We start from the raw sequence: 57,593 nt of genomic DNA on the forward strand, positions 1-57,593 counted from the left end.
GTGAACCATTTAAAACACAGAAGTCACACGATAACACAAACAAGCTGACTGATAAAGGCAGCGGAAGACCAGCAACTCCTGTGTTCTGCAAGGTAAAACTACATAATTTGCCAGTGGGTTCGAGCTGGTTTGGAAAAAATGATATTTGACTTATAATGATAATGTGGTGACTGCTAACTACCTCATACAACCTCACTTCAGACAATAGGGATAGTAGATTTCCCTGTCTGTCTCTATCCTTAAAGTTTGTTCAAATGACCAAGAGAGCCAAAAGAACACACTTTGCAAATACTGCATCTCACTTCCAAGGAGTGCAACATTTTTAGGTATGCTTCTATGGCAATGATATTTTAGGTAAAATAAGGAGCCTTAAAATGTATAAAATTAAGGCATTACAATCTTTGTATCTGTCACACAATTTTCTCACTTTCTCTCCACAAAGGCAACAAGCAAAACCAGCACACCAAGTAGTGCTTTAGGACTCAAAACCCTGTCTTCTGATTGGCCAACTGAGAACTGAGAGTTAGTCACTTGTTCAGGATTGGTTGACACAGGGTGGCGGTGAACCCTGATAGGTTAGCAGTTATGAGACGAAGCCACAAAGAGGCTGGAGGAAGAGGCCCACGGTTCCCAGGACGCACACGGTCACAAACACCCAAAGGAAGATTCTATCGATCACCATGGCAACGTACTTCCAGTCATCCTCCACCTGTGAGCAAGGCAGGGGACAAAACAACAAGTGTGACAAGATAGAGGAGAGTGTCAGCAGTGACAAATGAAAAATGAAAAATTAAGAGAGATTTTTTTGAAAAGCACGTGAGGAGAGGTGCACGGTGAGAGGAAACGGGTGATTCAGAATCTCAGAGGGTGGGAGGTTTGTAGGAGTCGATGGGGAGGATTGCACAGCAAGGACGGACAGACGGGAAGAAACAAAAAAAAGAGAGAAAAGAGTTGAAGATTTCTTGTAAGCCAACAGAAAATTGATACATAATTTACACAGGAGAAAATTACTATGATAATCACATTCAAACCACAGCGTCAAAAGAAGCGACAGGCGTTTTGACAAAGCTGATTGAGCCACGAGTTTTGCATATCAAAGGCTGCTTCTCCCCTGTGGGAGATTTCGCCCACTGTATTTATAACCGATGGAGGGAGGAGGGAGAGCTCTCAACTCAAATCTAAAATTATTTGGGTCTAACTTACACTGTTGTAAACTTAGGGAGCAGGTTATGCTCTGCAACAATGCTGCCCAGAATCACAGCACAGCTCTCACAGGCCAACACTGCTCACAATGTTTTTGCATAAATACATTATGCATAGAACACACTTGCTGCGAGTTTACCCTCTATGAGCAGCTGTAGGTTTATACAAAGTTTGGAAAAACTGCAGTATAATTTTTCCTATGTGACTTGATAGGAATAGTTTGACTGTATTTCCTAGAATGGTAAACTCAAAATAATCTATTCAAAATAGTCAATTTACAATAAGAATGCAGAATGAGCGTACTATTGTTGTTGGTTATAAGTTCAATACACACAGAACAGTGTCTTTATGGGACAACATAATGAGAGAGCTGTCTTGTGTGATGGCCTTGGGGGCCCCTGCTGAAAATTATGCTGCTGGCAACTTGCTGCTGGAATTCAGATCTTTTACCAAACTAAAAGTATGGTAACTTTTTCCACTGTAATAATTTACTCAGCATATCTGACACTGTAACATGAAAAGTCTCACAGCGAGGACATCAAGTCCAGGAAAATGGTCTGAAAGCTGTGATGTATGTTTACAGACACAAACTGAATTTGTCTTACAGGAGGGTTGGTTTAAAAATTAGTCTCATGAGCCTTTTCACAGCAGACATTTTGTTACATTATAGCAGGAAAACTGCAGGTGGAACTAACGATGTTAACAATGGACGCATCCCATTTCCAAAGCCCTGGTATAGAACTTTTTCAGATATATTGATGAATCACAGTAGGGAAAGCACAGTTGTAAATATTCAAATGAGGTTAATGTTGGCCTGAGCTTTCTCAAGTCTGGGGAGGAGAGAGATCAGAGAAGCAACTCACTTCAATCATAGATCGTATATGAGACAGGATTTCACCTCACTTATTATATGTCTATGGCTCCAACTTGCTGTTTTTTTTGGTCACACAATTGTTACACTGTTGTTTTGCTCCTTTAATGTTACAAATTATAAGTTTCTGTTAGTTAACATGTCTGCCATGAAAAGGCCAATTATCTGACTGATCGTGGAAATATCCAGGTGAGTACAATGTTATTAAACAATGTTATTAAAGATCCATGTTGTAATAAACCGGGATTATCATTTAAGATTGCAGGTTTGTAATTGGGTGATCTTGAGGGACATCAAAGAGAAAGGGAAGCAGCTGGCTGCTGTTTCTTATTTAATAAATACTCTTGCATAATTCCCAAACAGACAACAATGTGTTCAGTGTTATACCCTGTTTGTAGCTTGTATTCATGGCCCAGCAGTTTTAGAGGATTCATCTCCACTGTGGATCTACTTTTGGTGCAGTCTTTCTCAAATATCACACCACAATACCTGCCAATTCTCATACTACCAGTCTACATGATTAAAAAGGACATTTTGGTGTGAAAGTTTTCATTTTATTTCATCTGGTTTTGTCACTTAACCCTTTTCATTGTCTCCTTCCTTAGTTTGGCTGATATTAACTCAATTATTAATTTACAGTTTCCAGGCTTGCTGACCTTTAAATCACTTTGTATGATAATTATTATGGAAAACATGTAGTGTTTCCTGAATAATTACTACTTGGTATTTACTTAGATTTTTCTGAAGAAAAATCCAGGACAACAGTCATTTTTCCATCTGTTCTTCCACAGTTAGATCTGCTTTTACTTTACTTAAACAGTCTGAATCTGATAGTAAGTAAAACAACAAAATACAAAAAATATCTTGTGGGTGTATATTTGCATGTTTGTTTGTTGAAGGACGTTTGCACAGCAGCCGATCTTGATGAAATGTCTGTGTTGTATTTGATTTGTTTTACTTTTATTATACGAATGATGATATTCGTTACAGTGACAATAAGAATGACTCACCTCTTTGGCCTTGTTGCGACTCCTCATGTTCTCAGCGATGTACTTGACGCTCTCGATGGCCTGTTTGATTTCAGGTGACACCACAGAAAAGGCCACCACAGTGTTGATGCTCTGTGGACTCAGCTGACGAGACATCTTCCCCATGTCTGGTGTTTCTGGGGTTTCTTTCCCATGCTGGCAGGGGCAAGGGCATGTCTTCCCAGTGCAACCCTCCACGGATGAGAGCTTACTGTCCCCAAACTCCAAACAGTTGAGGGAGCCTCCTCCAACCTGCTGGAGATCAAAGTCAGAGTTTCACACTCTGCTTCAATTCAAAGTTGACATTTTTCAGGTAATAGTTTCATTCCAGGATCTTCTGGGATCTTCGCAGTACTGTATGTTAACAAGGTGATATCAAGGACAGACTTGTATCTTTCCAGTTTTTTTGTGGAGTAAAACTTTAATGAGGGCTTCCTTGGAGCTCACAGTGTTGACCACAAAGAACATACTGGATCTTATTATATATCCAGTGTGTGTGAAAACATTGTTAAAGTTCTTTACTAGCAGAGAACAGTTTTCTTTAGCTGTTTCACTTGGGAGTACTTGCTGAAAGCGAGATCCCCAAGGCTTAACATCAATGAAAAGTGAGAAGAGGGAAGATGTATGGTCCGATAAGCAAGCTATCAACTGGTTAGAAACTCTCATTTTGCTGATAGAGGGGAAGGGGAAAATATATTTTATACAGAAAAACTTGCACATAACTGTTGGAAACAGTTCAGTTACCACTGTGATGGTTGACAGACTTGATTGATTAAATTTTATATAGTATATTGAGTTGTTTATCCAAGCTGCACAAAAGAATATGCAGGAATCATCCGTGTCAGCTGCATACAGAAGTAAATGTGGTTTTGTTGAAAAGAGATTTAAGTTAAACCTACAGTGCAGTGCAGTAGTGAAAACCTGGTTGCCTCTCTGAAGGACATCAGAACCACTGATATATGGAAATAAATAAGAGTTTTAAAGTTTAGATATATCAACAAATCAACCCCAGACAAGCATGTCAACATTGGATAATTTTGGAAAACTTCAGATTATGCTCAGTGACGTTTTTCCTACGTCCAGTGGTGCTGGTTTTTCTTGCTTTCTACAATATCTGTGCATGGCAGCTCTGATATGGTTAGAGAGGTGGTTATGCTAAACAAACTATGGTTACAGTATGTTTATGACTAGGCAACCAAATCACTTGTTTGAGGTTAGGGAAAGCTTGTGGTTATGGTGAAAATAATAACTGTGGTCTTTGCATGATAGTTGGACTCACTACAAACTTAATCCAAAGTGTGTCGCAGACAGAGGCCAAACTCACAGCTGCTGCAGAGGACTCACACATTATTCATGGGACAAAAGCTCTACAACTGAGCCACCAGATGACCCCACAGAGAAACTCTTTCTCTCTGCTCTGCTGCAACACATGGCAATGAAAAAGTGGCTATTTTTGGCTATTTTTAGCAGGTTTAGCTTTTACAGCTCTTCAAAAAAAAATCTTTTATGTGCTAATTTTGGTGTACAAACTGTATTACACACTCATTCACCATGCAGTCCTCACTCTTACTTTCTGTCTGGTTACATTAGGGTAGACTAACAAGTCAGTCTCTAAATGCTTTGTTCAATACAGACTGAGGACTGAGGACAATCTCACAGTTCTCATCATTGTTAAACCTGGGCAGAAACAATTAGAGAGCCTAAAAGCAAAAAAAAAACATTGCAGAACTGATCCAAAGTCTTTAGGATGGCCCTTAATATTGGGGCAGTGACATTTCCTGCTGCTTTCCTGAGACCTGGTTCGTGTTGGTGACAAACTTACACTACACTTCTCCTGCAATGTGCTCTGTGCTCCACTTTAAGGTGAGTACAGCTTAAACCACTGATCATATGTGGAGAGACTTAAAGACTAACCTTAGGGTTTTTTGCCACTCCTCATTTCACATTGACCTTCACTAGGTGGTGTGGCTCAGAGTGGCCTCTTCGAGATGACACAACCCCCCAAATTTTTGTGTTTAAGTAACAGGTTCAGACAAGGACTAGATGTTTCAGGAGGGGGAAACACTGCCTTACCTGCAACAAGCTATTCTTCCTTTTCTTCCCTCCTTTCCCTCCTCCGCCTCCTCCTCCCCCTCCAGCTCCTCCTGCCTCCCCACTGCCATCCAACCCCCGAGCCTTGCTGTCTTCGTCGATTGGCCTCCGCATCAGCATTATCCTTGGCAGCACTTTAAGAAACACAGAGCGCACCCAACCCGGCATAGTGTGGGTCATTGGCGTGCGGTAGTGTACATTCAGCACGAACACAGTGATGACGATGCTGAGAGTGACGAAGATCATTGTGAAGAGCAGGTACTCTCCAATGAGCGGGATGACCAGCGACGTGGAGGGGATGGTCTCCGTGATAACGAGCAGGAACACAGTGAGGGAGAGCAGGACGGAGATACAGAGCGTGACCTTCTCTCCACAGTCAGACGGGAGATAGAAAACCAGCACTGTGAGGAAAGAGATGAGGAGGCAGGGGATGATGAGGTTGATGGTGTAGAAGAGTGGCAGGCGCCGGATGTAGAAGGAGTAGGTGATGTCTGGGTAGATCTCCTCGCAACAGTTGTACTTGATATCATGCTTGTAGCCCGGGGCGTCGATGATTTCCCATTCACCGCTCTCCCAGAAGTCCTTCAGGTTCACCTGGGAGATGGATAATGGTCTTACAATCACATAATGATTTAACACAAGTACAACATTCAGGGTCAACTTGCTTATTCATATAAGGGCCCTGACAGTCAATACGATACACACAATAGTCATTTTTGTCTATATGGATTTGGGGAAAATAGGCAGAATGCAAGTGTAGTCACTACAGCCCTCTAAGTAAAACCAGAACTGTTATGCTACAAAATGGGTGTATTCAAGTTAAAAAATAAATTTCTATCTTTTTTTTGTCATATTCAAACCCACACTGATAAAACATCTCTAAAGGGGCATTCCAGCAATTTAGTATTTCACTTGCGTAAAAATTGGGGTACTCGTGGGAGACAGAAAAAGGAATCCCCATTATGCAGCTCAGTATCATCTTTAATTAGACCCTCCTTGCATCATAAATGCCCACTAACCCCAAATGTAAACCCGCTGTGATGTCACCCATTGGTGTGCGGGCTACTGTACCGAGAGTGTAGCTAGGTTTCTATCCTGATTTGGGATGTCAACTGCCAGACGGTCCTCTATTTCACTCTAAAATGGGTCCATTATAAAGTTAAAATATTAAAGTAAACATTGTGCTGTTCTAAAGACAACTTGAAACTAGTGGTTGAACTGGAACTTTTCACTTAGGTAAAAAAAAAAAAATCAAGTGAGAAGCAGAGTCTTTTTCTTGTAAGTTTACATAGAATAAGACTTCTATTTGCAACCAGTGGAATCGCCCCCCGCTGGCCATTAGAAAGAATGCAGGTTTAAGGCACTTCTGCACTGGCTTTACTTTTTAGACCTGGAAGCTCTGTCCACTGTTTATCATCCAGTCTATTAGTAATCCTTATGAAATCACAGTGACATCATCAGGGTCATTTTCTCAGACTTTAAAGAGCTCCCTCCATCTAAAAACAAACAATAATGATTCCTACAGTAAATGCAACACACGCAATAAATAATTGGAGGAGTGTAATAAATCAGTGGTTTTCTTGAAGGTAGGATAGACAGAAAAATAACGTAAGAGATAAATAGTTGATAGTTACGTCAGATTTGGACCCAGTCACAAACACTGACCTTAGACCCAATAAGTACCAGGTCAATCTTGGCTTTGTCATACGTCCAGGAGCCAAACTTCATGGAGCAGTTCTGATAGTCGAAGGGGAAGTATGTGATGTCCATGGGGCAGGAAGATTTGAAAATGGCTGGAGGAACCCAGGTAATGGTACCATCAAACTTCAGGAGGGCCTTGGTCTTATCCTCCACCAGGAAATCACCTACAGCACTGTGTATGACGTGTGTGTATGTGTGGGTGTGTGTACATGTTTGTATTATCAAGCAGAAGCATTCCCATGGCAGAGAAAGTATGATGAGGTAAAAAAAGGTTAGAGGAAGGTGGACATGTCAAACAATGAGAGGAAAGGTGAAGAGGAAATGAAAGTGAGGAACACAAGAGAGGGGAGAAGAAAAAAAGGTGAAGTTATGGAGGAAAGAAAGAGAGCATTAGACAAGGACAATTAAGCTGCATTATGTCTTACCTGTTTTCACACTTCAGCTTTTGACAACATGATAGCAAAAGTTGCTTATCTAAACATCTACAGACACAGAGCAACATTACCAATTATTTGAAATCAGTTTCCTGGTGACTTGATGAATGTTAAGTCCAGTATACTTTCATTTTAGCTCTCTTTTTGGTCTCCACCAAGGCCCTGAGGGAAATACTATGTCTCTTTCACTGCTAAATGCTCCAGTATGCTCACCAGCTAGTCACTAACTGGGTCTTTTTGGTGTTTGTTCTGTGCTGTTTGGTGATGAGCAGGTAGCGTGAAGTGGATTTATCAGAGCTTTTTAGCTGGAAACAGCCACCTGCTGTTGCTGGGAGCTAGGTGGATGAGAGCAGTGAGAGGGAAATCAAAACCATGGAGGGAAAAAAAGCTAAAAAAAAAAAAAAAAAAGTTTTGCAAAGTTGAGGGTAACTGCAGAGCTGGGTTCATCACTGTAAGCAATGGCTTTCATGTTTTACCCATTTCTAATTTTACTGTAAAATATTGACTGGTGCAACTTTAAAGGGTTGTTATTATTATTATTATTATTATTATTATTATTATTATTATTATTATTATTACATATTTTGAGGTCTAAATGAGGTCATGTTAAAACACCAAAGCCTCAGAAAGTCAATAACACAACCAAACAAACTAACAGTGAAAAATGTCAACATAGGTTGTTTTAAGCTTTTGAGCAAATAGACATTGCCAATATTGTTTTTCTGGAGAGGACAATCTGTAATACCAACCGCAATAATAGTAAACAATGAAATGGAAATGATGGCACAGTGACAGTCTCACTTGTTGTAGAGCACAATGTCGGGTCTCCAGATCTTGTTTGATGGAACTCTAATGAACTCAATCCCGTCAAACTCTGCCGGCATCCATCGCAGCTTGTAGTCATTCCAAATCTGAGAGAGAGGAAGAGGAAAACATTGTTGAGCAGCATAATGAGGAGTTACCATCTGTTTTGTGTTTTGCATTGTACACTGCAGACAGTATTAGTCACTGGAGACAGCCCCCTTCATGGGAATATTTTGAAATACATATTTATACTGCAGGCAGAACTTCCTTTGATGTTTTACAGTAGAGCCAAAAAAGGATATTGTGGCGAAAAAAAAGTCATTTTTAGAGATGGAGACATGAGTTTCACGTAGCATCTGGGTGCTTTCATTGTTGTTTTCACTGAAAATCAAACACAAACATGTGTGTTTTTGATGCAATTCCTCTTGGTAATAGAGCCACAAAGCTTCAGTAAATCAGACATCTACAATAGTCACATCTGTATAAAGAGCAGTTCAGAGAGAGGGGAAGTATGAGAGCAGCTCACTGACAGAAATAAAGGATGAGCACGCTCACTTGCTGTTCTGTCAACATACCTGCGGGTAACATTTCATGAGCCGTAGAGTCATTAGTCGTGGCTATTTGCATGTCATTCAAGATGAATTTGTTCATTAGGGAGGCGGATTAATACCAGTTATGACCTGGGAGCTGTTTAATTAACCACTTCATGCTACATTGGCTTTTCCATTTATCTATCCAGGGAATTTACAATATGACTGGCTGCAGATGTTATTCCTGATCGAGGAATGGCTTATTATTTACAAAATTCTACGTTTTACAATCTTACAAATCTATGTAGCCGATTTTATCCGTACAGTGACGTACATCTGAGAGCTGATACAACACAGGCAAGGATCTACTCAGGAGAGAACAACATGAATAAGTGCCATGAAGCAGGTCAAGTCTGACAGGACGTAGGTCCCCACAGGCAGTGCCAGCAGGAATCTACATTTGCTTTGCATTCCAGCATTGATAAGATGCATACAATGAGTAACTGAAAAACTGTTAGTAAATGTGATGTGCCTTTTTTATTGTAATAATATAACAAAAATCTTAATCAGGTCTTTGGTACAGAATCAGTTAGGGACTAAAAAATAACCATATGAACTAATTACAAGTAGCTAAATAGGATGCTGATATTTAAAGATTTAATTTAATTTAATTTCTAAAGATTTTTATGACCCCCCAGTGCATGAGATTCTTCAGGGATTACTGTAGAACACATGAGAGCTACCAAACTCATATTTTTGAGCAGTCTCTTATTTTAATATAAGAGACTCTTAGGGTCTTAGAGCTGCTCTCATTCCATGAGCCACAATATTTATTTTATTCTCCACAACCACCTGCAACCCCCAGAAATGACCTCTTGACCTCCTTGGGGGATCCCAACTCTCAGGTTGAGAACCACAGAGAACTGCACTGGGTTACTTACTTTTACTCATCATGTTGGATTTATTTAATTTTACTTATTACTTGAATTTAGATAGAGGTACTCAATTTTTAATTTGTTTAATTAATAAAATTATACCCCATCTGGTCTATGAGGGGGTCTTGCTTTCTTACAAAAATAAAGATAAGTTTCAACTGTCCTCTCCACCCCAATAATTTTCATAGTCCCTCAGTGTACCTAATCAGTTTTGACTGAGGGATAAAATAAAGCAGTAAAGTAGTAAAACAACCCCAAAAAAGTCACAATGACAGAAGTAACAAACAACATAATAACAAAGTCTTTCATTGGCAGAGAAATTATTCTTAAATTCTGTGTAGTAAGCACACTTAAGCCTATAAATTTGCAGTTTGGCACTTCAATTAAATGAGTCCACATCATATGCGAAGGCTGCCTGTAGTTGCAGAGTGTTTAGTACTGTTTGAAATTAAGTTCTCTTCTCTCCAACATAAAAGTGGTGAGCGGAGCTTGGCTTTAAGGGGTATAAAATGAGCACATTTAGAAACACTGTATACTGACACAGAAGGAATCCCCCGCGGTGTTACTGCACAACAGATGCAATAAATTCATCAAGGGGGGCTTTCTGAAATGGCTACCACTGTAAACCCACTGGCTGCGATTCAAAGTCTTTATCAGGGACTGTGGTGTTGACACAGCTTCTCATTAGTCATGCCTTGTTATAAATAAACAGCATCAGCCATTACAAACAACAAATAAGATCAGCATATACAGGCCTTTCAATACATTTTAATTGGAGAACTCAGAGATCACAGTATCTTAATCACCAATGAATCGCATCAGCATCCAACAGCTGTTTGTCCATCTAGTGCAATTAGTCACTGATTTAAGAAGGCAATGCCTTGTGATGTTTATTAGAAGTTGTATTAAAATACAAAGAGAGATTTAGTGTAAGAAAAATGAAAGAAAATATAACTAAAAGGTATAAGAAAAGAAGTAGTTAGGAAAACAGAGACAAAATGTGTTATTTTGGAGAATAGCTGGCTGTGTGAGGTCAGGAGTTCAGGAACTGGGGCCATAGATCTGCAGAGAGGCAGAGCGTGACTAACCATAATGCTAACATTGATCACTGCTGATTGCATTCAAGTGTCTATGTGAGATATCCCTGCTTACTTGTTCACTTGTCCCCTCTTCTTTATTCTTACTGTGTGTAGCATTTCAGTGATATGTGACATTCACACACACACACACACACACGAACACACGCAGGGGGAGGGAGAAACAGAGAGTGGCATTTCATGTTGACACCTGCTTAGTATGTATAGACAGACATGAACCCTCTTCAGTCTTCACTTACCTCTGTCTCTATAGACCTCAAGATGGGGTTAGGTCAGTGTGATAGTTAAGACATGTTGTGTGTGATGGTGTGTGTGCGTGCACTTACATGTCTGAGCCATAAATTTGTTTCCATGATCTGATTCACCTCATCCTGCAGAGACAAGGGAAAGAAAGAGAGCTTGTTAGTAAGCAGAATGTGCATGTGTGTGTGTGTGCTTTTTACTATATTTGTGGGGTCCAAAACCTGAGATCCCACTGTTCTTGTGTGGACTGATGGCTTTGTGGGGATGACCTTACAAGTTTAAAACTTAAGACTTTAGACTTAACTTAAGACTTGTTTTCGTGTTAGGGTTAGAATTATTCTTAGTTTGGGGGTAGGCCCTTAGCTGTGATGGGTAAGGAGCTTGAGAGGGTGTGTTGTTGGAACAGCAGCTGAACTACAAGCAAAGCGCACATAATAATATTTATTTTTAAGAGAAGAAAGAAAAAATACTCGAGTCTTTTTCACCATTTCCAGGTTTGCCACTTTGTTAGACTAATTAGCCACATCTTTTCCCAGTTTAACGCCAAGAATTGGACTAGATGCCATCATGCAAATTCCTGCACACCCTAGGAGTCTCATCTCAAATATTTATAATACTGTAATATCGTTCAATAAAGATAAGATCTGAGCAGACTGGTGCGAGTGTGTGGAATGTAATATGGGAAGCATAAATGGCTCAATCTCATGTGCTCTCCTTGGCTTAATTCAGTTTGAGGTTCTTTATCAAACTCATTATAGTAAGGCCAGACTGTCTAAACGACACGTGATTATCACGGAAAGGTCAGACCTGACCAATTCTTCTGGTCTTGTTGCTGAACAACTTCTGGGTAACTGTATTTTGGATTTTATCTTAAGCATTTGACAAAGATATTCAACCCAGTGTACAACTGGCAATCACAGGAGCTCCAGAGGGAGGGTACATTAATGGAAAATAAAATAAAGTGTGTGTTTGCCTTTGCAACTCTTCTTGCCCTCAGAGTAATTTTGTTGGAATGGAAATAAGAACACCCAAAGTTTCTGCTTGGATGAATGACCTGATGCTATTCCTTTAAGTAAGAAAAGATAAAATACTCCATCAGATGGTCAGCTCAAAAATTCAATACTATATGCAACCCTTTAGTGTTTTATTTCGAATGGCTTAATAACTCTTCCCCCAAATAAGGCAGGAACTGTAATTTTTATCGTTCATGAATATCCCTCCCCTGGGATCACTTGCCATGCTCTCAACACACGAGTTTAATGACAAGAACTGAAGGTGAAATAGACTGTATACTACAACATCCACATATTGTTTCTTTGTATGTCTACATATGTAAATATTGTTTACTATATGAAGTGGTAATTCATGTGTATATATATGAAGATGTTCAATGTTGTTTTTTTCAGTAAGTCCACTTCTACATGCCCCTACTTAGTTCTTTTATTTATTAGCAGTTATCAAATATCAAGAAAGACTAAAGGTAACTGTCATGTTTAATCTAGGGCTGCAGTCTCTATGAAATGTCAGTAAGTAGTGAAAAATATCCATCCTACTTTCTCAGAGCCTAAGATGATGCCTTTAGATTCTTTATTTTGTCAGTCAAAAACCCAGAGATACTCAGTCTAACATGATGAAAAACGGAAAAAAAGGAGGTAATGTCCATATTTAGGAGACTGAAACCAACATTTTCTGCCATTTTTGCATTAAAGATTACGTTAAGTGAGTTCTTAAATTTATTAGCCCAACATGGAATTTTACTTTCCCTGGCAAGCTGGCAATCCTTACTGTTGAACACTGAAATGTATATATTTCTCTTTTGTATCTGTGTGTTATTTCACAATTTAATTTGAATATAATCACTGTGTAGATATTTTCCTATATATTATTTTGTATAGGCAGTAGGGGTGGATGGGTAGAAAAAAGGGAAATGTTTGCTGTGTGCTATGATAGTAAGCAATGCTCTTTTTCTTAAATAAGAATATTAATAATAAAATAAACACACAGAAAAATGTAGCCACGAATAAAAAGAAATGGAATTCATCTACTATTTTATTCTGTAGAACTGGAGTTGATTGACTGAAAAGGTCGACTGTGAGCGAGTTAATAATGAATGCAGAGGTTACAGATGTCAGGCATCGTCTCTACCTCTCTGTGACCCTTATTTAGATTGAATGGTGATTGTTAAAATTCCACATGAACCGCACACAGAAAAGCATAAGTCATATATGCTGTATACAGGCAGGCACATGAAAACATGTGCACCGACATGCACACTGTGATACACTCAGTCAGAACACCCACATGTGCACATTCACACACTCACCTTTAGATTAATCTCACCTTGCCGAGCAAGCAGATATAGCTACATATCAGTCCAGTCTGAAAAAGGCTCCTGCAGGCAATTTTCTCTTAATCTGAGGATTTCCATTCTGAGCTGAAAACCTCTTTTCACTCGGGGATGTGCAGCAACCCCCCAACCCAACCACCCCCCAGCCGCATTAAACTTAACATTGCCAAAGCAAAATAGCAGTGTATAACAACACTGTGTGTGACATTTTCAGAATCCGTGAAATTGAGCAGACTAAATAAAGGCTGTATTCACTTTCGGCTTTCACTTCTCTCGTTCCGCAGCTTATCTTTCTGCCTTTTCTGTATCAAAGGTAGGAAATATGGTCACGATGCTCGTAGGAAGACGTCTCTCAGTTCACACAGACTCTCACACACCGTTGAAAGGAGGCTATAAGTGAAACAACATTTTGGTAACTTGCATTCACCTTTGTTCATGCACTCTTAGAGAACAAGAAATACAGAATTGTGTGAAATGGATGTACAAAGGTGCTTAAAGCACCTTTGACCTTATGTTTAACTGAACTTTTACAATCTTTGTGCGTGTTTTATGATCAGAGCAGGAACTCATGTGTGTATGGGGGTGCATAGCTTACAACTTTGACCAGCTGGGAGATGGAGACCTCAAACTCCACAGTGACGGGGTCAGACACATTCTCCACTGGTCTGATGAACTGGTTATATCTTCTGAACAGTTTTCTAAACAGCCGGTCCTCTGCCTTGGATGACGAGCAGTCTGAATGGACAGAGAAAGGACCAAGACAAAGACGAGACAGGACGGAGGGAGTGATCAGTGACTGAGTTAATACATTTAAACTAAAAGATAGGAAGAGAAGAAGTGTTAGAAAACTCATGCAAAAAATGCAACAAATTCAGATTAACTGGTTCTAAGAAACTCTAGATTTCTGAAAGACAGATAGTAGCAGTGCTAATCAGTCACAGAATCACGTCATCCACAGGCCACCGAGTCCATTTGAATCAGCTCAAGTCATGCCACACATAACTTTGATAGGGAAATGAGAGAAAAATAGACATCAGCTTCTTCCCATTTTGATGCAGTGTCACATCAATCAACTCTTTTGAGTTTGTGGATGAATGTTTTATGACACTTGATGAATCGTCTATGAAGAAGTCTCTTCAGATTATGGATCCTCTGCTTAGATCTCCAGAGTTAAAAGTCTACTTTGAACAAGTCTGTGGAATGAGATGACTTTTAGGGTGTTCTTTGTGTGATTGGGCTGCTATAAAATGGAGTCATAGCATTGACAAGTGTTAAGTAAGGAAGCACAAAACAGCCATGTTCACTCTTGTTAAGGTTGTGTGTATATCATGGTCTGTTTTTTTTTAATTTAGTATCGTTGGATCTCTTATATTCATATTCTGTTGCTGTTCTCAATCAGGGAAAAAAAGGGAGGGAAAAACTCATCACTTCATTCAGGACACGGATTTCCCACGCCGACCTTTGAGTAACACAACAGCTTTCAGTCTCACTGCTTCAATTTATTGTAGTTTAGTTCAGTTAAGCATGAGACCATTTTCATTAGCTCTTGCTTCCAAACAATAGACAGTAGATTAAGTGGACCAAAAAAAAAAAAAGATTAAGTGGACAGAGCTTTCTGGTCTGAAAAGTAAAGCCAGTGCACTTCATCTTGAACCGGAATTCTTTCTAATGGCCAGCAGGGTGTGACTCTGCTGGTTGAATAAAGAAGTAAGACTGAATGTACTCTCACTTTATTTTATGCCCTAAATAAACAGTTTCCTTGTGGGTTCATGGTCTTGATCACTAGTTTCAGCTCTTTTTCAGCACAGCATGGCATTCATTTTGTAAATCATGGTCCCAATTAGAGCAAAATAGACAGTAAAGCAGAATATGCTTTAGGGTGTGGCTACTGTGTGATTGACAGGTCATTCAGTGAGTCTGTCCAGTGCAATACACAGGGATCACAAAACTCAGTGTCAAAGTGTCAAACCAGAAAGTGTTGATCAAATATAACTCACGATTCTGTTACTACATTGCCTATTTCTTGGCAAAATATTTCCAGAACAATATTTTAGTGTACTGTTTAGCTGTAATACAAGAAAGCTTGTGACCAGGAAGGTGGCCATTATTTCGAGCCAAAACCAAGCACCACCCAAGTTGAAGTATATCACTGTCATCTGTATTTTTCATGCTCTGGTTGCAAGAAAACAAGACAGCAACTCCCATGATGCCAAACTCAAGGATTCAAAACTGTAGTCAACAATCCAATGAGTGACATCATCATGGCTCTGTCCACTAAATCTATTGTCTATGTTCCAAACCCATCTTCACCCGCCTAAATCTGGGACCTATTTGCTTCATAGACTGACTTCTACTTTTAGGTTGGCCACTTAGCTTTTACAACGGCAAAAGTTACACAGTAATTTAGCAAACAAATCTAACCTCGTTTGTCCAATACCAGCCTTTCTTATGATTTTCTGTATCAATGAAACCACATTCTCCAGTGTGACACATCATTTGGATAGCTACAAAATTGACTCAGATTGTTCATTCTTCTGTCATTTGATCTCATTGCAGCTTTTCATCACTGTTCACAGCATGCTATCATATCACCAACAGAGCCATATTGCTACCCAGTGTGCACTGCTGCCGTGGATCGATATGTCTGCAGAATGTGTGCTTTACAATGGCAATATGTCTACATTTTCCTCAGTTAGGTTGTTATGCCTTGGGGTCATGGCTGAATGTTTTAAGAAAAGCATCAGTCCAACATGGAGGAAGTGGATTTAACAGTATATTGGCTAAATCCACTGGTTCAGTTTAGTCCACACATTACTCACTGCTAGAAGCCATTGAAACTGACCTGAATTCATGAATTAATTGACCACTGCTGCATTATGTAGTACTACAAAAACTTTTGTGAGGAGAATCGCTTTAAAATCCCAAAGAGTGTTTGTTTGTTGAGGTAGCTTTATGGGCAGGTAGTGTATCACCATATTCAAGATATCCTAGAATAGAATTTTGTTCAAGCTCAAATAAAAATGTAATATCTAAATGGAGATTAATCACAGTGACAAGCATGTCCTCTTCTCTTCTCCTGACTGAGGGTAAATATAGATAAGTAGGTGTATGAGGACATGATTTATTATAATTTACTTAAATATAGGTATGTCTTTGGCTAGACTGTTGGGTAAGGGCTAGATACATAACCAAAATATAAATGGTCTCATTTACTAATTATCAAGGAAGGAGACTGCAAGGCTTGAGGCACAATATCCGCATGTCTATATCGGAAACTGCACAGCAAGCTATTTTAACACAGTGCAAAGGAGATGTAGACTGTAGCCCAAGGAGACAAGATGAAGGGCTGAAAGTTTTTTTGTTTGTTTGTTTTATTTTGTTTTTAGTGCAGGGAAAGAATCAAGTTGTTTTTGTTTATTTTTTCTTTTGAACAATATTCTCAATTACTTTACTACACATAGAAGCATTAGATTGTCCTGGATAATGTAACAACAGTATAGGCTTATGTAGCTTGAAATAATATAAGAGACAGATTTGTTAGGGGCCTTCATTCATCATTTAAGCATCTACCTTGTAATTAGAAATGTAGAAGACTGGTTGGCAGCGAGATCTCCAGTTGTCTGGTATTATCAGACTTCCTCTTTATGTAATATTTTTTACTGTTGGTGGTGGAATCCGCCATTCCCACCAGGAATCAAATTACCTTTCTTCGCATGACGGATTTACAAGAAACAGCATTTCTGTTTGAGATTTGATCTCATTGATATCAGCCACACTATTTACTTTTCACTCTCCATCAGAGCTGTATTTAGTTACTGCTAATGCAAACCAAACATTTCCAACTGCTGATGCTCCATATTAAAAACATTTAAGTGGGTTAACACAGGTTGGCTTTGACTGTCAAGCCACAGGAAATGTGGCTTGTATTTAGCACTACAATTAGCACTGACCACAAGAATTGTGTCTATAAAACAAGACATTTGTTTTCTGAATATTTTGATACTGGATCAAATTTAAATGAATGAAAGGAGAGGTGAAGTGGGATGAAGAGCTGCTACCATGCTATGCTGTGGAAAACTGCAAAGCACTGCCTGAAATCAAATAGTTGTTGATTTAAATCCTGGTTCAATGTGTGGAGTTTGCATGTTCTCCCTATGCTTGTGCAGGTTTCCTCTGGGTGTTCTAGTTTCCCCCACCATCAAAAGCATGTATGCTAGGTCAATTCAGAACTGGAGTTGGTCCCCGAGTGCCATGCAGTGGTTGCCCACTGCTCCTAATACTAGGATAGCTTAAGTGCAGAGACTGACTCTCACTGTACGTTGTTCTCTGATTTTATATTTTCTAATAAAGTCGACCTTCAGCTTTTCCTTTGTTAAACAATATTTCTGTCACAGCAGCAACCACGGGTGTTGCCAAATCAACCAAGACTGAAATCTTTAAGATTATAACTTTAACTCTACAAGGATACAAGGCGATGTATTCATCATTTACAACAAGGATGAATAATGAAGATTTTGATGTAGTTCCCTCTTTGATTGATTAGAATTGGTTAAAGAAATAATAAAAATACAGAACAAACTAATTTATATGGTGGGGTGCTGAAAATGAATTAAGTAGTCTCACAGTTTGAGGTAAGGAGCTGCTGTTCAGTCTGGTGGTATGATAGTAGATACTTCTGCATTTCCTTCCTGATGTCGGCGGGGCGAACAGGCTGTGGTTGGGTGGCCCAGAGGATACTAATAGACTGTGGTATAGTCTTTTAGTATCCTCTGGATTCTGTGCAGCCACCCTCTCTCCCCCGTATCACTGACGATCAGTAGACTGTTCTGGGCAGTTTTAATGACCCGCTGTAGAGTATTCCTGTCCTGGACCTTGTTCATCCAATGCCAGTTTGTGATGTTTCCAGTCAGGATGCTTTCAATTGCTCCTCTGTAGAAGTTAACAAGAACATGGCACAAGAGTTTTGTCTCTATAACTCTCCTTGAGAAATACAGCTGTTTCTGAGCCTTCTTTACCAGGCTGGAGATATGTGATGTCCATGACAGGTTTTCTGTGATGTTAATTCCCAGGAACCTAAAACTGTTCACCTGCTCCACCTCAGCTCCACTGATATAGACAGGTGTGAGTCTTTGTCTCAACAATCAGCTCCTTGGTTTTGCTGACGTTGAGCAGTAGGTTGTTCTCTGTGCACCACTCTGAAAGACTGTTGATTTCCTCCTGATTATTGTTAGTTATCTGAAATCCAGTTGATGATGACGGTGTCATCTGCAAACTTCATAACAGAGTTGTCTCCATGTCGGGGGCTGCAGTCATGGGTGTCCAGTGTGAACAGGAGGGGGCTGAGCAGGCAGCCCTGGGGGGGCTGTGGTGCTGAACACTAGAGCGGAGGAGGTGAGACCACCAATCTGAACAGCCTGGTGTCTGTTCTGCTTTAAAGTCCAATATCCAGTTTCAGAGTGTGGTACTCAAGTCCAGAATGATAAGTTAGCCAATCAGTTTCATGGACAAGATTGCGCTAAGTGCTTAGCTGAAATCAGCACACAGTATTATGATGGAGGTGTTGTTCTATCTAGTTATTGTATTGAATAATAGTGACTCTTAACATAGACAAACCCATTTTTGTTGGTTGTGTAAGCTATAAGCATTTTCAAAGTGAACCATATCAAAGCGACAGGTTGAAAGTTCCCCACACAGTTTGCTACTTTGAGGCCAGCTGAATCACAATAGCTATCACTCATGCAGTTTGCGCAGATGATCACCCACTCTTCTTCCTTCAAGACCCCCAGTGTTACGAAGAATCCGCACTCGCTCCCCATCACACTCTAAAAATATCCAGATCAATACCTCGTTCTTCTTTGCTGGACAGCTCTCAAGGTTGTTGGATGGAGGGGAGGGTGCAGGAGAGAGCTGGATTGAGAGCAAACGCACAAAAGAGACAAAGAAAGCAAGAAAGGAAAAACAAACAAAGATACAAGGAAATATGGGAAGTAGAATGACAAAGAAAACTTCTATCATTCAGAAGAACTTTGCAGAAGTTGTCTCACCTCCAAGACACCAGCAGATTTTGCTTCTGTTGTTTTCCTTTGAGCTCATTTTAAAAAATATCCTCATTTGAGTAAAAACCAACAGTTTGGGATAAATGAGGGTAAAATTAAATGGATGTCTTTGGAGATGGTCTTGAAATCCAAATGATGAAACACTGGTGACCCTATTAAATCAAGATCTTTCCCTCAAAGGCAAGAGATAACCCTCATCATGACGATAACAATGACACAAGAAACCCAGCTGGTGCTGAACTCCTGCTGACAGCGTTCTAGAGAAGAACGACAAGAAGAATAAAGAAATGCCAGGAGGAGAGGAGAGGAGAGGAGAGGAGAGGAGAGGAGAGGAGAGGAGAGGAGAGGAGAGGAGAGGAGAAGCAAAGACTTCTGAAGATGTCACTCAGCAGATTATGTGAATCCAGACTTCATAGCCCTCTGACTGTTAGCTGCCTAGCATGTGCTAACGCTATGCTAAATAGAGTTTAAAGCCAGCACGATAAAGCTCTTTGCATCTGATCCATGTCTGGCAAAAAGGAAACCCCTGCACAATGTTCACAGCTGTATTTTTTGCACAAGAATACCATACAAAAGAAAAGAATGGAACATGATAGAACATTAGGAGGGAAGGGTGGATGAAAGATAATTGTAATTAAAAGATAAAAGAAAAGAAATGGAGAAATTAGGTGGACTAAAATGGACTGTCATGGTGCTTCATCTGCTTGTTAGTGTAATTACAAAGGCAGAGCTGCACTCTGTTACATGTCCACTGACTAAACCAGCTCTTTGATCAAAACAGGATCCAGTCACACACTCTCACACACGTGTGCACACACACATTTAACATGGTCAGATGCATTTCACGTTGAGAAACATAAAAGAACCAATTATGACAGAAAATGAGCTACAGGTTCTACCCACTTTCATCCGGATTTATCACTTTTATGCCCCCCCCCCCCTTCTCTGTGTCTCTCTCCATGTTTTGCAATTATTAGTCTTCCAATGTCACTCACCTGTTTCCACTGACTGCTTTCGTCGTGCTAGGATTAACATGTCACATGGCAAAAAGGTAAAGGGGTGGAAAATGATTTAGTTGGACGAGAGACAGAAAAAAAAAGCCAAATGAAAAATGTGTTATTTATGATGCACAATTAAAATTAAGATGTAAAAAAGTGTTTAAGCATATGACAATTTGTAAATGAATCATGATCGCAAACACATCTTCTTATTCACTGCTAAACAGACAGTCCTGTAAACCCCTCCTCCACACAGCCACTGTTCATTTATAATCTCAAACTGATGTTTGGTGAGCATTATTATTATTATTATTATTATTATTATTATTATTATTATTATTATCATAAGATTAGCAACCATTGCTAGAAAATACATATCTGTCAAGCTTTGGCTTTCTCTCCACACAGAAGCGATGTTAGGGTGACCAGATGTCCCTGTTTTCTGGGGACAGTCCCCATTGTTAGTGTCCTATCCGGCAAGAAAGAACAGGCAGCAGAGTCTGCTAGTTGAAATCTCAATCATGTGTTTGTTTTGGCCAACAGAGGGAGCTGCTTGCTATTGCATCTTCATGCCACTCTTCTATTATTAACTGCTAGCTCACCTAATTTTAAAGAAAACTGCTCTGAAAGACTCAGCCAGAAGCTAATAAGTGTCAACTAAATCTATAACATCCCCGCAAACACCTTTTCAAGCCAAACAGAGTAGAGGGGAAGAAGAGGAGGCCACCAGCCACTCAACAGTTTACCATCTGGTGTTTTGGCTTGTAAGTGAAGAAAATCTACCAGCAACATGCATATTTTACCAGCAGCTGGCGGCTGGCTGGTGTCAATTATGTAACCTGCTGGATAGGAATATGAATGAGATGACCATTTTCTTTATTAGTTAGTCCATAGTTTACCATAGCTTCACTCACCATGGTAAACTATGATTTTCTGACACTGTTTCCAAGTACCTCTGTTAGTATCCAATTTCATTGGTCAGCATGCACCATAGTTTATTAGAGTAAAACAGTTACAATCAATATACATTCAAAAGCAAAAAGAGATTCATGATCTTATTAACAATGTTATGGTGCCAATAACTTCATCAGGTTTGGTTCATTGCACTGAAACATTGTTTGTAAAATCTTGAATTTGCAAGTTTGTCCACTCTTCTCCTACACACCTGTCTTGTTATTTCATAGATGATAACATTTAATATTTTAATGATATATTGACCACCAAACTGGAAATGTCTCTGGTTTTCTTTTCAGAAATCTGGTCACGTTAGGCGATGTACATGGAGCTGCTATAAGAGAGATACTTTGCAATTAAGGAGTTTGAAGAGTGGTGTCTTTTTGTAGCATTTCAAAACTCAAAACAGAGGGGCAAATTCTGAAGAACTGATTAAACTGTGTTTATATCTGCTCTAATGTGAGCCAGAATAGTTAGCTTGCCAGCTAATTAGTTTAGGACATACAGTTGTAACTTTCCGTAGCATTACTTCTACAGCCACATTATTTTGTAGCGTTACAAGTTCTGTAAAATACAGAATGCTCTGTCCATTGTTACGTCTTTAGTTCATAAATACAGTAATTCATAAAGTTATTCATACTGTTAAAAACATACAGTTAAAAGGAGTTAAAAATATTAAAAGGATGAATGCCTTTTCTGTAGTATTAGGAAATACAAAAAATTGTGTGAGTGGCTAATACAGACCAGAGTTAGAAGTGAAAAAGGTGGTTAATCAGAAGAAGAAAGTGAAGTTAGGCTAGCGTAAGAGAATGTAAACAGTCCAGTGCCGACACTGCGCAGTCTTTCAAGTAAAGAGTAACAAGACAAAACTGTGATGTCCGAGCCATTTTTTTGTAGAAGTTACAGCTAAGTTCCCCCATGCACAACTAGTGTGTATTGTGTACTGTCTTGTATTTCTCCACTGTCCTGGGAACAATTACAAACCAATTCAGCAGTGGCAAGGTGAGCTAGTAAGCTAGGTAGCAAGTGGTCATCAAATCTCCCAGTGACAGCTGTGTTTTCATCCAGCTTGATTATATTTAACTAGACTTGCACCGATTAAATGGCAATGCTCGGAATCAGGCTGGTTTTCACGTGATCGGCCATGACCGGTCAAAGTCGCATATCCAGACAGAGCAGCTGACAATGTCTCAGAACAGCCATAAACTCTCTAGCTCTTCAGGCTAATGTTAGCCAGCAGCAGACTGCTGTTCACAGAGGGACAGTTAAAATCTCACCTCCTGTTCTGGCTGAAGAATAAACAACCTGTGTTGATGTGTCTCCTCAAACATTTTCTCATCCAGACTCATTTAACATCTGCATCTGTTTTTCTCACAGCAAAGTTTTACTGCAGCAAATTGTTGCACCACTTCAGTCTCCGGTTTGTTTACATCTGCTTCCACAGGAGATCACGTCAAATCGCGTCCCACGAAATCCCGCAAGATCCCGTTCGCCCAATTCATAATCTTAATATAAAACTATAATAAGGCCTGGCTGTAACGTGAAGGACTTTGGAGAAAACAGTATTTAATGAATATTTTTTTATGTTTATGAACGCTGTCAATTACAGTTCTTAGAAAGACTGGAAATCGGAATCAAAAAAAAAAAAAAGGAAATCTGTGCATCTCTATATTTAACGTAAGTTCTATCTGTTGTACTTAAAATGCAGCCCATTCACTAGGCCTCAAGCACAAGCAGTCAGATAGTGACCTTTTTTACAGGAGTTAAATGGAATTAAATGGAATTCATCTAAATGGAATTCAGCCATCAATTTATCTGTAATTTTCCTACAATGTCTTCTGTGATAAAAGACTAGTTTGTGTTTTGATCAAGTGTTCATATCAGTCTGCTAGTTTTACTCTCTTGTCCAGGCTAACATTAGTTTTGTCATTTGATTAAGTAAACTGAGCCAGGGGTTCCCAAACATCTGTATTCCAAGGCCCCCAGACAACATTAGCTTATGGCCGGGGCCCCTTTTTGCAAGATGTCTGTCTTTAAAAACCTAAAGTCAACTGTGTTTTTTTTGGCCTCTGTAGGATGCCTTTGTTTCAAGTGATGATGAAGTTTAGATGGTGTTAAACACAGTTTCAAAGCAGAGAAAGCTCTTAGGGCTCTCAGACAGAGTGACTCACATAGCCATCGCTACATGTGGCACTAAGTCCTTACTTTATGTATGGTGCGAGTTTGACTTGGCCTTTTTGTGGTTAAGTTTTTGTCAGCAGAGCAATTGGTCCGCTCGTCAGGTCTTTCCATTTTATAAAACTTGTCTATTTTTCTGACATAGCACAAAAATTCAGGAGCCAACAGGGGCTAAAGCCAGCACTTTGAAAATCATATATCCAAGCAGCAGTCAAACCTAGGAGTTAGGTATATATATTATATATGTTAACAAGTAATCTCTATATAAGAATTTGTTTTCGTGGTGCAGCCTGGTTTCATTTAGTAATGTGAATCTTAACACTTATGTACAATTATAAAGCTACATTTGATCAAGAACAGCTGGTGCAGCTGGCTCCTGATCAGCATCTGAGATTACTAAAAGTCAGTACTTTATATGAAACAGAGGTTCAGGGTTTAATTTTAGCAGCTTCTGTCGAGGCATAGGCATGCTTACTGACTACCACTGTCCTAACATAATAACAATTTACAGTAAAGAGCAATCTGATATCACTGCTTTTACATGATACTGCATTGTGTATAGCTATGCAGTTTTTCATTATTGATTGAGATTATCTTTGCATTTTGATTCAATTTTTAAAACAAAATAGAAGACAAGAAGCCATCTGCAGCTGAGGAGGAATTGGTGAACAGTAAAGTCAGCAGCATTTACATGTACTCAAACATTTAATATCAATTATTCAACTCAATGTGCAGAATCTGTCAAAAGCACTTAGAAAGCAACTTAGTTCATATACAGATCCCAGGAGATATTTAATGCACTCGTGACACAAGGGTTGGAGGTCAACTTGCAGACTGTGATAAAATAGTCTGAAGATGACTGTCATTCAGGGCCATGATGAAGAGCGAGTATGAAAAGAACAAAGAGCGGAGGAAAGGGGGAGAAAAGTGAAGGACAGATAATGAGTGATGGAGAAGAAGAGACCGTTTTATGGGCTGTTTGAGAGGATACTGTTAGAGAGCCATTTAGCCTCCATTCTCCCCTGAGCATGCAAATGCTTTTAAAGGAGAGTGAGAGACAGAGAGACAGAGAGGAGGAGAGACAGACAGGCGTGAAAGAGAAAGTGTGTTTTTTACTTTTACATCTTCATCATGTACAATGCTTATATTGTAAATGCTGAATAAAAAAAGTAATTGCTTTGCGATGAGCTGGAAGGCTCCGCTCAAACTGTTTGTTTTCTTTTTCTAACTGCAAAGCTGAGTTGAAATGAGCTGAAGCCAACTGACAGAGATTAAACGGGAGGAGGAAAGTGGCGAGAGGGAGAGAGACAGAGGAAAAGACAGAGATACAATTGAGTAAGATGAAGTGGAAAGCTGATGACAGCAACAGAACCTGAGAGATTTGTGAGTGAGAAAGTGTGGTGGAGGCACAAGAATGTGGGAGACAGGTGCAAAGAGCCAGAGAGGATAGGATAGTGGAGCAGGGATAGACGGTGAGAGTGTGTGTATGTGTGTGTCCAGTAAATGGAGTAGAAAAAAATGACAGCAGAATGCTCTTTCTCAGGGCCAGCCTTAGGATTTAGGTGGCCCTAAACAAGATTTTGTTCATGGCCCCAAAATCCTGCAGCACAACCTGCACTGAATTAATACACACACTTTGCTCACTAACTATGTTACTATTGTATTGTTTACTTGCAAAGTTAAAGACATTATACTAAACATAGCCACAATGATTTTCAGCCATAAATAAAGAAAGCTGGCTAGAAAGTAATTATTGTCAAGTGCAGCTGAAAAGTTTTTCCTGAGAACAAGCTTGATTTCTTGCTATGTGCTTGCTAGCTAACTTGTGTTATCATGGCTACACAGTGAGATATTAAAGTGAGCAAGTCAACTTAACACGTAAATGATTTTTGATATTGTCATTTTTTTTAGAAATAAATAAAACATGATTAAGATAAGGGATGCACCGATGCCGAGACCAGCAAGAACCGCCATGATGCAGAGTTCAAGGTGTTTGGTGAAGCTTACCCTCTTTATTTTTTTGGACGCGTCGTCATCATCAGCGAGAGACTCGTTGTCCTCAACATCACCCATTAATGACCGCAGAGACTTTGGAAACTGTCTGTAAAATCCCATGTAAGTCCATGTAAAACTGAAATAAACACACAGAGTGCAGCTGTAGACCGCAGCCAGCCGCTGAACAATAAGTCCTGGCGGGTGTAAACTAGTTGAATGCCTCGGCAAATTAATCCAAAGACGAAGAAAAAACACCGCCGCCACCAGTCTGTAACTCTCTTTTCTTCATAATAAACTGTTACAACTTCTCTTTGTGTAGTTAATCTTCACCAAAACGTCCTGACAGCACAGGACACGCAACTTCACTCTTCATGGTTCACAGCAGGGTCAATAAAACTGTTGCACACATGGCACCACACTCATACCTGTCCCCCCTAAACAATGACAGGTAGGAACTAATGAGCTCATCGACGAGAGGGACATGAAGAAGAAACTTAAACACTACACGTGTAAATGTGCAATTAAAATACTAGTTAAAATGCTGCATATATAACACCATTTATAATTGTAAACTTAATTCTGCAAGTCCATAATAATGTGAAATTGTAAACTGCACAGCTTAATAAAGAACACCAAATCAGTAAAGTAACTTACTACAAATAACCTAAAAATGTAATGTGTACAGTAATTATGGTTACGCTTGTAGCACAAAACAGCAACAGTGATTTGTTACATTTAGAAAGTGACCATCTAATGAAAGAAAAAATGTTTTAAAAGTTATTGTAAGAACTTTAATGGCATTATTATGTAACTGTTTCAATCCTTGGTATTGGCAAGTACCCAAATGTAAGTAACTTGTACCTGTACTCTGTCTGGAAAAAAAGTGGTATCGGTGCATCCCTAATTAAGATGATGATGTCCACAGAAATAATGTGTTTAACTTAATGGTTAAGTATGATTTTATTTTTATATACTATATATACACAAATATTAAATTGCAATGATATTTTAGATATTATCTCAAAATAATTATTAATAATAAACTATAATAAATAAAAAATAATGACTCAGTATCTCAAACTAATAAGAAACTTTCTCAAAATAATTAGCTGACTTATCTAATCCATTATTTTGAGAACGTTTCTTATTATAATGACTTATTGGACAGCTCATGAACAGCAGTATAATGGTTTTGTAGAGGAAACATAACACAAAGCAGTATAACACAGATCAAGCTGTTTTTCACTGTTAACAGAGACTCCAGTCTGCAGTGTAAACCTCAGGATTGTAGTGTAACATTAGGATTCATGAGCAAAGAAAATTTATGTCACATTGTTGACACTTCTGTCCATACTTGCAGGCAGCCTCTCTCTCACTCTCTCTGTATCACTTAGATAGCCTGGTGATTTTCTAGCTGTTCATACAAGGCTCAACATCTAACCTTTTCTAATCTAGACACTGGCGTCTAAAAAAACATACTGACAGGAAAGAGTCAGGGGAGAAGATGGCAACATTAGCAGTGCAGTTGGGACACCATGGCCACTGTGGCCGCAAAGTGAGTAACACAGAAAGTCACGGTGGTCGTGTGACCCCACATAGAGGAGGTGGCCCTAAGAAACTGCATACAGTGCTTATGCCAGCAGCTGGTCCTGCTCTTTCTTAGCTACACTGTGTCAAAGCCTGCAAACCACCTTCTCTCAATTTCTCCTTCTTAAATTCTTTGGTTTTATCTTTTCAGCAAATGTAAGTGATAATACAGGTCCAATATAGTGCTATTAAAAGCCTTTATGACATTCACAGAAGACCGCACATGAATCTGCTCACTCACACATTTTCATGCAGAAAGAATTTTTTTTTTTTTTCTTTTTTCACCTTCAAAATGAGGAGATCTAATAGAAATTGCTTGTCTTTCCCCTCAAGGTGCATTGCCCTAAAAAGTGGGTTACGGGAATTTGAATATGTTTCATGTAAAAGAGTCACTCAACCTTCATAGTTCAATATCCTGCAATATCTCAAATGTCTTAAACGTACATTTTGTGGTGATTAGGTGTTAATGAGACCCTGAAGTGACCATATTCTTCTCTCTGTGGTTCAGGAAATGTCATCTGAAAGGTAAAATATGCAACATTTTCTTTAAAAAATAATGCATAGACTCTTACAAACACTCCCTTTCAATCATTACAACTGTGTAGTGGTGTCTGTATCTGCAGAGACCCTGCTCTCTGCCTGTAATTCTTTATTTTCTCATTATTTAGCTGTGTTTGGGATGCTTTCCCAACCCACAACATCTGTATTCGACATCTGGTGAATGAGACTCAATAATCAACTATCTTTCTGGTTCATTTACAAACAATTTGGACAAATCTCCTACCTTTAACCTCAGAGAGGCCAGTGTGAGACAAAAAGGGTGTCAACATGTGTCTTCTTTGAGATAGTACGTGTATTGTTTCAGTAAAAATGCTATTTGGAAAAGAGTTTAAAACCTGTGCTGGCATATGTATTGCTGATGACTGTGTTTTTTTGTAGAAATAAAAAGAAACGCTTCTGAACTTTATATGCACTGTGAAATAGAGTGTACAGGTTGGGTACAGATGGACAATTACAGCGCCGTGAAGCGATCACTGCAGTGTGAGGTGTTCACAATGCATTTATCTATGACTCAGTTTGTCTTTAGCCACGCCCCCTCGGCTCTGTGTTCTGCTCTATAAATGTTACTGCAATATAATCCTTGTTACCACACACACACACACACACACACACACACACACACACACACACACACACACACACACACACACACAAACCTCATCACCACAGTTCACTGACCGGATTGTCAGTCATGCATTCAAATACATTAAGAGAGCAGCCTCTATTTGAATACAAGGGGCAGCATCATGAATATACCTGCAGGCTGAGGTAACACATTAGTCGTAGCACGAGACCACCAGAGGATATACTGTATATAGTGTATACTGTATATTTCCATTTCTGATATTAGTGTGGCTCCTCTAACATTTCTTGATTTCTTGATTCTTTGCTTCAGTGCCATTCTGATTCTAATGGTACAGTCGCATTTCCCTACATTCAGGAGGATGTGATGTCACTGTTCAGATAAGGTTAATAGATAGAAGAGATGATGAGAGAGATCTGTAAAACTAATGCTGCAGTTTGTAGTCTTGTAGTGTAATGCTGCACTTAACATGGTGATGATACATCCTTGGAAAAATTCAATCTCCAGACATCTGTGTATTACTGTGTATTTTTTTCACTGGCTGACTGTGCACATCCACACTGTCTAAGACCTCTGAACTGTGTGTCCATCAGAGCCAGCAGGAGTTCACACAAGGGGTGGGGGAAAATGATTCTTTGACATATTGCAATTCCCTCTTGGAAGATTATGAATCGATGCGGAAAATTCAGTCATTGGAATTTAAAACCCAATTCTCGATATTATAATTGCCTGTAACAATGTTGGAAGAACGGGCTGTACGTTTGTTACAGCAGATCCAATTAGATGGTAAAAGGCTCTAAATGTTAGCATTTTGGCTTCTATGAAGTTGAAGGGAAAACCCAAACAAGAGTCATACTGCATACATTAGCAAGTAGTCACACAGTGAGAAAAAAATTATGTAATGTAATCAAAGGTTTGGATGCCTCAAGATGCTTCAATAATCATTTTAGAATTGTATTGTAGCCCTCGCAACTCTAGATTTACACTGAAACAGGAAATGCGTGTTTGAAGTTATCCATTGTTCAGGCTTCTATAGAAGTGAAAGAAAGAGACAGAGTGAATGTTTATACGGTGAAATACTGGTCATTTGCTAATTTGTATGTAGAGTTGTAAATAGGGCTGCTGTGATTAGTTTGGCATATGTTGTGATATGATTTCATGATTACTCTGCTACTTTTTTAACTGAAAAAAACTATTAAAGTCATGATGATGTGACATTTGTTGGAGTTTGTAACAAAAAGCATGTTTTCTTGCACCTGGAGAGCAAGATGTGTTGGCCAGGGCATCTCTGCAGCACCACAGTATTTCATTACAATGCTGTTTCGTCAAGCATTTTGCCTTTATCAAAAGAAATTGTAGCTTCTGCAATTGGGATATTGCACTTTGCCATATTGAGGTTTTAATAGTATTCCAATTAACTGTGCAGCGTTTTTTGTAAAAAATGCCTTTCTTCTAAACCAGAAATATGTATAGGGAGGAGGTCCAAGTGGATGAATGTTTGTACAAAGCACAGGACTTTGACACCACTAACAAGGGTTCATGTCCCACATTTTAGGTTTAGGCTGTGATCTTTCTTTAATTTTATCCAAGTGCTTCAGGTTGCCTAAACATTAAATGAAAACTGTTAATCATGTTTTAGTTGCAACAAGTGGATATTGTGGGTAAAACACATACTTAAAATATGTTGCAGGTTGGAAATACTGTTGAATGAAATGAAATTTGAACATACCACACCAAACTCCATCACACAAAACAGTACTTAGTGTCAGGGTAAATTCTGGAACCAACCTATCAACATGCTTGCCTGCTGGCTAACATTAGCCACTGTAGTCGCTCCCCAGTAAACACCAGTAAATATCTGGTTCAACTTTTTGTCCACTTTGTCCCTTTGCTTTAGCAGCCTGCACATTTTCAAGTACAGATTAAAATTCAGGTTTACGACTTTCTGCAAACATTTACAAATGATACAAACTTGGTTTCTGATGATACAGAGCAAAACACACACACACACACACACACACATAAATATAAACACACACACACACAGACACCCCTGAGCCGAGAGGGTCATGCATGGAATAAAGTATGTGTGTAGCCTGATAAACCATAAAAGAGCCTATCTGCCACCTTGCATAAATCAGATAACTGCTATTTCTGCCCTTGGAGCAAATGTTTACATTACTGCTTTGAAATGCCGCCGCATAATTACGTCTCTGCATCTCTTCAAGAGAGAGGCTCCAGGACACATCAGGCCCCTGCCACAGATGCGGTCAGTGATTATGTCTTTGCATACATTCCAATAATACCACATCCACCCTTCTTTCCTTCCTCAGCTCCCCTTTTCCTTCCTTCTATCCATCCTTTCTCTGCTTATCTCTCCATTACTTTTTTCATTCCTTCCTTCCTCAGGTCCTCTCTCCCTTCCTTTCTTCTTTCTATTCTTCCTTCTTTCCTTCACTCCTTCCTACCTTCCTTCCTTTGCCTTTCTCTTCCTTCCTTCCCTCCTCAGCCCCTTTCTTCCTCCCTTCCCTCCTTCCTTTCTCATTTCCTCTTCACCTTCCTTCCACCCTTTCTTTCCTCCTCTGTCCTCTCTTTCAACCAAACAGCTGCAAAAAAAAAAAAAAAACCTGCTCCCTTTCTTGTGTTGGGTGTTGTATATATTCCATTGTCTTAATCCCAGTCATCAATACACCTTGTTCATAATACAAAACTTAGTTAAACACAACTTGTAACCCTCAAGTAGCTAATTTGAACAGATAAGGACCATCAACCTTTAAATGATTTCAAAACACTCTAAAACTTAAAAATATACATTTCTGTCGTTTCACATAGAAGTTCAGGAACAAAGACACTAATGAGAAGTCTACATAACTTTTTATTCGGTCCATAATTTGGATAAATAAGGTTATCAGACTTATCCGAAGGCGCACATTGCGATGAGAAGTTTTTTTTTTTTTTTTTTTTTTTTTTTTTTTTATCAAAAGCTTGCAGACGGGCAATCTGCCCTACTGAAAAGCGTCTATCTGCCCTCTGTCTGAATAAAACAATGTGGCGCAGGCCCCGTATAACCCCACAAACTCGCCCACCAGCCGCAAACAGGGAAAGAGATCCTGCAAACAAATTCTAATCTGTTTTGGTTTCCTGAAATCACGACTGACGCCTCAAAACAAAATTTGCATACATCAAAATTCATTTGCCTTTTCTCGCATTCTTCTGCATTTCATTTTGTTGGCCTAGTTAACACGAAACCAAGTCGTGGACAGAGAAAAAGATTTTAGATACATTCATAAGGTTGAAATGGACAGTTATGTATGAAATCATTGGACCTTTTAACGATTATTTTGTCATTTTCAAAATGAGAATAAAGCTGAAAAAAAAGTTATAGACTGATTATCGTTGACAAGAGAAAAGGCTGAAGAAGTTCTTTGACTTTTACGCCCTGAACAGAAACTCCTCAGCTTCATTCTCACAGCAAATGAATAAGACAAACTTGATAGAAACCATCACAAAACCACAAAGCTGATTGTCCAGGCACAGACACGCACAAATCTCACACCTTTCATCCCCTATTCATGTGTCTGAGATGACCAAATCTACATTATATACATAACGCTACCCGGGATAAATCCTCCTCACCTTGCGCCATCAAACCCACGACAAGAAGCAGCAAAGTCCATCTCGCTGCCGGCTGCATGTCTCCCGCGTGTCGTTTGGGGATCGTCTTCACTTTTTTTTTTTTTTCTGAGGAAACTCGTTCGGTTCAATCGACGAGAGGAGGATATAATGTGAAATGGCACGAAAACGCGCGTCTCTCCCCTGGTGCCGTCTGACTCGCTCTGCTGGTGCGCTCCTTCCTGATCCGATCCGAACTTGACTTGGCTCGTCCCTCCCCCATGAGCGCAAAGCTCCCCTCTGGCGCATCCATACGGACTCCACACAGGGAGGGGAAAACCGCCCTGACAATTGCTCTGAGGGATGATATGCGTAATTTGACTCCGTGTATAACAGGAAGAGAAAATTAATATCAAAACACAAATTTCAGCCTACATACTGGAGGAATGTTTGGCACCGGGAACTAGAAACTAGAAACTAAAGGCAAGTGTTGCGCTCACCATAGCTGTTTAAGATTTGAATAGAGCAAAGATGGTGTAAAATAGCCAAAACCCACACTAGGAAACATTCAAATGTGCCTTAATTTGTTTGTGGCAGAGCCAAAACCACAATGATTAATAATGTTAAGAAATGTTAAGAAAGTTTTCTGAGATGTAACTGCAGCACTGATGTTTGCAGAGACAGGAATGGCGCTAATTTCAGCGCCACGGACAGAGAGAGAGTTTCACTCCACAGCCGAGAGCTGTCCGTGGTGCTGAAGTGAGCTGCGTACTTACTTTATTTAGAGGAATATTTCATACACTGCACCTATTGATTGCATTTTACGCCATGTCTTGACGCATGAGACAATTAAGTATCTTTTTGGAACACATCACCCAGATTCGTTCAACTACAGACTTCACACTCTTTGCGTTGCTAAATCCAAGACTGGAGAAAGTCCGTTCAGCATGCTGCTGTGTCTGTTCCCAGCCACTAAACTGCAGCACTGCGCTGCGCTGCTGAGGAAAGTTTAGCTGCTCCGGAACATCGTTTCTGCCTCATTGAGAAGCGCTGCTTGTATTAGACGCTCCCCAGGTGCCTGTTTACCAGCCTCCGGATCGAGCTGATTAAGTTTAATTTTAGACCGCGATTTTCCACGCGTGGTTTGACGTCATCAAACGGAGTAATTAAGGGAACGCTGCTCAGCCGAGCTGAGCTGAACCGAGCCGACACAAAGCCTTCAGTGATACACACACACACACACACACACACACAGGGAGAGAGAGAGAGAGAGAGAGAGAGAGAGAGAGACTTAATGTTTGTGAGCCTGTGTGTGTATATGTGTCTATCCACAATTGCTTATTCATGGACACACACACCTGCTGACAAAAAACAAAAACACACGTGCACATTCTTTTGTTGACATCGATGGATTGGTAGTTTTGGTTCATGGGATGAATTTATTACTCTTGTCATTTTCTTAAAAAAAAAATCTTATAATTTTGTAATTAGCTGTAGCTACTTTTTACTTCCATCAGAAAGTAATTGAATTAGGACCATTTAATAATTTCTAATTATAAAAGTAATTAGCTACTTTGGAAAATAATTTGCATTACTCTTAGATGTCTGCTTTAGTTCTCATATTAAAGGAATAGTTCTGCCAAAAATGAAAATTCAGTCATTATCTATTCACCCATGCCGACTGAAGGTCAGGTTTAGTTTTTAGTTCACAAAACACAGTTGGAGTTTCACAGGAAAACAGAATCTCCTAGAATCTTCTAAACAATTTAAGTCGATGGTGACCTGTTTTCAAACGTAAAAAAAAAAAAAAACAGGACCAGGACTAGGACCAGGAAAACAACAACAAGATAAAATACCTCCATACTGCTTATCTGGTGTAATCCAAGTCTCCTAAAGCCCCAACATGCCAAGTTGACTTGAAAGAAAACTGGTCACCATTCACTTAAATGGTTTGGGTGATTCTGCAACACTGTTTTTCTATGAAACTCCAGCAGTGTTTTGTGGACTAAAACACCCAACCTTCAGTCGGCATGAGGGTGAGTAGATAATGACTGAATATTTACTCTTTGGTGAACTATCCCTTTAATGCACACTGAGGTATATTCTTTTACGTAGTTACATAATTGAATTTTATTGTAGTTATGTTATTTTAGTGAAAACTGACTTATTTAATCTATCATTGTATGTATTATCACTAATAAGAGTTTTTAATACTCCTGACCACCAGAGGGCAGCATAGTCTTTAAGCTACAATTTATTGCCTGTGGGTTAGATAGTAAGATTTCGTAGAAGAAGGCCCACAAGATGCTGGCTATATCAACCAAGGGTCGTTATAGAGATTAATAAATAATTATATGAACAGTTATTTTATTAAATTATGATGAAAAGTAAGCTCATGTTGCTGAACTGCCTTGCACAGGTAAGTGTCAGGTGTCAGGTAAAACAAAAGTAATGGGGAATGACCCATTTAATTTTTAGTAATTATTATTGTAATAGTGTTATAAATCTGAGAAAAATAATTGCCTACATGTCTTGTTACTTCCAAAAGTAGTGGATTTACAGTAAGGCATTACTTAATGTGTTACTCCTGACACTATGAGTAATATGTACAATTTTACAACAAAATATGGTTTAGTTATTTTGAGAGATCAGGATACCCTGGACCTTTCCAGAGAGAAATACCAATAACTGGTTCATCAGTCAGAGATGTTGGGGCTCTCTGACTCCTGGGGTCCCTGTGCCCGACGGCGCTGGTCTCAATTTAACATTTCAGGCAACAGGTATTGAGAGGGGATCCTGCCCCAGGAAATTCTGAACATCAAATATTTCATTTCCTGCATCCTAGTGATCCTAGGATCCATCCTTTTTTCTGCATCAGTTTATAATGGCAACATATTTATTTACATACAAGGAAACACAAAATTCAGGCGTCAGCTAACAATTCAAAATATTGAAATGTAATACAGTAAGGCTGTCAGACAAGTGGGTTGTCAAAATAAAAGTCCTTAACTACTTACATTTATTATTCATTCACTTTAATCATATTTTACTTACTTTGATTTCATTAATCTTTTAAATTAATGACCAAGATCATGAAAACACTTTATTATAAGCGTGGATGAAATAACTATATTAGAATTATGATGTTCAATAAGTGGAACAGCTAAACGGGTGGTGTTTTGCTTGAGGTGAAACTATACCAGATGTGACATGTGAGATATAAATATCCTCTGAATATATGCAGCATAGGTGTGTGTGCACACTGGTGCTTCAGCACACACACACATACACACACAGTATGTCAAGACCTCCCCTTAACCCTAAGGCCATATCACCCAGGATAAACACAATCAACCTTCACAACAATGTCTGAGTGTTGTCACAACAGTCAGTATTCCCTCATTTCAACACGAGTACAACCATCACAACATTGTGCAACACTTCTCCTTCTCATTTTTATTCAGATATTGGAAGGAGTCTAATCCTTGCAGACAGGCGCTGCATAAAAAGGACAGATGAAGAAAAACAGAATAAGCACAACGGGGATAATGTGTTTTTGCTGTTGCTGGTGTCACCATCTGACAAGTGCTGAGCTCACAGTGTGGCGTCATGACACGCTTGTCTTCGCCAGTCTTATTAGTGAAGCAGTTTAGAGGAGGAACTAGGTGAGAATCAATGTTTCTGCCAGGATTGTTTAGCGTGATGCACCATAGCCTGTCCTGCCCTGGCTGCTCTGCCCCGGGCAATGTTTAATTCATGTTTTTCGTAAAAGCTGGATGCAACGAGTCCAAAAGCCATTAGTGTCATCCTCTTTTCTCTCACCAGCATCATCTTTCCATTTTTACTTCCTCTCCTTTCAACAATACACAGACTTTCCTCATCAATCATTCTTTTTCCTCCTTTTCATGCTTTCGTTTGCCTCTCAGTCCTCTTATTTTACTCGATTTTCCTTAGTTGGTCATCAAATTTCTCCCTTTCGCCTTTCTGCGTTCACCTCACATTCCTTGAACATGCTCTTTCCCACTGCACCTGCTCTCATTCATACAACATACACTTGTGCCATCTTTCTGCCTCAAATGAGACACAACACGTAAAAATATCCATCTCCCTCGCTAGAACTTTTAGACCACCCTGAATTATTCACACCCACATATCTGCAGCACATCTCCTGACCCCGAGAGAAGTGCTTTTATTTTCAACCCCAAGTAATGAAATCTGTATGGCCTTTTTTTATTCTCTCTGGCATGATCGTCTCACTGAGGTGGGTTTAATGGAGCGGAGGTGATCAGAGGCTTCTGGAAGCCTCCAAGATGCAGGGAGGTGGATATCACGTCTTCCTTATATGGTGAGAAAAGATATAACGGTGGTGGTGGTGGTGGTGGTGGTGGTAGAGTAAAGAGGTCAGGGTTGCAATATGGACAGAGCAGAAGGCAGGATCTGCTGCTGCATCCAGGAGATTACATCGATAAGATCTCACTATTCCTCCTTAATTGGTCCTCTGCCTGCCTGTAGCCATAAATGTTTTTACAGTCAAAATATTTAATAAATGAATTAACAACAAATCTAGTGACTTATTCAGACTATCAGTGAAAAAGTAAGAGATATACACAAATCTAGAACAAGGAAGGATGGTAGAGTAGCGGACTTTATGAAAATGAGAAGAAGTAACCTGGTTTGTTTTGTTCACTTGTGACGAGTGAACGACTCACGCGCTCCACACCTTCAACCCTTGTGTTCTGAGACATGTTTATTGCCTCCACCAAACATGGCATCAAATGTCTGCCCTTCTTGTTTCCCTGCAGCCCGTTTCTACCTGTTCCCTGTCAGATCGTCTTATATGTTCTTCACTGATCTTTCAGCCTGTTGCCTGCTTACATGACTGAACTTTGGACTCCTGCCTTTTGAAGACAAACTTTTATCTCTATCTATTTTGTGCTTTTGGATCTAAATGCACTTCTACTGAGACAAAGGACAATAATTCACAGGAAAATGAAACAGCGTGTGATCCAACACAATTTAATTTAACTGTTAACAGCTTCACTTTTTCAGATGACTTTACTGTGCCATGTTTGTGTGGAAAAGTACTTGCATCGGGTGCAGCAAGAATACAGATCACTGTATATACAATGCCTGACCAAAAAAAAAAGTCACACAGTAATATTTTGTTTGCCGACCTTTAGCTTTGATTACAGAATGCATTCACCATGACATTGTTTCAGTTAGCTTATGCAATGTCATAATATTTATTTCTGTCCAGAGTTGCATTAATTTTTCACCAAGATCTTGTATTGATGGTGGAAGAGTTGGACAGCTGCATAAAGTCTTCTCCATCCCAAGGATTCTCAGTGGGGTTAAGGTCTGGACTCTGTGGAGGCCAATCCATGTGTGAAAATGATGTCTCATGCTCCCTCAGCCACTCTTTCACAATATGAGCCTGATGAATCCTGGCATTGTCATTGTGGAATATGCTCATGCCATCAGAGAAGGAAAAACATCAATTGATGGAAAAACCTGGTCATTCAGTATATTCAGGTAGAGAGCTGACCACATTTTTTGGCACATAACGTTGATGAACCTCGACCTGAGCAACTGAAGCAACTCCAGATCATTACACTGCCCCCACAGGCTTGTACAGTAGGCACTAGGTATGATGGGTGCATCACTTCATCCACCTCTCTTCTTACCCTGATGCTCCCATCAATCTGGAGCAGGGTAAATCTGGACTCATCAGACCACATGACCCTTTCCCATTGTTCCGGAGTCCAATCTTTATGATCCCTAGTAAATTAAGCCTTTTTTTCTGATTATCCTCAGTGATAAGTGTTTTTCTTAAGGCTACACAGCTGTTTAGTCACAATCCCTTGAGTTCTCTTCACATTGTACACATGGAAATGTTCTTACTTTCACTGTTAATCATAGCCAAATGATTAAGTGATCTCCAATCTCAATCATTTAAGATTTTTTCAGACCACATGTCTTCTTGGAAGATGTTTTAATAAGGTATTGGACAGTTCTTAATTCAGTTTTAGTAGTTTCATCAATCTCCTTAGTTGGTTGTTTAAGAAATGAGAAGCTACTCACAGCATCAGTTAGGGTTAGGGTTAAATAACTTGCTGCCAGCTGAAACATATAAATCACTGCAGTAATTATCTAATGGAAGGCTCTTACCTATTTGTTTAGTTAAAGCCAGGTAGTGACTCGTTTTTTTGGCCAGCCAGTGTACATTTAACTGACTTCTTTATTGAAATAACAAGAGTTTATTTGGCTGAACTGTAAACAAATATGCCAGTCGCTTTTCTGTTACATCTATGATAAAGTATCTGCACAGCAAGTGTTTTGCTGAAACTTTACACAAAAGCTTAGCAAAGGATTTATGAAAGCTGGTGAAACGTATGCCTGCAGTCCATAAGTAGTCATTCTTTCTGCATTCTGCTGACTGTCTCTCTGTGGTTGAGAATAATATTTCAGGAAGGGATTCTGAGAAACTGGTTTTAAGTTTCTTTATTCAAATTATTGTAAAGATCTACTCTACTGGAATCAGTGAAAAAGGAGAAGACTGTGGTTGTAATTGGACATTTCCTAGATATGAATGTTGTGAGCAGAACTGATGTGCAGATCAATGGTGGTGCCAAAGATACGTCCTCAAGATAATTTTCTTAATATAAAAGTTATTTTACACAAGTCACTTTTCCCAAGATTCTTCTCACTGTTTTTAGTGTAAATAAATATGTTGAATTGTCCTTGTGTACGACAATGGACCTCAAAGTACCTTCAGTAGCTTTATATGGGAAACAAAACATCATTTTAATGCAGCAATTTATTGCTTTAAAGATTCAGTGTGTAAAATTTAGGAGGATTTTTATTGACAGAATATGGCAGAAATGAAAATAATATTCATGAGTATGTTTTCATCAGTGTATAATCACCTGAAAATGAGAACCTTTGTTTTTTTTTGTTAGCTTACAGTGAGCTCTTTATATCTACAGAGGTTGAAGGTCCTCTTCCATCGAGGCAGCCATTTTAATCCGCCCTGTCTCTACAGTTGCCCAGAATGGACAAACCAAACACCAGCTCTGGAGAGGGTCTTTTCACGAGTTTCTCGGCCACCATAGGTTCTCCAACACAACTGGAGGGGGATGGTGAGGCGGGTGGTATTTAGATGATTGCAATCTACAACATCACTGCTAGATGCCACCAAAGTCTTTACCTGAGAGCAATCTATTGTATCATGTTTTTGGCTCAAACCATTTAAAAAAAGAAAACAATATAAACAATCAACACTTACGCAAAGTGTATACTCAGATCAAGAAAAGCAACCTAAGACTTTATATAAATTCTATCAACATATCTGGTTTTGTCGACACTAAATGATATGAGGTCTGCCAACAGAAGTAATGTTGTTCCTGAGTGGAGGATTATCAGCTTAATGCACACACATACAGATAAATGCAGGTGGAAGAGCACGTACACACACCTACGCAAACACATCTGTTCATTTGTCTGATTAAGGAACGCAGTAATTTGATTGACTCGGCCCACGTGGATCTATAGCTCTGTAGCATGAGCGTAATGTTAAGTTGCTTTATACACACCTGGGTGCACAGTACACCTACATAGGGATTATTTACGTCAGCAGAAGGTACCATATTTTACACAGGAGCAAAAGTGAACATACACACCGAAACACACACATGCTGGGTTGGCAAAACTAATTTCCCCCGGGGCAGTAAATGTCATATGGTCTGCTGCATGTAGTCCAAAAATGGGTTAGCTCATGCTGACTATAACTGCAATTAATCACGCAGGGGACACCAACTTTTGCCCCAAATTACATAAAAAACTCCCAGATCACCGAAGTCCTGAAATCTGTCCCCATATGTGACTTATGATAGACTTCACATGCACACACTCATGCAAATCACTGAGCTCCGCAGGTCTCGGTGCGAGGAGATTGCAAGTCAGGGATTGTAAACTGATGGCTATAAATCTGAAATAAATGTGGCAGCTCACCGGCCTGGCAATACTTTGACTCTTATAGCTTGTGATAGCGAGGGAAGGAGTATCTGACACTTATATGTACTCGAGCCACAGGCAAGAGGAATACTTAAACAAGCTCAAACCTCTGTTAGTACATCATAAGTGCTGTCTAAGAGCATTGCTCTCATTACTGTCTGCAGAGCTGGATATCTTTTATTCATCGCTGTGGTGGCTGAACGGGTTGGGGAGTATAATTAGAGACCAAACGTACTGTCAACACTCAATGTTTTTACATGGTTTGGATATCCGAAATGAAAAGAAAAACCAAACTAAAACATAGCTGCCGAGCACATCAGTGCTGCACAGACTGTGAAATGTCTGAAAGGATGTAAGTCTTCTGAATATTCAAAGTTTGCTCTGACTTTTGTTCACAGGAGAGGAACATTGGGCATTTGTTTTTCGTCTTGAATTTATTACTCAGTGCAGTGTTTCTGTGCTGGTGTCCTTTTTGGTCATCTTCAGGCAGCAGGCCTAACATACACACATACACACAAGCTGACGCACAGAGCGATCAGATATTGTGTGCTGCTGAAAGTGGGTTATCCTGTGGGACAAGCTGACTTAAGCCATCATGCTTAGCAGGCGATATCTAGGGAAGCCACAAAGACAAAGTGGAAACTCAGAAAGTATAATACTGCAGGGTCATCTGTGACCTATGGCTGCACTGGCACTTTACCTTGGCTATTTCTTACTCTGGACTGAGGAATGTACAATGTTCCCTGTGTCCAAAACAATCATTGTATGCAAAAACTAGTTCATTGTTTTTAAGTGTGAGAGCTGTGGTCAGTTGATTTTTAGCTCCAGACTGGTAACTGCCAGTTGAAGCTTTTAAGTGCACAATATCCTGCTGCTATGGTCTCGCTCACATTTAAACAACAACAAATATGTAGTTTGAAGACATGGTGAAGTAGCATGGAATCATGGGAGTTGTTACCTTCACTTTTAAACAACTGCCAGAGCTGATAAAAATCTAATTAACCTGACTCAGGCAGAAATCACGGACAAGATAATATTAAAGTTTTATTATCTCCGCAAGCCTAGAGGGGATCGTGCATTCACTTGCGTGTGTTATTACATGTGTTCACAATGTTTTTTTTGAAAACTCAGAAAAAAACATTGCCAGAGGAATTATGTTTTCAGGTCATCTCATCCCATTATTGTACATGCAATATCTCAAGATCGCCGTGGGGGACTTTCTTTAAACTTGGCACAAGTGACCACTTGGACTTAAGGATGACCTGATTACATTTTGGTGGTTAAATATCAAAGGTTAAGGTCACTGTGACCTCACATCCATCCCAGTCTTGTGAATGTGACATCAAGAATTCATGCAATAATTATGACAACATTTCACACAAATGTGTAATATGATACTAGTAGTGCTGAAGAGTAACTACTTATATGCAACTGGTTACGTGTATTTAAATGACAAAAGAAATGTAATTGTAACCCATTAACTTTACTGATGATAAAAAAGTGACTTAATTAATTGCTGATGACAGTGTTGGTGATTACAAAGGAATTGTATCCAAATGAATATTTTTGGGTTGTCTGGCAGAGATCTGCCATGATTTCTCTGTCTTTGAACATTGTTGGAAATATGTGGGTTATTGTAAGTACAGGGCTAAGACAGATACTTTAAATATTTATTCCAATAGAATCACTAATTCCCTGTTTAACATTGCAGTCAGTAACCTGATCCAAATATTGCAATATTAAAGTAATGATTAATTTCCGTTACTTTTACCTCAATACCAAATATGGCGAAATTATTTAGCTTATATAATGCTTCATGTTTGTTGTTAGGTTTATTAATTGTTTGCCATTCTTCTGTTCTGTTTATATTAATGGTGTGTATGTGATTTTACATACTGTTTGTAAAGTACCTATTCACACTGCACCCTTAAACTTCAGGTAAACTGCCATAAATTAATTCTTGGGCTTGTATTTTTACCCACAAACCATCCCGATCACAAGCATCACCACTTACAGGGTATTCAAAATATTTTTCCGCTGGCTGGATTTCTGAATGTATATTGGGTCGCTGGATGATGACAGCACTTTGAAGGCAGAACTGTCACTATACTGTGATGTTCCTCTTTTCTGATCTAATGACAAAATAATGTTGAAATTTCCACCCAGTGAAGCTTTGTTTTCACTTGAGGCCATGATAATAAACTGACTGAATCTATTGTAAGATTAGCTGGTTTCACTGAAGACCAAAGTGGTGCTGTGAGACTTGTGTGCACACAAAGCATGATTGTTCTTTAAAATGTATCATAAAATTGTAATCCCACCAAAAATCCCAATGTAAAATTATGTAATCCTGTTACATGTAATCCATTACTCAACAAAGCCTGTGTAGGTACAGATCTCAACAAAATATATAACAGATGTCTAGTGTTTTTAGACATTTTAATGCTGAAATGTTGTATATTATAGCTTTAAATTACCATACTGAATAGTAAAACACAGGTGGAGGCACACAAACACACAGGAATCCTCACTGAGGGCTGGTATCTGGCACACAGCCTGTCCCATGTTCTAAGCAATTTGGGCGTGTAGCGTGAAAAAGGACAGATAATTGGGTTTATCACTGGCGTATTTTTAGTTCTCATTTCTCCACACACAATTTACAAAAGACTGAAAAGGGGCGGGGGGAATAAGGGAGTGGAAGAACAGAAATAGAGGGAGGAAGAGGATAAGGAGCAAGGGGAAGACAGGAATGGAGGTTAATAAAGGGAAGAGACAGAAGGACTGGGCCACGAAGATGGAGCCTGGCACGTGTCCAGGTTTGGTGGAGTGTGTGTGAAGGAGCAGTAGTGTTTTCACCCTCAGGCACTAGTGCGGGTAGACGGAGCAGAACGAGCCCTCCGGTTGACTGCAGGGTTGCCTGACAAACACTGCTTATTTAGGAGAGCAACCTTAGGAAACTTTGGCAACGCATGGCGCCAGATTTTCCACCATGATGCAGACCTCTGTTAACACTGGCAAACATTGCAAAGCAGAGAGTATGAATCTGACGGCTGTGCTTTGAGGCATCATGTCCTGCTGTTAAGTGAGATGAAGACACAGTTAAAAGTGACTGCTGGAGATTATTTGCGTGGTTAAATTTACATCAAGTGGTGGTCTGAATGAGAAAAAGAAAATACAAAGAGATACAAAACAAACAATGGCACAAGTTAAAATAAAAGTTAAATATATCCTAGAATAACAGCTTCACTTAAGATTAGTGTTCTAGTTAAAATAATAGGTAATACTGTATGAGTTATTTGACATTTTGGGAAATACATGTATTTGATTTCATGCCAAGAGTTAGATGAGAAGATTGATACCATGCTTGTCTGTTAAATATGAAGCTAGCCAGGAGACCGTTAGCTAAAGCTAAACACAAAGACTGAAAAGATGGGGGAAACAGCTAGTGTGACACTATCTACCAGCAAAATCTGTCTACCAGCACCTCCAAAGCCCAGTAATTTTTTTTTTTTTTTTATCTTTCTGTACGTAAATTAAAATGTAAAACAAAACATTGTTGTTTTATGGGAGGTTGAGTGTCTTTGGACAGAGATAGGATAGCTGCTTTTCCCTGCTTCCAGTCTTGTGCTAAAGGGAGCTACCTTTTCCTACCTCAGCCCTGTCTCCTAGAAATTAGGGTTAAATGTAAGTCATTGACAACAGAAAATATGTTTTGAATGAAGTGTAATTCAGATCGTCCTATGTGTTCTAGTAACATATTGAGGAAATCTTGCAACTCACAAAAATGTTGATACTGAATGTATCAGTAAAATGTTCACTAATATCTAATTTGTTTTCCACCAAAACAGGCAGTTTTATGATACACCATGCAGCTGTAGTAAATACAGCAGTATTCAAAAGTCAACAGTGACTTGAGACATGAGATTATTTAATGAATATTTAAAGGGGAAATATGTAACACCTTTACGTCCAAAAACAGCTGTCCAAATAGCAAGGTAAAGAGCAAAAGACAACATATTAATCTTATTTAATATATAGTCTGTGGTTGAAGCGAGTTGTTTCACCCCTCCTCCCAGATTCCAGGAAGCTCAGGCAGGTTGCAGGAGCACTACAGGAGTGCAAGACAAATCCAGAACTATATTTTGACAATAACAAGCGATGATTAGTCCTACATTTTAAGTTGATCAGCTGTTTACAACAGTCAGTCGTCTGTCAATGGAAAAATAAGCCTGAAAATAAAAGCTCACTGCTCTAAAAAGACATACTCTGGAGTTTGAGTTCAGTGGCTGCCTGCCTTACTGCCTGCCAGACTGCAGACCATTATAAACGTCTACTTCTTCCAGAAGACTACCAGTGATTTCTTACAGCTCATAAACTGATGCTAATTCATTCAACAAAAATTCATCATGAATTTGAACTCGAATTAACGTGAAACAGGCAAACAATAACACAAGTTAGAGACCTGAATAAAAATTTCAAAGGACACACCAGATGCAGTGGTGTCAGAGAAGCAATATTATTCTCTGACATATTATGGTCATTTTAAGATTTATTACAGTAAATATCTTACAGATTTCTCCATGAACCCAAATAGGAGCTCAGCTGGTAGAGCATGCACCCAGTATACTCAGGATGAGTCTTCTGCAGCGGTCCAAGCTCGATCCCAGCATGTGGCCCTTTGCTGTGTGGACCGAGTCCTGCACTTAAGTATGTTATGTATGTTATGTAATGTATTGTTTCAAATAATCACTGTTTGTAAACAGGAAAGAATAACGTTTGTCACCACAATGTAATTATGAACAGAGTTTAGTAACATACACATGTAATTTCTAGGACACAAGGTTGCCTAACTGAAGCAACATATTGAGTGGTATTGAAGGCATCTGAAAATAATGTGTTTAAGGTTTTCATGAAAATTATAACTAATTGCTGATAGAAATATTTTTCACCAGCTAAAAGACCAGAGATAATCACTGGAATTTTGTAAAAGCTCAGGTCAGATATTCACTGGGAGCTACGGCCACTAAAAACACTTCAGTCACCACAGTTACTGCACCTTAACAAATAGACAAAGAGCTCTCTGTGTACATGTGTGTGTTAAACAAAAACTGCTGATCTGAAAAGCTGGGTTCACTTAAATTAATGCTGCTGTGGGTCAGCTGAGGCCAGCAGATATTGGATGGGTGAGGATGAGGAGAGATGGATAGAGATCAGTTAAAAAGCACTGTTCAGGAAAAGTGCTGCCCTGAAAAAATAAAATATCATTCAGTAATGAAAATCACAGAGGAATACTTACATTAATTCATTGTTGTAGTCAGTTTGCCAACACTTGAACACAATAAAAGTTCATTCATATTGCATAAAAACTGTAACACAATAATGCATGATTTATAATAATTAAAATAACATATGGATGAATTATTAACAAGTACTTACTAGTACATCATTAGATCTTGTATAAATGTTTCTACATGTAAAGATCAACACAAACACTCCTTGTCAGGACAGTTATTATTGTTTTTACCAGTTTACTTCCTTTTCTTTTCTTCCTTGATGACCATTAACAGCTAATCCATATGCTTCATAAATATTTATGACAGAACTTCCCAAACCTTTTTCAGACATACCCATGCAGACATATCCTATATGAACTTCCTATATGAATTCTCCCACAATCAACACCATCTGTCACATTCCAAACTCTGTTTATATAACCACAAATCCATTACTTTTAACTGTCTATTTTAGCCATTTTTCCACTGAAGTAGCTTTTAGCTAAATAATTGCACAGTTCATTCATTACTTCATGTGCAGACTTGTCTGCCCATTTCGTTTTCATGCTGTCTGAACCTCACTCTTTCAGTTACAACTGAATCAATATATGTTTTTCTTGATCAAATCATAATTTCTGTTTTTGCTTTGGTTGAGCCACTCCACAATCTTCCCCTGTACCTGTGGGAAAACAAAAGTACTCCCTGGTGTAAAGTTGCAAGTATGACTAACTCTTGTTGGTAATCTTGGTATGTTATTTTCGTTGCGTATAATTGATGCATTTGCAAGCTTCATTTTTCAAGGAATTCATACATTCTTGATGTTTTCAGACCAACATAGAAGGATAGTAAAGCAACAGCATTATTCTTATAGTGTGTGAAATACACATATGACTTGTAAGTTGATGTACTAAGGTCTACCGCTAGAGGTCTCTCCCACATTGAAACAGTAACAGTAACAAAAGACGTAGTTTGATGACATCATGAAGTAACTTGAGATCATGAGAGTTATTGTCTTCGTTGTTAAACACCATTGCTGATGAAAGTCTATCATGACATGACTCATGTTCACGGATGAGATAATGTAGCCTGTTAAAGTTTTATTCGTGTCACGGTAACTCATGTTCACTGGCTTCCTTCATCACTCTCTTACAGGTCCGACGTAATCTATCCTGTGTTTTCCTGGAAGTTACAGCTACTAGTGGCTAGTAGTACACTCAGCGTTACCTAGGATATATTATGGATTTCTCTGGTTTGACCATTGTGGGTAATATTTAGGACAATGTAAGTACGCCTGTTAACAAAATTTATAACACAGGTCTAGGATTTTTATTGCATTTTAATGCCAAAACGTTACATATTATAGCTGTATAACTAATTTTTTTTTATATTCATGGGTAAAATACTATACACACATTCATGGGTCAGGGTCAGTGTAAGGTGAGTCTGGTGTGTTAGCTAAGCTGCACAGACCAACATTACATTACAAATTTAATTCTACTGTCTGACAGCTGGCCTTCTCCGTCCTCGTCTGCTTCACCCCCAGACACACCAGCATCACATCTGTCACCTTTATGCTCTAGTAAACCCTCATATTGATAGGGTGGGGCACCTGGTAAATATCACACACACACACACACACACACACACACACACACACACACACACACACACACACACACACACAGGGGGTGACAGCACACTAAATATGCGTTTTTGTCGATAGCTGTCCAGCGCAGCAGAGGCTCAGTAGTAGTAGGATTTTTGCTGACATGCTGACTTGAGGAATCAGTGCTTCACTTTTGCTGAGATAAAGGATTTGGGCCAGTTAAATCTTATCATAGTCTATTATGTGTGTGTGTGTGTGTATTCTTTCATGCAGTAGTACATAAAAAGTAACAGTGTACTCTGTCTTCAGGGGCTGCTGACAGTTGGAAGGTGATGTTATTTTCACCTGATATTACCTTTTCGTTGACAGATGGACTTCACAAATTTGGGCGCATGTACTCACAAACACACACACACACACACACACACACACACACACACACACACACACACACACACACACACGCACACCTCCAATGGATCTAAAGCGCATTAGTGCTGTCTAACACATTTCCTCTTTTGTCAGAGTGAGGAAGGCTTTCTCGTACACACACACACACACACACACACACACACACACACACACACACACACACACACACACACCAGAACATCCATTAAGAGGATGTGACCTTGTGGATTCAACCTTTTTCCACTTCAGATAGATCCACTGACCACAGTGAAGGCTTAAAAGGGGTTTTAATTGTAGTTGTGAGTAAGAGTACACACACACACAAAAGAGCAAAAAAAAAGCTGTCACTGTTTATTTTATCTCACAAAAAACACAGAGAAACAATAATCAAATTTTAAACAGCACAAATGCATGTTGTCTGATTATGTATTTGTCAGGCAGAGCAATACTTACACATACATTCAGAAGAAAGACTTAACACACCCACACACCACACAAACAGCTGCCTGAGTGCTGTCTTCTGGTGGTTTGATCAAGACTTGGGGAAAGTTCAAACTGTATTTGAGGTCATCCAGATAAAACACATGTCATAAATGACACCTGAGTGTCATTATACCAACAAAAGTGTAAAAATACTTACATCACTTTCTAACCTCCTCCTGAGTATTGAACACCTCCTTTTATCCTGTACTGTCAGGGCTCAGCAGAGTCTTTTCATAATGTCATGCAATGATTTCTCTTCCACTAATAGTTTCTGCCCCTCCTGTCTCTTCCTGTCTCTCTCTTACTGAGCGGCTGGTTCAATATTTACCGTCGAACGTACAACTCCAGCTGTCAGCGTTCAGTTCAGAGAAAGTCTGGCCGGACAGCTGAATTATATTCTATACATAGACTCGTTGTCAGGTGAAACATGACGATAGACTCAAAAATATTCTGAGCTTGTATGTTATTCAGCACCTTTGTGAGCCCATGGAAACATGGAAGAGAGACTGAAGCTTGTAAATGTGAAAAAAAAAGTACAATTTTCAAAGACTTGTGGTTACAGAGGCATTTGAAGCATCCAATGGTTTTATTTGGCATCATTCATAATTTATTTTCTATTTTCTCCTGTGGTGACACAAATAATTGGTGGCCTTGATGTACTCTTAAGACTGTTTTAATTATAAAGTTGCTATTAATGTTGGTGATGTGATGTTGGTGTTGATATGTTTTGTTGCACATGTTCATTCAGGATCAGACTGACATTATTAATTTTTTACTGTCTCCAAATCATATTGAAAGACCAAAACTAGCAACGTATTAGTTAATTTCTTTTTAACTTTTAACTAAAAAAAAAAAATCCCAGCAATATTCTGAAACAGCTTGGCACTGTGTGTATTTAAGCACAAGTTACACAGAAAGGAGTAATAGTGTATTTATTGGGACTGTGTGTGATACGTACTGTATTTGGTGCACCTGTGTTATTTACAGCGTCAGGAGCACAGTGGTAGTGTTCATGTTAACAAAGAACGTGTCAAATAGTGTATCAGTGTTTCTCATGTCTGACGTGTTTTTAATAGTGTTTGTACAACAATCATTGTTGGTTTTAGTCATTTCTTGAGATTTGTTGGCAATAAGAAAAACATGGAGTCAACATAGAATATCATAATATAGTGCAATTATTATTATTTATGACTATAACCTTTACTCAAAGGACCATACTGGTGGTTTTCCTTTTTCAGCTAAACGAATAGTGCTTACACCATCCATTAGTGCCGTCATTTCTCAAAGCATGCAGCCATGCAGAGGAGAAGTCCTCCTCCATCTGGTTGACCAACCCGGGACCTTACTTTGGAAAAAATATCAGATAGTGAAGATAGGTAATTGGAAAGGCTCCACACCCAGAAGACGTTTTCCCTCCAAAAGCTAACGTTAACAACTGGAGTTACGATTCCTGTGGGTTTTTGTACTGTGATTTAGTAACACAAGCAAAGGATGTTGCTCATTCTTTCACTCCCAATCTGATGAAAGGACCAGGAGTCCCTGGATTCAGCTAAGATAACATTATGTGGGTGATGGTGACGTATATTGTGTGAGACGAGATGTAGTTCACTGAGCAAACAAACCGTACCTTTCTTGACATGTAAAATTATGTTTAAAGACTGACAAACATCGTGTAAGTGTAATTCATTACACAATTCAGCCGGGTACAAAAAATGATTTGTCTCTCACCATTGACTACTGTGCATATTTTTTCTGAAGTTAGGTCCCATGGGGTACAGCAGAAAGGGAGGAACTTCACTTCTCTATTTTAGGTTTTGTAACATTTTGCCGAATTGTTTCAATTTTCTAGTCGAAATGTTCAGGTACACCTTAAAATTCAGTGCTTCACATGTCAAATATTTTCCATTGCAGGGTTATACAATGCTTCTGTGTAGTTCACTAATTGATTAGCCAATCAGATGTCCTGCCTATGAGTAGTTCTGAATGGACAGACTCTGGTCCATGAAGCACACATTTCTGATCAAAACATTGTTGCTATGAGGGATAGGCAACTTTGCCAGCTTTACTGTGTACCTGCAAGAGAGCTCTGAAATCACGATGGCTTGTCACACATGTAGGTTCATCCACTGCATCGATGCCGTGCTCTGACTCCCCCAACAGCACTTTCAAAACGTCACATTAGGAAAATCCACTGTTGTGACTGTATGGCATGAGTTACAGCTCCACCACAAGCTGCTGGAGGCTGATTCCAAAGGCTGGCATTCTGTTTGATCCTGTGATGTAGCAACAGTGTCCCCTCTTCTTGCCCTTTCTTTGTCTCGCTCTGCTCGCCTCAGTACCACTTCCTCTTCGGTGTACCCTGCCTCAGACTGAAACATACAACCAGTAGTGGACTCAGGTTGTCTGAGGAGTGGGAGCATAAAAACAAAAAAAGGGCAGCGTCCATATAGTCAGGATTCATTTATTGTAAAACAGTTACCAACGCTTTTCTACCATAAAGGCATCCAAAAGGGCACTTTTGCTGCAATATTTCAAAGTGTAGAAATTGCAATCATCTTCTTCTTGTTGTTGCAGAATTACGTCTCTGCCAGCTACTTTTTCTTCCATATGTAGGTCTTCCAGCCCTGAGCATCCAACTGTAGCGCAGTTATGTGTTTTCATGTAGATAAAAAGTCCTCCTGTCACCAAAATAATTTCCACCAATAAATACAACTAATGGTCAAATTAATGACATCTAAAAGGCATTCATGACTGATAATTATTTGTATTCCCTGTTATTTTCCTTGGTCCAGATGTTTGAATCCAGCCACTCCACTAAGGTGATTCTTCTGGCATCATGACATGAAACATCTGTTTCTCGCATGAAAAAGCAGTTGATCAATGAGTGGAGGGACTAATGCTGTTGTCAAGTGTTGTTGAGGATACATTGGGATCTAGTGATTGGTTTGGGAAAATCAAATCCCCCTCCACAGAAATTGAATTATGGAGTTGATAATTCTTTCTGATATCAGTCAGTGTCTAAACATCACGTCACGTCAGTACATGAATGTACTACAAGGCAGGATTGACAGATAACTCTAGTAGCTTTAATGAAAACCAGTTATGGTGCATTACCATTACAATTAGCTACACTGATCAAGTTTCAAGTTCTTGCAAGTTGATTTCAGTAGCAGACAAAACATGGAATGGAATGCACCGCTTACAAAACCACTGGTATGGTCCTTCAGGTAAAGCAATTCAAAACAAACTGAAGGAAAAAAAACTGGGAAATGTGAACATTACTGGCCAAACACATAAAATTCACAGCTTTTTATTCAACATATAACAGAATACAGTCAGTGTCATATTTATTGTTAATACTGTATGTAACCTGGTGCTGCTACAGCTGTGATGTGACAAAGCAAACAAATGCGAGAAAATAAAAGAATAACCAAGCAAGTGAGAGAAAGACAAGAAAGAGGGAGCAAGAGAAGAATATACACGTTCTTCAAAATAAAACATCGCATGACCGATTACAACACTGCTAGGGAGGTGGATGGTGGAGAAGAGGCACTCTGCTCAGCTCTGAAGCAGAACAAGGAAAGGAAAGAGTGAGAGAGACTATGCATTAATATTTTTATGAAGAGAAAAGGTGGACAGGACAAAGAGTTACAATAAAGCTGGGTCTGAGGAGTGCAGAGAAACCAGAAATTATAGTCCATTGTAGTTTGCCAAAATGAACAATTGGTATAATGTGTCATGTTGTCTTATTTTTCACATCAACAATGCTGCAGGGGAGAGCAGACCTCATGGTAACATGTTATGAAGCTTTGTGCTTCCAACTGCTCCATCGGCAGCACAACCCGCCCAAAATGAAACAAAGACAACAAATACAGCCATTTTTCATCAGCTTTGTGGTTTGTGGGTGTTTGTTATGTTGGGAAAGTTAAATGCTGGGGAACATGGCCTGCATCTGTTATGTATGTTGTGTCAAAAACTGAGCACTGGCCATGACAGTGACTCCATGACAATGTCACCTTGTTGGACGTTATAAAAAGTATATCGAGATTACCATGTCTGGTGAGCGAGGAGCTTGGATGGAGGCAAAGTCTGTCAAAAATAGAAGCCATGCAGTAAAAAAAAAAGAAGAAGAAGTGTTCCAGTACGTTGTGTCTTTGCTTGAGTCCACTGTTGGAGACACAACCAGTGTAGCTGGCTGACAGATCAGAGCCAGACCTGGTGCAGCTTCTCAGGTGCTTATTTGACTGTTTTCTTTCTAATGTCATAGAAATCCTAGAAATCTCCATACCTATGAAAAGAAAAAAAACACACATATTATATTTAAGAAATATAAATGAAGACATAGTGTATTCTGCTTATTCATTTGTTTTGTGAATGCTGTGTTTTATGCTCCAGCAGTACTTGGCATGTTAGAAGTGAAGTCAGATTTTAGTATATAGTATATACATATTGTTTCACCTCAATGGAGTCTAACCGCCAAAGACTGTTCATGTTTCATATATCATGCATGTGCCAATAAACCATTTCCCTTTTACTCTTAGTCTCTCCTGATTGAAATAGTTTAGACTTAATTCAATCTGATTTTGTATATTAATTGTGGTGCTTATCATTCTTGCTATTAGTATATTGTTTTGCAAAAAAAGAAGAAGAAAGAAACGTAAAATGTTTTATCTAAAAGTCATAATCACTTCTTTTGTCATATTTGAGCCACCATAAATGGTCTTTTATCATATATGAGTAGAGATGAAATGGTATGAAAATTTCATATCATGTTTAGTCAAAATGACTATGGTCTCAGTATTATCACAGTATTATTGAAAATGTAAAAAAATTAAAAAACTGGACACACCAAATTTATATTAAAAACCTCTCAATGATTTGATGTGATTGTGATTTGTTTTCATCGACCCAAAACAAACACACTGCTGTTGTGCCTGTCTGCCTGACTGTTGATGACTTTGATCCTTGACAGTAGTTTCATAGTTTTTCACAGTAATCGAATACTTTAAATGATAATAAAAATAAAATGGTAATACACTGTAAAGAAAGACTGAGTAAATTCCTAATTTCAGGGAGACTGGGTTCAAAATAGTTTTTAGTCAAACTCAATATCTTAGATTTTGAAATAAACTAAAACAAGTATTGCAGACCTATAATCCTTTGTTGAGATCATTTACTTTTCTTCTTTAGAGTTACTTTTTTAACTTGAAGAACAACAGAAAGAAACAAAAAAATCTGTATTTAAAAACAATTGAAATTATATATTATTAACTAATTAATCAATTAATTATTCACTTTAGTCCCAATTTTTTAAATACATTGTTTTTCTTTTCTCTCTCTCTTTTTTTTTTTTTAAAGAAAAGTAAACCACCTGAAAAAAAAGATTAAAAGTCAGAGAAAGTTTTGTTTTATTTTCTTTTAGTTTAAAACTTAAGAGTTTGAGTTTGATTCAAAACTCAAAAAAATAGTTAAGACAATTGCCTTGAGCATTCTCAACTTTTTTCAAGAATTTTACCTTTGTTTATCATGAAACCAGTAATCATTCCATCCCCATATGACAAAACATTTTGCGATTCTATAGTACCAAATCTTAACTAAAGGCCTTTACACACCAATGGCACAAAACTGTGAACAATTCGAACAAAAATTTTAACTTGCCATGACTAGTCACATCAGGTGCAACGCAATTTTGCAAATTAATTATTAAGGTTCTAGCAAAAAGATGGAATCAGCATCAAGAGATGACGACCTGCAGGTGCCCATTGATCTTCAACAGTGGTACCAGTTGAAATGGCACCACTCTGCAGGGAACTTTAATTAGCTTAACACTGACACAGTTTAGATGAAGTTTAGAAAGATAACACTTTCTCTTACTGCTTCACAATTGAAGCTTTCCACTGACCGGCAAGGCTTTTATTGTGAAGCAGATTTAGCTTTGTGAAGCCTTAGGCTCTTAGCGACTGATAATTCTGCAGTGCATAAAAATAGCTACAGGATGTTTTTAAGCGTTTCTTTTTGTGAGCCGAGTATTTAAATGACATTTAAATGGCAGTCTTCGCCACACTAAGAGGTATGTTGTTACATATTTTAATGTGTATTTTGAGAGTGTGTGTGACTCACTCTGTGTCATCAGCAGTGGGTGTGTTATAGCTTTGGAACAGTGGCTGCATGAAGAGCCCCAGAGTTCCCACCACACACACCAATATGAAGATCCACAGGAACAGACGGTCTATCACCATGGCTACATACTTCCAGTCTTCTATGATCTGGAACCAAACCAACAATTTTAAACAATTACAACACCTTGAGACAGATCAAGTCTTGACTATAGAGCTGTCTCAATTCTACCTGTCAGGAGAATCTGAGCTTGGCGAGGGTTCTCAAAAGTTTTGTGCTCACAATCCACTTATTTTACAATTCCTTGTATGCTGAACCCCCAAACTGCAATGGTCCAATAACAACTTAGCATCTGTAAACTGCTCTGTTAAGCTTTGTCTTTCTTTTCATGTCCATACAGTGTTTGTGTTGGGCAGCCTCTTTCCAAAGCCAATCTTCCCCATTGTGTAAGTGTTAGCATGTCAGGCTAACTAGCAGAGGTGGGACAAGTGCAAGTCACAAGCAAGTCTTAACTTTCAAGTCTCAAGCAAACAAGTTTCTATGGTGAATTGAGTCTCTGCTATAAGTTGAGCAAGACAGTCAACTTACCTAGTAACATGCCTGCATAGTTTAATTGGTTGTATGGTCCCAAATGAGTCCTCTGATTGTCTTTTGCATTAATGATATGTATTCTCAATAAATGAGTCGCAAAACATCTAATATAACATTTAACCAGACAATAAGTTAGTTAAAAAGACGCATAACATATCATTGATTTATGGGTTTTGTAGCAATAGATAAAACTGGATGTTGTGGTGGCCGTGTCACTGATTTTTGAGCTGCAGACCTTGCATATCACTGTCCTCTTACTGCTGTCTTTGACAACATAATCCTTTAATCCACATTTTAGTACTTTTGGACTGGCCCCCTCCATGGGATCTGCCTTGTGGGTTGGCCTCTGCTGGTCTGTCAGGTCCTAGCACGCTTCCAGGTTTGCAAGCACTGCTATAGAAATCTCCCAATCAGATTTCAAAAACAACTTCACAGTATCTATCTTCTCAATATATATGTTTAAGTTAAGTCCTTTTGAGTCATCTGTTTTTCATCAATGTCAAGCAAGACCTCGAATTTGTGACTTGATGCTGACTTGAGTTAAAACATGTGACTTGAGTCCCCCACCTTTGCTAACTAGCTAGTTATCCACAGTAGTTCTTAGCATTACTTTCAAGACCACAGAGCACATCAGACCCACTATGTAGTGTCTCCCCAGGTTGTCGAAGCCGGCTCTGGATGCTATCAGAGTTTGTAGAAGTTTTGTGCTAGAAGTTTAAATTGCAGCTACAATAGCCAGCATGAGGTGAGATAGCATTTCGGTTGCTAAACATATCAGTTTGTCCTCATCCCACAATTATTCACTTCTAATGTCAATTTCAGACTTTTTTTTTAAGCTAACATTAGGTTTATCGTGAATACATATGCTTGGTGAGCAGTCAATTGTAATCCTGTCAGAGAAAGTATTAGTAATCAGAAGCAGTGTTTATTAACTGCTGTTGTGGTTATGAAGCTTCTAGGCCACCAAATGCATATCAGGGTATAATTTTAACTGCAGCCAGCAGCACAGAGAGCAAGAGAGAGGTAGGTTGATGAAAAATTTGCCATGAGCAATTACAGCTGCAAAACCTGTTTGTAATATTTATTAAGTGTGGGAGTTTTCTGAAAGTTTGGAGGCCCAGGGTTAAGGTTAGTGCTGAGCTCAGTCAGTTTGTGTTTATAGTGTTTAGATGAGAGTGTTTGCAAGGTTGTCTGGGGATATATTTCCTGTATTTAAAAAAACAGATGATTGACGAGTTGGTGTAAGGTGTCAGAAGCACAAGAGCAAATACTGAACAATTTAAGGCACGCCATGTTCTGTTTATCATCTGGGCCTGATACTCTCTTTTTTTCTTATATCTGTGTCAACTCTGCTTTTATCTTTATCTTTACTTCTCTCATTTTGTCTCTCCTGTATGTTCTGTCTTGTGAGTTTCTCGTCCTTTGATCCTCCTGGTCATCATCACTTATCAATTTTATTTCCTCACCCCTTCATCGTCGTCTTCTGTCTTCATGTGTTCAGCAATGTATTTCACTCCGTCCACCGCCTCCTCCAGATCCGCGTCCCACTGAACCGCCAAACGCCTCCGGAAGTCTGAAAACCCTCCTCCCCCATCTGGGAGATCGCCCACCTTCCAGCAAAACTTGTGTGCCAAGTCCTCATTCACATAGAACGAGTCGGTGTCTGTTCGAATTCCACCGAGTCTGATGTTGGAGTACTGCTTCTTCTGAGAATTGTTTTTCCCGACGCTACTTCCCCGGTTGGTGTACTTCCGGCGGAGTTTATCGCGGACATTGGAAGAGCCTGGACGCCTCATGAGGAGGAAGGTGGGCAGGCGGACTAAGAACAGACGTTTGACCCAGTCGGGCATGTGGTGGGTGGATGGGGAGCGGTGGTGCACATTGAGGACACAGACGGTGCTCACAATGGAGAAAGTTACCAGCACCATGGTGAACATCAGGTATTTACCTTTGAGAGAGTGACAGACAGAGAAGAACAAGACGAGATGCCAGCATGAACAAAGCCTAGTTCACATTATGTGCAAAATATGAACAAACAAGTTTCTAATAAAGGCTCCGTATGGCTCACTTTTTCAAACATTTTCACATTACTAATTCCATCAGTACAAAAACACAATCACTCACCAACTTGTTGCTCTGAGGTTCAAGTTTGAACAGAAACAGTGTTTTCATTGACTGGGCATTTCCAAAGCCTTTTACTTTACTGTTCTTTTGATGACTGTGAAGCAGCTGTTAATAATAGTCAGAATTTCTTGCATTTGTTCCACATTAAACGCCTCCCTGGAAAGGAAGGGATCGTGCCCCTTGAAGTTTTTAATGTGAAACGTGTCCAGTCTAGTCTGACCGACAACAGCTTAACACTGAATGGAAAAAAACACATTCAAATAGAACTGACAATGTTTCCGTTAAAAAGAGAAACTCAAACCAAATAATTCAAGGCTGTTGTGAGAATAGACAGTATGCCGATCTTCTCATTTAACTTTCAACAAGAAGGAAACATTTGTAAACCCTTAGGACATTAAAAAATTGTGATGCTTTTAATCTAAGTCATAATAACAGTGCAAAATCTGACTGAAGTATAATAGTATTTATTGTGCTTGCTTCTACTTAAGAACATAATTTGAAACGGTGTCTTCGATAAAGACATCAAAAGTCATCTTCAGATGTTGGGATGAATTTCTCATGTCAGAAATTTTAGTCAGCCATTGTCAGGCTCTCACACAGGTTAAGCTAAGCCACGTGTCAATCCCCCAAAGTCAGTACCTTTTTTCTCACTGCACTTGCATTAAGTTTTTAAACTGCTTCTGAAACTTCTGCAACAGGACATATAGTTATGTGGATGGTTACCTCCAATTCTCTCTGCCAAATGGACAAGTCAAAGGCTATTGTCTATGTCTTCCACCTGCCAGTTCATATATGCTGGAACTTTTATTTTGTCTTTTAGAATTTTGGCACTCAAGATGGCCCAGTTGATCAAGGCAGCACATTTCTGCCTTGTCAGTATTATTGCTAGCAAACAAACTTCTCCCTGCCTTGTAGCTTTCAAACAAACCTTTACTGACAACTGTCAATAGCCAGATTAGTCTGTAGGAGCTTGGACTTAAACCTCAGCATTTCTAAAATTCAACATCCCACCTCCACGTTTTTGTTCTTTATGTCACCTGACTTCAATGGCATATATAACGCTAGAGGGGCAACTTGAAAAATAACACTAGAATCTACCTACAGCATCATAGTTTGAAGAGTAGGGGCACTGACCAAGCTGCCCCATTAGATGTGTAGGGAGTTGCA

General features: G+C 39.1%; 2 protein-coding genes across 3 annotated transcripts in view; both read right to left on the reverse strand.

Annotated features, from left to right (window-relative positions):
* Nucleotides 1-315: 315 nt before the first annotated feature.
* Nucleotides 316-32,095, reverse strand: chrna6 (cholinergic receptor, nicotinic, alpha 6). Of its 2 annotated transcripts, none has more exons than XM_084715860.1 (8): nt 31,833-32,095; nt 13,880-14,019; nt 11,021-11,065; nt 8,130-8,239; nt 6,859-7,066; nt 5,176-5,787; nt 3,085-3,357; nt 316-709 (listed from the first exon to the last, which is right to left on the reverse strand). In XM_084715860.1, exons 1-8 carry the CDS (start codon nt 31,888-31,890, stop codon nt 584-586), a joined length of 1,572 nt encoding a protein of 523 aa, XP_084571986.1. In that variant the 5' UTR covers nt 31,891-32,095; the 3' UTR covers nt 316-583. The 2 variants fall into 2 exon arrangements, with proteins under 2 accessions (XP_084571986.1, XP_084571987.1); XM_084715861.1 differs by lacking the exon at nt 31,833-32,095 and adding an exon at nt 25,478-25,611.
* Nucleotides 32,096-51,416: 19,321 nt separating this feature from the next.
* The window catches only part of chrnb5a (cholinergic receptor, nicotinic, beta 5a), a 16,108-nt gene continuing 9,931 nt past the window's right edge, over nt 51,417-57,593 (reverse strand). The window contains exons 6-8 of the mRNA XM_084715863.1: nt 55,769-56,250; nt 53,715-53,860; nt 51,417-51,882 (exon numbers count right to left, since the gene is read on the reverse strand). Coding sequence (XP_084571989.1) covers nt 51,867-51,882; nt 53,715-53,860; nt 55,769-56,250 — 644 coding nt within the window. The 3' untranslated portion in view covers nt 51,417-51,866. The remainder of the gene's footprint in view (nt 51,883-53,714; nt 53,861-55,768; nt 56,251-57,593) is intronic.

The sequence above is a fragment of the Lutjanus erythropterus genome, chromosome 3 (genome assembly GCF_056507025.1).
Source record: "Lutjanus erythropterus isolate fLutEry1 chromosome 3, fLutEry1.hap2, whole genome shotgun sequence".
Lineage (NCBI taxonomy): Eukaryota > Metazoa > Chordata > Actinopteri > Lutjaniformes > Lutjanidae > Lutjanus > Lutjanus erythropterus.

What these genes read in the sequence shown, in the direction of transcription:
- chrna6 (XM_084715860.1), bottom strand. Translation starts at nt 31,890, where the DNA reads ATGCAGCCGGCAGCGAGATGGACTTTGCTGCTTCTTGTCGTGGGTTTG. An exon ending in GGAAGAATAGCTTGTTGCAG is followed by an intron (nt 3,358 to 5,175) that starts GTAAGGCAGTGT and finishes TTTGATCTCCAG; the next exon opens with CAGGTTGGAGGAGGCTCCCT. An exon ending in GTCGCAACAAGGCCAAAGAG is followed by an intron (nt 710 to 3,084) that starts GTGAGTCATTCT and finishes CCTTGCTCACAG; the next exon opens with GTGGAGGATGACTGGAAGTA.